Source organism: Bidens hawaiensis, unplaced genomic scaffold, assembly GCF_021521415.1.
Source record: "Bidens hawaiensis isolate Kalapana, Puna unplaced genomic scaffold, B.hawaiensis_p1.1 tig00004618_1, whole genome shotgun sequence".
Classification (NCBI taxonomy): Eukaryota; Viridiplantae; Streptophyta; class Magnoliopsida; order Asterales; family Asteraceae; genus Bidens; species Bidens hawaiensis.
This window is the reverse complement of record NW_027491282.1, coordinates 799,512-860,459: the sequence shown is the minus strand read 5'-3', so window position 1 is coordinate 860,459 and position 60,948 is coordinate 799,512. Positions and strand designations below refer to the sequence as shown.

The window sequence follows — 60,948 nt, the reverse complement described above, 5'->3', positions numbered from 1 at the left end:
TACTCGTCAATTTGTTTGACACGTTAAGATAAAGGGGTTAAACAAGTCATGTTCATGTTACACAATTTTAACCATGCACATTTAAGGTTGAATGCTTTTGCTACAAATAAAAGCATGAGTTGTATTCGGGTTGAACATTTCAACCATTTAACCCTACACAATTAGCATCTTAATCAAAACCCATATATTTAACCCACAATCCAAACATATGCAATAGCAAATACAAATTTGTACAAAATACATAAAAACATGTGTTATACTCCTCACGCACTCTGCTAGACGTCTAGACTTAGGCCACTCGGGGCACTGCGTGAGGAACCCCATCACGCGTGATGGGTTCACCCCACACCGCCGCCGGTGCTTTGTCACGCATGAGGGAGGAGTATTGCGTGATGGTCATCACGCGTGTGATGGGGTGAAAATCAATGAAGAGAGCCGTTGGGGATGACCGTTGGGGATGAGGACCGTTGGGCTTTAGAAATAAAAAAAACATATTTTACCTATATAAATAAATACAATATATCTTCAAAATATACACAAATCCAACTCAAAATCTTCTATTACACACACTATTTTTAACATATCAAATGGAGGGTTCTAAGAAACGTGGGTCGGGTTCAAAGAAAACCCAAACCCGACCAAAGGTTCAACAAAATCTAGGCGAACTGACGAGATTTCGCTTACAAGACGAACCCGACACAAGCCAACCTTCCCAACAACAACCTTATTATCCACAACCTTTTCAACCGTCCCAAAACCAACAACAACCTTCCCAACAACAATGTTATTATCAACCGTCCCAAAACCAATCGTATCAAAACTAACCTTTTATTCCACCTTTTTCTACCCAAAATTATCCAAATAATGCTTTTCAAATGTTTGGATCTCAACCGTCTCAAATGTCTGTCGATCCCATAGACAATAACGAGGTTATACATCAATTTGCAAGTGCTTTTCGTCACGAAGTGCAAACTTTGGATGAAAATTAATCCGCGGATGAGGAGCCGCATCAAAGAGGTGCTCGGCGTTGGTTGGCCGATGAGGAGGTCACCTTGACCAAGGCTTATTTACATTGCTCCGAATCAAAAAAACACTCAAACCAACAAAGAAAAGAAGCGTTATGGAAACGTATTTGTAACAATGTGAAAATTTCGAGTTCAAAATATCAACTTTCCAAAGTCTAGGGACTAAAATTGCCAAAATTCCAAAGTTGAGGGTTAATTATGAAAAATTGGTTTTTCCTGACCCATCGCGCTACGCGATGAGTCAGAAGAGACACCCACCGCGTACCGCGATGGGGAGTCTGACAAATTGTGACATGTGTGCCACGTGGCACACGGTGGCAGTGTCTGCCGCCACGTGGCAACACTGCTGACACGTGTCGCCACGTGGAGCGGTGCCTGCCACGTGGCAAGGCTAGGCAGTGACTCGACAGACCTATATCGCGGTGCGCAATAGGTCTGTACAGGGACCCATCGCGTACCAATATTTTGCCTATAAATAGCGGCCAAGGGCTGCTCATTTCCACATCCCAAACTCAGTTGTTCACTCTCTCACTAGCTTCTCTCTAAAACCCGACAATCATATAAACGATTTCCTCGATAAGCGTGCCACGAATCTTGTTTGTGTACCGACGTTTCCTTGATGTTTATACCACCCTCCACCATATCAAAAAGGTGTTGTTATAATGGCAATGAACCTCGATAAGCGTGTTGTCGAGAATTGAAGTTTGGCGTTATCGATTGACGACCAAAGAGTTCAAGCGGCGTTGGAGTGCTGCTCGAGTCCCTAGAGTTTCTATACGCCACTAAGGTTAGGCGTAATAACGAATTCAATATAATTCAATATTATATTAAAGGCTTGAGCCTTAAGTCGAGGTTATACTCGATAACTCGATAAAAGAAAAGAAATATAAACATAACAAAGAAATGAATAAAAGATTGTGTATTGAATATTGTGATTACATATATATGTATGTAAGTATATATGTATATATAATCTTTGTTATGAAAATATTATTTAATGAATAATGAGTATTCTTAAATAATAAAAGAAAATGATTACGTTTCTTGGAGAAGAAGAAACGTCGGGTTTTGAATATAAACTAAAGGTTTATAACTTAATTTTAAACTAAAGGTTTTCAAGTAAATAAGAATTGAACTAAAGGTTCAATCGAGGATTGAGATATAAGACTAAAGGTCTTAAGCCGGATCGTGTATCCGACTAACAAATATTTATACTCGTGCTATATGTGCGAGATAAAGAAAGGGAAAAACCCTTGGACGGTGAGTGAAGCTGATCCTAAAGAGACAAGGTGAATACGCCCCAAAACTTTTACTTATTTAAAATGAGTCAAACTTGTTATTTGAAATTGTTTACAAGGAACTATGTGTTCCTAAAACCGTTATGAATAAGGGTATAAACCTAGCCCTCAGGCTGTGGTATACGTATGTCTGGATCCTTACATAGGTGGTACTATGCGATGAATGGGCATGATCGCACCACCCTTGGTCGTAGGAGGCTCTCCTGCAGGGAGTACGACCTTATGTGTATATTTACGGATGCTTAACTAAGTCGAACGCTGCGGTGTTTGCTGAGGTGACCTAGAGTAGAGGCTCATATTTATAATGTGTTATTTGACTTTGTTATTCCTAAGCCACGTTGGGCCGAGGAAGGCGTAGTCTCGAGGGATAATAAAGTAAAAGAAATATTTTTGCGTCAGCGTGTTCACCAGCATTCGTTGCTGATGTATTTTCTTACATTTTGCAGGTGAACAAAGTTAGAGCTTGGAAATGACGAAGTACTAATATCCGATGGCTCGGATTTCTTTTGTATAAGTTTAATATGGTGGGTTGTAAACATAAAACAAGTAATCTTTTGTTAACAACTTTAAACGGGTATTTTATAATTCCCGTCTTTTGATTATATATATATAAATTACATTTTCGATCCTTAAAGTTTTATAAGTCTTCCGCAAAATTACGCAACTCTGAATTATTTACAAACAAGATACCAACTTATGGGTCGCACTCCTAGGCCCTAGATGGGGGTGTTTCAGTATTAAAGAACATTTCTCGCAACTTCCCAGCGCAACCGAACGAAACAAGGATCAAGTGATTGGCAAGTGGGGAGATTTGAATCGAAAAATGTCAAAATTTAATGCTTGTTACATCCAAGAGGTAACTATTTTAGTTTATTTATTTTATAATCCAGCACTTTATTTTTACAATTTGATATATATATTTTTTCTAAATGTTTTGTAGTCCCGAACTCTACAAAGTGGAGCGAGCGAGGCGACTATCATAAAGAACGCTTTGGCCGAATATGTCCGAGTTTACAAATGTAGGGATTTTCCCCACTTGGAAGCGTGGGAGATCGCGAGACGTCACGCGAAGTGGGAACCGATTCCCTTGGTCGATTTGAACGGACCAACGGCTCCAAGGAAGAAATGATCTTCTTCAAAAAGATCAAAAACTTCCGAGTCCGGGGACTACACAAAGTCTACCGGCGGCTTGTCATGCAACATGCCAAATATGAACTTGAACGAGGAACCTGAAGACAATCCCAACGAAGACATACCCACATCCACACGGCCGAATCGCAAGAAAAGTGGGGAACCGTCAAGACTTGGAAAGGTAACGGTGGCCGAAAACTTCGCCGAATACAAGTCGGATAAGATGGCGGAAATGGTCGAGAAGAAGGAGCGAAAGAAAGAGGCTCATATTTTAAATGAAACGTGAGGAGACGTATATCAACCATTTGAATGAAAACAAAAAAAAAAACGCCGATCTAACTTTCATCTTACAACCGCACGATCATCTTGAGGAACCCCTTAAATCGATCATACTTCAACGCAAACGCGAGATATACGACAAGTGGGGTTGGAAAGGGCCGTAGGTTTTTTTTTGTCGGGTATTTTTAATTTAGTTGTATTTATTTAATGTAATCTTGTTTTATTTTTTATTTAATGTAATATTGTTTTTTTTTTATGTTTTAATATATTTAAAAAAAATTCCATCACACCACACCACCACCCCTAGTAAAAATCCATTACATGTGATGGATTTGGGGTTGATGATGTGACACCATTTGATTGGGTGGAGGATGTGATGAGAAATTGCATCACATCCCCCCCTCCCCTATTAGACTAAGGGGTGTGGGGGCTTTAGTGGGGGCAAGAACCAAAAATATTATGACGTGTGGCAGAGAGAGAAACTGGATAAGGGGGGTGTTGGAGCCCCTGGCCCCTGGTGTGGAGGGGCTCCAGCAGGGGCTCCAGCGAATTTTTTTTTTTTTTTATAAATATATTCAAACAACGTATTATTAAAAAAACTCATAAATTATTAAAAAACACACATTAATAAAAAAACACATTAATATCTAAAAATAAAATAAAAATTAAAGTACTAAAAAGAAACATTCTTCTTATTCTTCGGCTTGGTCTTCTTCGATCAACCTCTTTCGGATACGTTCCTTTTGCTTTTCCATTAGCATTTGATCGACCGGATTTAGGTTACTGAAGTCTCTAGTAAGAAAGTCCAAATCTCTCATTCGAGTTTTTTCCTTTTTGTCATGAGACCACCTCCATGGTTTTGTTGAATTTATTGAGGGATTCAACAAGATTGGCGATGTTTACGGCTTCCCCCTCAGCCGGTTTTTTCCCCTTGGCGTCCCTTCCCAATGGCCGCCTCCTCGGTGGTGAAGACGTTTCCTCCTCCGCAATGTTTAGGTGAATCTAACGCGGCAATCCGACCCGGTTGAAGTGCTATACGCTCCAGACGAACTAGTTTTAGTCCGTTTCGGCCCTGCTTCCGCATCAAAGTCCGGCGCCATCAGCTCAACCCACTTGGAACACCTTTTCAACCTGTCCCACAACTTTAAATCGTCCCACGTCTTCACCATCCCATACCTCCGCAAACACTCCTGCTTCCACTCTTCGACCGTGAAATTGTAAACCGCCAAATCATCACTGCCACTTGGTCTCATACGATCGCTGTTCCTGTTGAAAAGATTAGTAAACAAGCCGACAAATTTTCTGATTTCGGACCACCGACCCGAAATCATATCGGCGTTCCGCTCTGTACTCCCAACGAGCATGTAGAACGTCTCCCTAACCTTTGTCCCAAAAATCTTTCCCTGTTGGTAGTCGGCTGTAAAATGAATAAATAAATTAGATTTCCATTTAACTTTTTTATTTAACTTTTTTATTAAAAATCTTTTTTAAAAACGTTAAAACAATTACCGCAACGCCGATCCTCAGAAATGACTATCCAAGCCCGACACAAGGCTTCCTTCTCATCCGATGACCACGGAGTGGCTTTCCGTTTCGTCCTCGGAGTCGAAGCCGGTCCCGACCCGTCCGTTGCAACTGGTTTTTTCCGGTGGACGCGTCTTTTTGGTCCCGTAGCTTCACCTTGTGATTCTTGTGTCTCCGGAACAACAAAGTTAGGAGACGGTTGTGTGTTGGATGGTTGAAAGCCGGATGATTCTTGCGGCTCTGAATAAAACATCGGTTGGTGCGGTGACGACCATAAATCGTCGTCAAGATAATCTGAATCAAGGTTTGGGAACCAATTTCCAGCCATTTTTTTAAAAAAAGTTGAGAAGATGAATTGATTTTGGGTGAATGTTTGAAGTTTTGGTATAAAAATGGGTGAAATGGAGTATAATTATATAGAATTTTTTTTTTGTTTTTTCGGCTCCCCAACGGTCCAAAAAACATCAAAAGGTGTGCCTCCTCTCTCTCTTCTCCCGCTAACCAGCTCACACCTGCCTTGTTTTTCCCGCTAGCACCCCTGGTGGTGTGGTGTTAGCGCCTCCGCTCGCGCCCCCGTTGAAGCCCCACACCCCTTAGTCTTAGAAACGAAGCACCGTGTGGAAAGCAAAGCCGCATATGACATAACAATGTAACATTGGGATTAGCAACCTACAAAATGCATACAAATCATATATCTTAAAAATCAAACAAAACCAAAAACACTATATCAACATAATTATCAATATAGTAGCCATTTACATATGAAACAAAGAGAAAAAAAATTCCTCATTTTTGTTATATAAAAACTTTAGTTACCCTTTAGCTGAAATAATAAGTTAGCACCCAATATAAAAGATTACTTACAGGTCAATACTTTTTGAACATTTTATCTTTTATGTAAATAAATTAAGTACATGAATTATTACAATACGAAGATGAAATACATGGTCCACAATTAGAATAAAAAGAAAAAGGATTACATTATAAAAATATATAAGAAGAAAAGGAAAACATTCTAAACAAATCAATCATTGAGCAGCTTGTAGAAATGTGTTTTTGCCTTTCAATATTGTTTTGGTCAAAAGTGCATATTTGGAATCATTATAAGTTTGGGGTGCCAAAATGATAAATTAAAATAAGGATTCTTTTGGCAATCTTCCATAAATAATTCATATCTAGAATATCATAACTATCGTTTACATTGATTTATATATTTTATATAAAACCTTTTGGTTTTAAATAGTTCGAAAATAATTCACAAGAGTGGAATAGATTCTGTTTTTTTAAATCATGATATTCTTTTTGGGTTTAAACACCAACTTAACTCAACTTGAGACTTTGCATCTCTTTACAGTATGAGTCGAGCTAAGTTTGTCACCTCTTTCAGGTTTTATTAAAGCCAGTTGAGGAAAAAGGATTTTCCCCACATCCGTTATGTTTCTAGAAGTATATAGAGTTAGACCATCTACAATTAGGGTTTGTCTACGCCACATGCATAGACCCATAAGACAAATGAAGAAACAACGGTCGTGTTGGAGGAGAGAAACTAACATTGAACAAACTTCAGTTTATGTTCAGGCTACTTTTGACAAACGTACATATATGCCCATATTTGTAGAAACAATATAGATAAAGGAAGCCGATCGAGGTGAGCCCGATACAAAATGAAGATAGCACTAGCCACACTTGTTTTAGGTGAGATTGTATATGTTTTATAGGTTTATAAATTCGTGCATCTTTGTTTCTTCAAAAGGTTGAGGGCCCTAGTGACAAAAACCCGTTGACTAATGAGCCCTAGCTACATACATGGGTGCATTAGTCATCATGAGAGAATTTCAAATTAATTACACGCACTAAAGACCCAATGATCATAAACACCAAGTATTTGAAAAGGGACAAGAAGCATAATCATGTGATTAAATTATAATTAAGCACTTTCTTAAGATATAGGCTCTTGAATTCCTTTGACTCATGCATTTTGTGGCATTAAGAAATTATATTTCTGTTGTTTTTTTGTTATGTTAGTACCCTTTGCCATTGTGGCCCATTCGTGTTTGAGGTACATATTCCACATGTTTACATAATAACATTTGTAGGTAAATTACTAATGAAATCATTTATGTTTGGCCTGACTTACAATCAAATCATTTAACATGACTTACAATCTAACCATTTAACATCAATAGTATATAGGACGTCCCCAAACATCTTAGAATGTTACATTTCTTGTATATTCCCTTGACGGCTATCTATTTTGTCATTCAAAAGTCTGGTGTCTATAACTTGTCATTTTAACTGCCTCTTTCCAACCGCACGTGAATAAAAGATCAACCCCTTTTCTCTCACTAGGTTAATTTCTTTTCTAACAGACTCATCGTTCATTGGTCCATTTATTATGAACTAGTAGCGTTCATACACGCGTTGTGCAAGAAACTCAGCAATGGACCCAAACTTATATCGAAACGCATATTAAAAGAAGCACGACACAACACAACGGTATATTCAGAGTTTATAAAACATCATGTTTTACAACTTCTAAGCGAAAAAACAAAAAGAAAATAAGAAAAAGCTATTAGTCATACATGTGACAAAATCTAATGGCTAAACAAAAAAAATGTATGCAAAATACAATATTAAAGGGTGTATAAGCGCAAATAAGGGGTTAAGTGGTACATTAGAACCATGCATTACAAACTCGTGCCATTTAATTCAATGGTTGTAATTGTTATCAAAATCTAAAGCTACAAAACTTTACTGTAGAATTTAATTAATTCTTCTTTTACATAGATTTATAATTAGTAATTAGTTATATAATTAGCAAATTAAATAGTATTCTCTTCATAAAGTCATTAATACAGGGGCTATCGAGAAGGAGGTGCTTCATGGGTTATTATCATTGTTTGTTGGAGAATATGAAAAGCAAGGAATGAGAAAGTTTTTGAAGGAAAAATGTGAAGATTGAAGAGATAATTTGGGACATCAAGTCTTTTGGCTTCTCTTGGTTCAAACATAGGTCAAAAAATGGAAGTGTAGAATGGTCGAATTGGTGTAACTTCTTGTTCATGTAGTTTGTTCTTGTTGCGCTCTTTTTTGGTGGCTTCTCTCCAGGCTGTAAAAGTAGCTTATGGGTGTTTATCTGATTGTCTATAAAAGTTTACAGACTACAGTTCGGTAAATAAACACTCTCAAATGTGATTCTTATAAATACGGTTTTACAATACATAATGTAATTTTATTAAAGATATTATTGTTCTTTTCTATATAAAATGATTCACGTTATAGTTTTAAATATTTAAACAATGCTCTATTCTCATCTTTCTATTCTTGTATGATAATATTCGTGTATTTCATGTGTAATTGAGAGAATTGAAGCATTTTTTGGAATGCGTACATTTATTTTGGATTCATTTGGTGACTTTTAGCTTTGCACTTTGCAACTTTGATCATGGAAAACAATGGATCCGAGATTTTACATGAGGGCCAAGGTTGCAAAAGTCGTTAGGCGGACCCTAGGCGGCTGACTGGGGAGTTGGGTGTACTCGGAGTACTCGGGGAGTACTCGGACATGGTAAATATAAAGATAATTAATTTTTGGATATCATATATATATGCCAAATATCATAAATTTACTACTATTTATAACAAAATAGGTAAAGATCAATATAAATAAGAGAAATATTTTTTAAATAATAAATTATTCTAAAAATTGTTAGTCACTAAGTAAAAAAAATGATATTTATTCTTTAATATTAAATAAATACGAGTTATGTTTTATTTTTTAAGCCAAAATTGGCCCAAGTTCACTGACTAGATGCGATTTTAACTAAGGTTGACCACCTTTTATCAATCCTTAGTAACTAGGCGGAATTAAAGAAACTCGCATCGGCGACATACCTTGTAGCGAGTACTTGGGAAGTACTCGGCCTTGAAAACCTACTTTTACAACATTGAATTGAGGGTACAAAATTAGGTCGAGTAAAAAACATGTCGGGTTAAAGAGAACAATAAATGCGCATAAAACAAATAATTTAATAGCTCATAGTAGCTGACATAGATATTGAGTTTGATGTCCGAACTAGTATGTATTATCACTATGTTTGAAAAAAAATATATTTGTGAGTAAGATACAAGTGCGTAAATATGAGAAAAGGAAGATAGCGTAAACCTATTATGTTCGAGGAGATGAGTAATTATACTCTTCTCCATGTTAGACTGTAACGCCACGTGGTGTTCTTGGCATGAAGGACTGTTGGTAGGTTTATTATCATATAGATTTTGGTATTGGATGGTAGGTAGCGTCGTAGCGCATCATGATGTCCTTGAAAGTACATTGGATACGAAATAATAGTACTGACCTAGACCGTGTTTACATCACTATGTGCTTGTAGGTCATTTATTCATATATACTCAAGATAAAGTTCGTATAAATTTTCAAAATTGTATGTGTTGCTACAACAAAGATAAGACCAATGATAGTGAATGGACTGGTTAGGCTAACAAGCTTCAAGGGTTCAGGTTAACCTAACGCAGGTCGTGGTGTCCCTCTACGTTTGCAAAACGTAGAAGGAGGTTCACTAGTTTGTTGTTTGATTGTTATAGTTCACAGAAGATCCAGAACCGTGATGTTTGAAATTGGTTCTTGGATGAAGCTCTTGGTGAAGCTATGATATTTGTGAAGTGAGAAAGGAATAAACAAAGTGTGTATTCCTCAAGGGAGAAGAGAAGATCCAGGAGTATATGTTAACTCCAGGTCTGGTGTCTTTATGTTTATGGCTAAGTCCTTATTATATAGAAGGAGATACCAAGCCTTTTGTCTGGTGTACAAACTAATTCCCCTCCAGTTTACTTAGAGAGTTGACCTTTGTGGGCGGGAAGCTTTGGACCGTTGGTCCATGATTAAAATAATAATACTTTATCTGAGCATGTCCCTTGCTCAGAGGGAACAATGATGTGATCAATGAGTTGACATCGTACTGTAGCACGTGGGTACTTGTTTACATAAGTTTGGGCGGGAAACGAAGCTTTTAACCTTTTAACCTTTTTAGCCTTAATGTGTGGAAGTCTTTTTGTTAATTCCTTAGGCTACCCCCGTCATCAGCCCCCCCAAGTCAGAGTAATTTGAGAGGTAAGCTCAAGGGCTTCTGACTTTTGCACACATTTTGTTTATTGCTTAAAGGCTTCGAGGCTTGTAGGCTTCGAGGCTTTGTTCAGTTTTGGTTATTTTTTGAAAATTTGAAAAGACAGTTGATGTGATGGTAACTGCAAGTTGCGGTTCCCAATAACTGCTTTTTATTAATAGTTATCAATAGTGATAACTACTCATTTCCTTCAGTTTCTTCTTTAAATCTTTCACAATTTCCTCAAAACTCATTCAAGTTTTCAATCCTTTCATCAGGTTAGTTTTGATCCATCATCTTTCCTTCAAAATTATGGTTGCTAAGAAAGACCTTTCGGTCAGTTTTTCCCAATTGACCCAAGAAGAGATTGAGTCGTTTTGTATTGAATGGGGAATAGGGTTAAAGTATAAACTGATTGCTCCGCCGGTCGATTCTTCAATCGATCGTTGTCCGGCAGGCTTCATTGCCCTTTATTGCCGTCACTTTGAGTTTTCGAGTCTCCGGCATCCGTTTTCAATCTTTGTTTTGAATGTTTTGGAATATTATCGTGTGTCATTCGGTCAGATTCATCCCTTAGGGCTTGCTAGAGTTTTACACTTTGAAGTTTTATGTAAAGCCCTAGGTTATGATCCTTCATTGTTGAGTTTTCGCCGTTTCTTTCGCTTAGCGAAAAACGGCGATTGGTACACGTTTGAACACACACAGGTTGACACATGTTTGGTTTCTTCGAAGGTTACAACCCTCGGTTCTTGGAAGGACCGTTTTTTCTTTGTTTCCGATTCTATCCTTCCATTTAAACCCGTTTGGAGACAACCCGAGGCTGTTCTAAATGAACCAGAGCCGGCCGAATCGGAGTTGAATGAGGCTGTTTTGAAATCAATTAGAAAATGTCTGTCACGTCTTCGCCCTTTTCCCGAACATCTTCTTGTGTTGTTAGGAATAAGCAAATTGTGGGATCAACCTAATCGGGATCCCGTGCTTATGAGGGATAATAAGGGTATGCATTTGTTTGTCCCGTATTTGCTTTATTTTGTTGATATGTTTGCTAATAGGTTTCCTTTGCTTTTTGTAGTTATGTCGGCTTTGGATTTCTTAAAAAGTGATGATACCTCGGATGTTGGGTTTACTGATGCTGCGGCTGTTGTTGGGGAGGATTCAGTGGTTCGAGGGAAAGAGGGTCGTTTTGAAGATGCTGAGTATGTGGGAGCGCCGAACGTTAAAGGGTTCACCAAGGTTGCTGGTCCCAAGGCTTCCACTCGTAGTTCTACACGGCGTTTGTTGAAGTCTTCTGGTCAATCGTCTTCTCATGAGCCGATTATGTTAGTGACGATGTTTTGGTTGTCGAAGATCAAGGTCCGAGTATGGAAGTGGAAAAAGAGCAGGGATTGGTTGTTTCCAAGAAGAAGAAGTCGACTGGCAAGAAGGTTGTGATGCCGATTGTTCAAGGGTTGGATGGGGATGCGATCTATGTGCCGGAGTGGAACGTGAAGGTTGGTGATAGCTTCAAGAATTCGGAAGTTTGTGCTGATGTGTTAGCCAACTTTTCTCCTCCTGGAGTTCGTGAGGTTATTTCTTGTATGGAAGGTGATTCCATGTTGTCGAAGTTGATCCTGAGTTCTTGCAACCTTTCTGCCCTTTTGGCAGAGGGTGTGACTCGTTTTAGAAAGGGGATGCAAGAGTATGAGGATTTTTCTAAGAAGAAGGAGGGAATGAAAGCTTCCATGATGGATATGAAGAAGGAGATTGAAGGTTTTTCGAGGAAAGAGGAAGGTTATGTTAAGAAGATTGATGAGTTGTCTCGCGGCCATGAGATTGAGCTGGCAGGGTTGAAGAAAGCCATGGAGGCCGACAGGGCTAAGTTAGATGCTGACCGGGAAGCCTTTGAGGTGCAAAGGAAAGCCTTTGAAATGGAGAAAGAAGGCTTGAAGGCTTCAGTCACCCAGACCTCTGACGACAACAAGTGGCTGATTGAGCACGGGTTTCAACAGGTTGTGACTTACTTACTTCATTCTAATGAATTCAACTCGGTGTTGGGCGATGTGTATAAGAAGCTGTTGGCCCATGGTAAGCATTTGGGCTTCGTTGCTGGCTTTGGTTATCACGAGTCTGGCCAACCTATGGAGAAGTCACACATGTTCAACCGTGAAGCTTACAAGCTCTTCATGGATTCAGTTCGTGCAATGGAAAGGCTCACTTACCCTTATGTGGGTGAGGTTTCATCATGCTTTGGTAAGCCTCTTTCTGTGTTGCAGGGTTTGAAACCAGTCGGCCTCGATGAGAAAGTTGTTAAAGAGGTGCTCGAGTCCTTGTCGAATAAGCGCTCTCGTTCTGGTGATAGTGAAGAAACTTTATCTGGGGGCAGTGACGGATCTCATGTGGCAAGCCTCGAAGGCTCGGCTGTTGCTGATGTTGGCCCGCAAGTCAAGAAGTCCAAGAAGGCTAAAGATGGTAAGGCTAGTACTTTAAAGCCTGTTTATGATGTTTGAACACTTGATTCGTAGCTTTCTTAGCACCGTTAAACAATGTTATGTAATCTTAAACAATGTAGGTTTGGCATGAAACTCTTAAAGTTTCTGCCTTATGGTTGTTGTTGGCCTTGTTTGGCCGTTTGAACACTTCTATGGGAATCCTTATGATTTCCTTGTTTAGCCTTAATGGCTTATGAATGTTATTAGTTATGGCCTTGCTTATGAACTGTGATGTTCTATGTATTTATGTTTTTGTTTCTTGTCTTGTTAGTTTTATGTGATTTTAGCTAACTTTCCTTAAGAAGTTTTAGTGCTGCAGTCACTTTAGCTTCAAGGCTTCATTAGGTAAAAAGCACATGTTGGCTATCCTTTGTATCATTACTTAATGTATGTTTTTTTCGTAAACTTTTCAAAGCATAAGGAACGAATTGATGTAGGCTGTTCAGACCCGTCTATGAGACAAGTTTTTGGTTGAAAAAAATTTTATAAGTCTCATGGAGTTGGATTGATATAGGAACTCACCCCTTATATAGGTCCATTTAACCCTTGAACCTATTGAGCGTTGTGGCCTGGGAGCTCATCCCCTTACATGGCCCTTGCCATGGAGTTTCTTGCTAGGTTCTCAACCTGATTATAGGATAGTAAAGACAAGTTATGACAAAAACTTTATCATTCATTCAAGAGGTTGATGTTCACAAAAAGGAGAATTATACATCTCTTGAAATACATATTAAGACTTTGACTAGGCATGGAACCTTTTAAGGGTTTTGCCGTTCCAGTGTCTTGGAAGCTTTTTGCCTTCTATGTCGGCCAGCTTGTAGGATCCACCCTTGTGAGCTTCGAGGATTGTGTATGGTCCTTTCCACTTTGGGCCAAGTTTCCTTGATTTTCTTTCTTGCTGGCCTCGTTGTTTCGGAGTACAAGGTCTCCAGGCTTGAAACGTTCATGTTTCACTCTTGCATTGTAATAGGCTTCCATTTTTTGCTTGTACTTAGCCTCTTGTATCGCGGCTTGATCACGAATTTCTTCAAGGAGTTGCAAATTCAACATGGTCTCATTGTTGTTTGATTCGAGATCCATGTTGAGTGTTCTTTGAGTCACAACTCCAACTTCTGCTGGGATTACAGCTTCCGATCCGAACACTAAGCTGTAAGGCGTTCGTTTGTGGCTTGTCTTTTCGGTTGTTCTTATTCCGATAGGAAATTTGGGAGTTCTTCAAGCCAATTGTTGTTGTTTCTTCATAGCCTTGTTTTGATTCCTTCTACAATGGTTCTGTTTGTTCTTTCAACTTGTCCGTTGGACTGTGGGTAAGAAACCGAGCTGAACACTTGGGTGATTCTGAATTCCTTGCACCATGTGCTAAAAGGCTTCTCGGCAAATTTCTTCCCATTATCCGTGACTAACACTCTTGGTAGCCCATAGCGACAAATAATGGTTTCCCATACAAAGTCGATGACTTGTTTGCCCGTTATTTTTGCAGGTGGTTTGACTTCAGGCCACTTGGTAAAGTAGTCGACAGCTACTAGCAAAAATTTTACCCCACCCTTGGCCGGTGGGAATGGACCAACAATTTCCATTCCCCATTTGGGGAATGGCCAAGCCGAGGAGATGGGGACTAGATCATGTTTTGGTCTTTTGGGAACCGGTGCATGAATTTAACAGGCTTCACATTTTTTGAGTTGTTCCGTTGCATCTCGGTGCATGGTGGGCCAGAAGTATCTGAGGTTCATCAATTTTGCAACCACTGTTCTTGGCCTAAAATGAGCTCCACATATTCCCTCATGAACCTCTTTGATCAGATATTGGTTTTGTTCAGGGCCCACACATCTTAGTAGCGGTGCAAGGTAAGCCTTCTTATAAAGGGTTTCTCCTTGCAACACATACTGTCGGGACTTGATTCGAACCCTTTCAGCCTCTTTCTGGTCCAAAGGTAACTCACCATTTTTGAGAAACTTTTCTATGGGAGTCATCCAATTGGGACCCTCTTCAGTGATTACATATTGAACCTCCAATTCTTGGATTGAAGGAGTTTTCAACACTTCCACCAAAACTTTCTTGGTGAGGTGTGCAAATGTGAGGGATGCTAGTTTGCTCAGGGCATCGGCTCTCTTGTTTTGTGATCTTGGGACTTGCTTGATAGTGCACTCTTGAAACGTGGTCATCAACCCTTTCGCCTTTTCACGATATTTATTCATGTTAGGCTCTTTTGCTACATAGCTATCATTGACTTGGCTTGAAACGAGCAACGAGTCTGTGAAGACTTCTAGCTTTTGGATCTTCATCTCTTTGGAAATTTTCAGACCAACGATCAATGCTTCGTATTCAGCTTCGTTGTTGGTGGTCTGAACTTTGTTTCGTTCGATGGTTAGCACCACGCTTAGTGATTCTTCAGCCACTGAGAGATAGACAGAGATCAGTTCTCCTGTTTCAGGGGCTGCAATAGCTGGAAGTGAAGCCAAGTGTTGCTTCATTTGGTTGAAGGCTTCTTCTGCTTCTTCCGTCCACCTGAAATCTTTCTTGTTGGTGCAACCCTTTAACGTTTTGAAAAAAGGTAGGGATTTCTCAGCAAGCTTGGAGGTAAAACGCTTCAAGGCTGCAAGCCTTCCGTTCAGGCTTTCCACTTCTTTTTTGCTTTGTGGAGATTTAGTTTCGAGAACAGCCCTGACTTTGTTGGGATTGGCTTTTATGCTTTGTTTCCCCACAATGTGTCCCAAAAACTTGCCTTTTTCGAATCCAAATGAGCATTTTCCAGGGTTGAGCTTCATATTGATCTTCCTTAAGTTTTGGAAGGTTTCTTCTATGTCTTTAAGCATTTGGTGCTCGGTTTTTCTTTTGATTACCAGATCATCGACATAAGCTTCCAGGTTTCTGCTAATTTGGCTAGCGAATGCTTTGTCGATCAAACGTTGGTAGGTTGCACCGACATTTCGTAGGCCAAAGACATCTTTTGATAACAGAAAATACCCTTGTCCATGTGGAATGAGGTTTTTTCCTCATCTTCCACTTTCATGAGGATTTGATGATAACCCTTGTAAGCATCAAGAAAAAACTTGAAGGGATGGCCGGTTAAGGAGTCAACCTTGAGGTCCATCTCGGGTAAGGGATAACAATCCTTTGGGCATGCTTTGTTTAAGTCTTTGAAGTCGATGCACATCCTCCAAGACTTGTCAGGCTTTCGAACCATGACTGGATTAGCCACCCAAGAATGATACTTGACCTCACGTAGAATCCACGCTGCCAAGCTTCTTTCCGGAGATAGGCTTCGTTTCTTTTGGACAACAGGCTTGACATCGGGAGGTATTTTCAGCTCATGCTCTGCAATACTTCGAGGGATGCCGATCATGTCTTCCGGGCACCAAGCAAAGACATCGTTGTAACATATCAACAGCTTCTCAAGGTGTGAGAGAGTTTCTTTAGAAAGGCTTGTGTTTACCCGTACCTTTTGTTCAGGATACTTTTGGTTTATGATCAAGCCTTGACATCGGGAGGTATTTTCAGCTCATGCTCTGCAATACTTTGAGGGATGCCGATCATGTCTTCCGGGCACCAAGCAAAGAAATCGTTGTAACATATCAACAGCTTCTCAAGGTGTGAGAGAGTTTCTTTAGAAAGGCTTGTGTTTACCCGTACCTTTTGTTCAGGATACTTTGGGTTCATGATCAAGCCTTGTTCTTCGTTTTCATTTTTTGAACTTTCCCCTTCAACCGTGTAAACCTCTTGGGTAGGTTAAGGGTTGCGATTCCCCTGTCAGTTGGGAACTTCACAGCACCTTGACCAACTGAGACAACCATGTTGAACGCACACTGTCCTGGCCTTCCTATAATCACATCATAGTTGGAAGGTATGTTGATAACCATAAAAGTGAGTGGTTTGGTTTTCTTCATCTTGCCTTCACTAAAACAGACATCAAGGGTTAGTTGGCCTAAAGGCTTCAAGGGTACATCGGCAATACCTTTTATAGAAGACCCGGAGGGTTGAAGCCTTGAACGTTCTTCTTTGCTTAGTTGATTGAAGAACCTTTCATACATGATCTCTGTGGCCGCCCCTGTGTCGATGTAGGCTTTGCTTTTTTTTGAGTGTTCCCACGTTCGCTTCTACCACCAAAGGGTTTGAGAGTAAGTCACCTTGAGGTGGTGGGAAGCAGACACATTGAAACTCCCAAGCCTCCAAGTGTTGTCGTTTGTGGGAAACACCATCGTCTACATTTACCATATTCACCTCTTTGCCTTTTCTTTCGTCCATCTTGTCCTTGACCCCTTTTACCAAATGAGCCAATTATCCGAACTTAACGGCTTCCTCAATTCTTCTCTTGAGTTGAAAGAAATCGTTGGTGTGGTGACCTTTTTCTTCATGAAAGTCACAGAACTGGGTGGAGCTTTCGTTTTTCTTGCTCTTGGGCAAGGGTCGAGGAGGTCGGAAGTTGTGTTTCACCTCTTTGGTGGCAAGGATCTCCTGAGGTGTTTTGGTTAAGGCTGTGAAGTTCACAGTCTTTTCCCTGCTTGGAGGGTTCCGACCTTCAGGCCTTCGTTGATCTGAGCTTCTTGAATATTTGTCATAGGGGTTGTAGTTCCCTTTCTTTCGGTTGGGGCTGTTGCCTCGCCAACTAGGAGCTCTTTTTTTTGTTCTTTGAAATCAACGGCCTCTTCGCCTCGGATATGAGCTTCAGCTCATTCAAGAGCTTCTTCAAGGGTTTTAGGTAGGCACTTGTTAAAGTCCCTCGTGAGGTACTTGGAGGTGATGGCGTTCATGAAGCCTGCCACCCTCATTTTTTCATCAGCCCCCACATATTGTAACCCTTCTTTTTTGTACCTTTCGATAAAGTCTCGAAGGCTTTCATCATCTTTCTGCTTTATCTGGAAAATGACCGTGGCATCCTTGACATACCTCCTTTGTTGTGAAAAGTGGGCCAAAAATCCTTTGCTCGGATCATCAAAGCTTCGAACGCTTTGAGCAGGAAGGTCATTGAACCATATCCTGGCTGATCCGACAAGTGTTTGCATGAACATTAAACAACATTCAACATGGGACCACTTTTCAATTCTGGCAGCACCCGGTAAATACCTGGAGGTGGTCTTCGGGATCCTCGGTCCCATCATATGTTTTTATATGGGGTGGCATCTTGATTTTTGCTTGAGAGTCATAATCGGCGATTTGTTGAGAGAAACAAGACAGGTTTCCGGGCTTGTAGGGCTTGGCAAGTTCTTCTTCTACCCTTGTAGTAGGATTATGACTCATTGCCCCTTGGTGAGTGCTCAGAGCTTGGTTGATGAGCTGGGTCCAGGGGAAGTGTGCCATCATTTGAGACATCATGTGAGGCATGAGGTTAAAGCCTTGAAGGCTTTCAGGGGTTGCTGCTGTTTGGTTTGTTCCCATGGGGGTGCTCATTGCTGCACTCCGAGCCAAGGGCAAGACCGACATGGCCTGCTCCCATGTAGTGGCTGTAGGAGGAACGCTTGAAGCTGGGGACTACCATATTTGGTCGAGAGTGGTGTCGTGCCCAAGGGGTTGTGAAGCAAACAAAGGGAAAGCCGTTGGGCTTGGCCTTGCATAGGTGTAAGGATATGGGTTAAAAGTTTAGCAGGTTACATTTGGACCAGCTTCTAAATGAGAAGCAGCAGGCCGTGAGCTGGTTAGAGGGGAAGGTGGACGTCCGAGTGACAGTGAGGGTTCCGGGTCGTCATACTCCAGCCTTAATCTTATCCCCTTCTCTCTTTTCTTGGCTCACATGTTGGTTAAGGAGATGTCTTAGTTGTAAGAAATGCAGCAACACTCCTTCCATCGTCAAGTCAACACGCTCCGGGGTGTTCGTGACTCCTGCATGAGGAGAGGGAACTCCGGATCGTGAAGGGGTTGGAGTTCGAAAAGGTGAAAACTCGAGGAACAAAGGTTCCGTCGAAGTTCCTCCCGGGGTGGAAAAAATGGAGGTTGTTGCCGGAGTTTCTTGACCGGCACTTGGTGTTAGGGGTGTCCAAAATACCCGAACCCGATTAACCCGACCCGACCCGAACCCAAATAAGCAAATTCGGGTTGGGTTAATAGGGTCAAAAAGTATTAATCGGGTTAACCCGAATAACCCGAATTGCTAATAGGGTCGGGTTTCGGGTTCATTTTTAGAAAAAAGTCGAGTTTCGGGTTAACCCGAATAACCCGATTAGTGATAATACTTAACTTTAAATACAATAAATAAAAGGTGAAATAAACACTATAAAGGCCCTAATGTAAGCTTTATAGATAAGTTAATTATTTTGTTTGTTCATGAACCGTTCGATGGAAAGTTCATTTATGTTGCGTTCATTTAACTGAATAAACGAACATGAACACATGTTTCACTTGTTCATCTATGTTTGTGAACGCTCGTTTATGATCGTTCATTTTAGTTTCTTTACGTCCGTTCATGCTCGTTTACATATTAACAGAAAATTATTAAATGTTATTTGCATTTAGAAATTATATTACCTTAATATATTTTATGTTTTTTGTGTTTATTTAAATGCGTTCACTTATGTTCGCTTATATATGTTTGTGTTCGTTAATATATGCACGTGTATGTTCCTTTATGTTCGTTATCTTTGTTTAATTATGTTCGTGAACTATTCGTTTAGTTTTTATAACGAACATGTTTAGTTTTTAACTAACAGACATGAACACAAATATATGTTCGATTAAGTGTTCGTGTTCGTTAAAAGTAAATAAAAAAACGGACATACCTTTGTTCATGTCTGTTCGGTTCATTAACAGGCATATATATGTAATTATAAGAAAATTACTTGTAGAAAATATTGAAAATTGGAATTAGAAATTAGAAATTTTGCAACCTATAAGTTACAAACATAAAAAAATAACTAAAAAACTATAAAGAAACAAGGTTAACCCGATTAACCCGACTAACCCGACCCGACTAACCCGAACCTTAATAGGGTCGGCTTGCGGGTTAGATATTTTTTAAGGAAAACCCGACTAACCCGACCCGATTAACCCGAAACCCGACCGGGATGACCCGATGAACACCCCTACTTGGCGTCGGTGTTCTTGACACTTGGTCGACTTCATCGGGAGATTCACCTTCTGTCATGAAGATTCTGATGAGAATGGAGCTACACTACTGGTCTTTATGATAAAGTAAGCGGCGTAGCCCCACGGTGGGCGCCAACTTGTTGCTACAACAAAGATAAGACCAATGATAGTGAATGGACTGGTTAGGCTAACAAGCTTCAAGGGTTCAGGTTAACCTAATGCAGGTCGTGGTGTCCCTCTACGTTTGCAAAACGTAGAAGGAGGTTCACTAGTTTGTTGTTTGATTGTTATAGTTCACCGAAGATCCAGAACCGTGATGTTTGAAATCGGTTCTTGGATGAAGCTCTTGGTGAAGCTATGATATTTGTGAAGTGAGAAAGGAATAAACAAAGTGTGTATTCCTCAAGGGAGAAGAGAAGATCCAGGAGCATATGTTAACTCCAGATCTGGTGTCTTCATGTTTATGGCTAAGTCCTTATTATATAGAAGGAGATACCAAGCCTTTTGTCTGGTGTGCAAACTAATTCCCCTCCAGTTTGCTTAGAGAGTTGACCTTTGGGGGCGGGAAGCTTTGGACCGTTGGTCCATGATTAAAATAATAATACCTTATCTGAGCATGTCCCTTGCTCAGAGGGAACAGTGATGTGATCAATGAGTTGACATCGTACTGTAGCACGTGGGTACTTGTTTACATAAGTTTGGGCGGGAAACGAAGCTTTTAACCTTTTAACCTTTTTAGCCTTAATGTGTGGAAGTCTTTTTGTTAATTCCTTAGGCTACCCTCGTCATCAGTATGCTAGAGTAGAAAGTGAGACATGTTTGTCCACGTCGTAATTTCAACGTGGTGTGAAAGCCGCAAGTTCGAGAATGGACGGGAAGTGTCTGTGGTTAGTGTGTATGTCCATGGAACTAGGGAAAAAGGTCGTCAATTGGAACAAACGAATCACTAAGAGTGTAATGGGCATTCCCAAGGGAAGGATCGAAAGCAACAAAACGATCTATGGTGAAAAACAGTTATTGTTTGATGCGAACAAGTGAACAACATAAATGAGCATTTCGTTAGTCAAGAATTTAAAGTGAATCCTTTATCCGTGGTGTCACCACGAATGTTAATCAATGCTTGATGATGTTTGTGTTTTGATGGTGGGAGGATGTATCATGCCAAATGTTTTTAAGATCACATCTACTCAAATTGTGTTGGATCGTTGTAATTTAGGGGTAGGCAGTTCAAAAGCTGAGCCAATCCAGGCAAGCTCGGACTTGGCTCGAATGTAAATCGAGTTGTCTTAGTTTTGAATCCAAGCTTAAATTGAGCAAGAGGCATCACACATAAGTGGAATAGATTGGCTGACTCTCGGCAATCAAAAACGCCCCATGACATGTAGCTCCGAGTCGGATGTAAGGTCCCAAAACAATAGCTCTAGATGTTATATATTATTTTCGAGCTGAAGCCCGTTAGTGAGTTGTAATTGGATGTTACCCTACATGCAACTTATTATTTGGCTACATTACTACCATTAGAAAATCAAGACTATGGCAAAGGATATATATATATATATATATATATATATATATATTTATATATATTTGGCATGAAGTGGTAGATAACTAAAACAAGGCATGTGATCTTCATACACTACTTTAGATCTTCAAATACTACTTTTTGCAATTACGACTCGTATAGTCGTATAGGCCCTGAGTTGTGTTAGTTTGTATCAAGTTTATACGAGCTGTTGAAAATTTATACGGCTCGTATAGGGCTATACAGGCTGTATAGGCTACAAAAAGTTGTCCGCTTCGTACACTTGTCAGTCATGCGTGCTCAATTCGACACGTGTAGCGCTATACGAATCGTATAGGACCATGAGGGTGATGTATGAAGATCACATCCCCTAAAATAATATAAAACTATATAAGAATATATGTTTGAATGATCTAAACAATAAAAAGAGAAGTGCAAGAGAATACTAGTGACACAAAAGCAAATATTCCCAAGTTTTATACTCATAATAATAATGTCACCTTATAAATTACATTACTCTTATCAAAACCAACTAAATGCTTTATGTAACAACTTGTTTCCTTTCTTCTGAACTCTGACCCTCTTTCCAACCTTCGTATGCCGCGTCTCAAGTTCGATCTTACTGCTTACACTCTATCTAAGATCAACAAGAATAATAATATAAATATAGTCTTAGAACATTTTTAGTTACTTTTATAGCCATTGTTTTTTATTTAGGAACATAGCTAAATTGTTGAAGTTGGGTGGTGGGCATATGGGTATTGAAAAAGTGTTGTCTTGGTATTCCTTGATAGTATTCTTCTTGCAATCCCTCCATCAACATATGTAACAAAGACAATCAGTTTTTAAATTGTAACCAATAACTTGAAAATCATATCCTAACGAGTAATATACATACCCATAATTCATCTTCATACTCGTATCGTTGAAAATTAAAAGCTTTAGGAGTCGTTTCTTCAGGCTCATCATTACGTGCAAATCTCCCACGTATTCTCGGCCGGTTATCAGCAAGAGTTTTTCGGCATACATACTTTCAAAATAGAATGCAAATAAAGTTAGCAGATACGAAGTACGCAACTAATGTATCCGACACATCACTTATTTAAATTTAACATATAATAAAAAAATTAATATATTTATCAATAAAAAATGCTACATATGAATAACACACACATATATATATATATAACTGAGAATCCTAATTACCTTGATTGTTTTATTAAAATTTCTCCGTGTCCTTTTGGCCTTATATCTTAATATTCTCTCTTTTCTTTCTTCTGGACTGTAACGACCCACCTTGAAATTAGCTTCCTCCATCAACGATCCCTCCATCGCTAATGGGCTTGACGACAATGCTTGATTTCGATGATTGTTTTTCAAGCTCTAAAAAGAAAAAAAAATAATAATAAATAACCCGTTTAACAAAAACAAATGAGTAAAAAATGGACATGCACATGATAAAGAAGGACTAACTTGCAAATCACCAGTGCTGCAGACCCTTCTCATATGGCTAGAACTAGAAGTGAAGCCATGATCAGGTGAGGTGAGGAACATGGATGGAAGATTTGAGGACTCAATCAAGCTATTAAATTTTGGTTGAAAAAGATAATTATTTGCTCTTCCATTAAAAGATTTACTGTAGCTCTTGTGCATCATGTTCAATGCATTTTCATATCCACCATAGCTATGAGGCAAGAAAGAATTGTTGTTGACATAATTGTCAAACAAGGGTAGTTGACTTTCCTCTGTTTTGATCTCAAGATGACAAAATTCTAGTGAATTTACTGAATTGCCCATTTGGTTAAGAGAAAGACTCTCAAGTTGGTGGCTTGGTGGGGAGGAACAGAGGAGGGTGGTGGTGGTGATATTGGTGGGGGTGATTTGGTCATTTTCATCAAATGGGGGGTCAAATTTTTCATGGGTTAAAGGGTTTAAGTTGTGGTTATTTTCTTGAAATTTATGGAGGATGTCAATGGATGAAGAACCATTTAAAGGGGAGAATGGATAAGTGAAGAAACAATCTTCAAATTCAAATAAACCAGAAGACATTGAATATGATTCAATCTTGGATTAACATACAACAATCTCTTGTTTTTCACCTAAAGAGTAAACGCCAATTTGTGATGATATGGTGCTTCTGGTCGCTCGAAAGTATGACAATCGTTAAAAGGACGAACATTAATTTTTTCGATTGTAAAAAGTTAAACACAAACTTGTGACTTTTATGTTAAAAGATATAAGATCGTGAAATTCACAGATATGACAATCTTGAAAATGACAATTGGCCTTTTATATCATGATTTGAAAAGGTAAATCGTGAATTTATAATAATCTTAAAAAGTCATATCTTAATAGGAAAAGTGGTAAAAACTGAATATTTAACGATTAAAGGCCAACTTTTCTTCTTTTCAATTGTTTAAAACGGTGACATTTGCTCATAATCTTGAAAAGGGTGTAGAAGCTGAAAACCACAACCTTTTTTTTGAACAAATTACAAGACTTGGAGCTACAATAACTTGAAATTATTTCACTCCATTATAATGTGTTTGAAGGTTTATGATTGGAGTAACAATAAACAACCATAGAGAAGACACTATAAGAGGGTGAACCAAAAACACTTAAAAGCAAAGAGAGAAAGATGGCACTTTCTCTCTCTAAAACAAGTAGAGGACACCATTCTTTTGCCAAGAGTAGGGGAGTTTAAAAGCACCAAACTCTTGTGACAATACCTAAAAACAAATAGCAATTAGTCCACTTATGCTATATTATATTGTATTACAAAAAGGTTTTCTAAAGACACCCTTGAACTTTGCCCTCTTTGCACAATCACACCCCTCATAAAAAGAAGGATAATAATAAGAACTTATTAAACTTTGATGGTACGTAGTCTCACATAATATTTAACATAGAGTAAGAATATCCTATCGTACGAATTCCGAAAATGTTCTACGACATACATACAATGGATGTTTTGTGCACACGAGTGACGAGTTGGTGTTATTACCATACATGACCAATTAATCTTTCAGATCATTATTTTCTAAGAATATTTTTATATCAAAACAACATTGTGCGTGATCTTGAATTACTTCTGGTAATCTAGTATGATGTCACAACTTTCCAAAAAAAAAACTATTTATTATTATAAACAGTAATACTTTATTATATTCATCAAACATGCAAAATTATAGTTACCATCATCCTCTATCTAGTTCCATCTAAAAGATGGTCTAGGATCCATTTTGGCCGATTGTCTCATATTTAAAATATTTTACTTTTGAGTTAACTTTTTTTGAATGGCACTAGCTTGGTGACATCAGTTAACACTTACAAAACCCCGTACCGGCCGGATAAACCTGCAATGGCTTGCTTAGTTGCTTTGAGTTAAATAATAATGGTCTAACGGATAATTGCTAACTTATTAGAAAGTCACCAAGCAACTTATATCCTGAACACACTATATTGTTGTTTCCTTTCTCATGGCCCATGTAAGAAGATTGCCATCAATATTGTCACCCTATCACCTTTTCTAATATTAGTTAAAAGCATATATAAATTTGTATTTTAAGTGGTTAAAATTTGAATTAACACTTTTTATAAAAGTTTATATAAGATAAGTTGGTTTTTAATGATATCAAAACCTTCATCAGGTCAGAAACTAAGTTTTTGTCTATCCTTTAGATTGGGTCAGGCCCAAAATTCTTACTAAATCCTTAAATTTTTAAAAAGTGCGTGGTTTCAGCCCATTAATTTGCCTCGCGGGCCCAACGCCCCAACTCATTTTAGTTAAGAAGTTTTAAAATTATATATTATAATTTTGTGTGTTTAATAAGAGCAAATACAACTTATTAAGATACAAGGATGATTATCAAATGCGTCTGTTTGAATAACCATAAAGGTTAGAAGCATATTTCACGTGTACATTTTATTTTGTGATTTTCCATATTCCTTTCAAAAGTACACACCATATTTCATGGTTGTAGAAATCGTTAGGCGGTGCCAAATTGATCGATTGAGGAGCTGCGAATACTCAACCTAGTCGGGGTGTACTCGGGAGTTACTCACCAAGTACTCGACCTATGCGGGGAGTACTTGTGAAAAGACGTGATTTTTGCAACCATGCCGGTGAACTTGTTACTTTTGTTTTTAAGTATGAAAAAAAGTTCAAGTATGTGATTTTTTCTCTAATGCAAAACTCTATGAGAATCTGAATTCTTTTAAAAACAGAAAGCAGGTCCAATTTATACATTTTAATAGATTTGTAATCATTTATACAAAGTGAGCACTATATTTTTTTCATATGTTATTATGATTAATGTGATTGAAACATACATGACACATTTGGAAAATAAGATATTTTGTTTCCCTCCCCATACCCCCCCCCCCACCCCCACTTTTTTATTTTCAAAATAATAATTCAAAACCAAATTCAACATGTATATAAACAATAATATATTTTTCTATCATATTTTAATAATATCATCACTAGTTATTACCTCATCTAAAAATCAAACACCACTTACCACTTGGCCACTACTTCTATTTTTGTTTCGTGTCTTTTTCAGACGTGCCAAAATAAATAAATTACCATATAGACATATATTGTGACTTTTTTAATATTTAACTTTAATTACATTTTTTTTATTTTAACACTATTTATACAATTTTGAAATTAGTATTTCAATATGTTTATTTTTATCTATATTTCAAAATAAACTTTATCATAAATCAAGTTATCAAGATATAACTAATTATAATATCATATTACATATTAATTTGATTCGTGATAAAACTTATAGTAAGACACAGGTAAAAACAAACACATCACAACTATTTATTCAAATTTATACTAAGGTTGTATGCTAAAATTTATATAAGAAACTGTATATACAAAATTAAAAGATCACATCTTATTTTATAAATATAAATAGTATAATGCATAAATCAAATACAAACTCGCACAAATTTACATAATTTGCCCCTTAATGATATATGGGTTTCAACAGCCATCTTCTAGTTATTTGTATTATGACATATTTGATCAAACTTCATGTATTGCTTCATATATTTTTGTTGTCCTTCATGTATTGTTTCATATTTTTGTTGCCACTTTCAACGCGGTATTAAAACAACAATAATCATACATAGTAAAATAACATCAATAATAAACTAGTTAGTAGAGTATAAAGAGAATATGATATAGACTAATCATATCTTTATTAAATAAGTTTCTTCCAAAGAGACTCTCAACTCCAACAACGCTATCTAAACACGAAAAATATATTATAAACATAGTATCATTCACGTGGTAAACAAAAGATAACAAAATAACTAACATATATAAATTAGCAAACTATTAATAACAAAACAAAGTGAAAAGTATGATAATACACACAAAAGCATCATAAACACATGAAGGAAAGATGAAAATGAAAGTAATATGTAAAACTCATTAAAGGGAAAGGTAAAGTAAATCTCATGACAAATCCATAATACACCCCCCCCCCCCACCTAAAAATTAACGACCATGTTTTCAGAAATGTGTAACCTTAGCAAATCTTGTCTACTCTGATCATCCCTATTTAGTTAGGTTTTGTCTTTGCCCGTTTTTCATATACACAATGGATTTTCACTATTCTAACTAGTGTCATCGTCATTCTCCCATTCTTACATTATATGATAAACCAACCCCCGTAATCTATCCCGAAACCCTGTTTCTTATCAATTCAGTCCAACTCGTGTCTCCACACACCCACCTCAACTACATTCAACTTACACATGCACATTATTTTCATGGCCCAACAAATCTATTTCAAATAGCGTACTCGTTCTAACATGTAACCACAACTATATAAAAAGTAAAGGGGGGTAACAAGTAATATACAGAAAACCGTTCCTTGTTTGAAGGTATCGCTTCCAGCTGACCGTTGACCAATTCACGAGTCAATTGGTCGTATACTTTATAGTTATTAGGGTTTAACCGTTTAACAATCCAATACAATTATATTATCTATCTTCTTCGTGTTTGATTCAAACTTCAATTGATTCGAAGTCCGATCTACGATGGCTGCGTCTCAAGAGCATTTGGATAAGATGCAGCTCCGTCAGAGCTACCGGAACGTATGGCACACCGATCTCATGAGCACCATCTCCGCCGACACTCCTTGTAACTATCGATTTACTTTATTATTACAATTGTAGCTTAGAGTACTTAGTTCATGCTATTGATTGTTATTCGTTTGTTCGTTTTGTTGTTGCAGATTGCTGCTTTGCCTTGTTCTGGTAAGAGCCTCTAGATCTGTTATTCAGTTATTTGTATTGGTTGATGATTGATTGTTTTAGTTGAGTTTTATAATGTTAGGATTGATTATCTGTTGATGATAGTTTTATAAAAGTTGGTAGGGAGTTAGCAAAAGCCGAAATTAATCATAACTGACATTTCGGTTATGGTTACAGTTAATGTGTTTCCGTTAATCGACTTTACCCAAAACTGAACCGAACCTAGTATGTTTATGTTTTCTAACTTTTATATGTCTAATCCTAATTACATCTTTTATACATCTATTTCTACCTTTGAATATTTAAATATATGCTGCAACTGTCTATAACGTAGCTTGGATTACCATAACCGAACTAAATTCAACTAGAATAAAGGGAAAAAAACATTAAAAATACATTGGACATCTAACCAAACTTAACCAGAACCAACGGCTAACCAACCTATGGTTAACTGACCATTTGGTTATGGTTAAGCTCCCATTACGAACTGAACTGACCGTGCACACCCCTAAAATTAGGTTAATAGATTGAGGCACGTGACTTGAACAAGGCGTTTGTGCATATTTTTGTGGTTAGTTACACTGATTTTTGTATGTGTTTTAGATATATTTCCGATATAGGTATTAGTATATTGTAAGTTTATAACATATTTGTGCTGTATATTACTTAGCTAATAGGCGGTTTGTGGTTTAACATTATTTGTTATGATCGATAATCTGTTGATGATCATGCTAGGGAATCTCTCAAATTTCACAAAATTACGTTATTAGATTGAGGTTTGAGGCACGTCACTAGAGAAAGAAGTTAGAGAGGATATAGTAGTTAGGGTTTATTGTTAATTTGTTAGGTAGTTAGAAGATATGATGTGGTTAGATTCCCTTTACAATTATCCTTATTTTACTCTTATAAATAGTTGATTATATGTTATAAGTTTTGTTATTTTATGAATGGGCTTCATGACATTTGTGTGTGAATTATATATTTTTTAGATCTAGTAGATCATAGCATTTTTATTTGTACGAAATTTTATTTTGAAGTTTAGGCATTGTTATAGAACCTTCTGTTTTGTGTATGATTTTGTAGCTAATCATACTCTAATTTTTGTACATGTTTAGGGTATTTGTCTTATTTGTGTTCTATATTACTTTCTTGTTAGCTAGAATGTGATTTGTGATTGAACATGTTGTTAAATGAAAGTTTGGCCCTAGAAAGCTAGCCTAAGGAACGGTGTTGTAAACATCGCTAGGCGCTAGTCAGGCGGTGAGGTACCGCCTAGCGATTAACAGGTATTAATCGGATTGTAATTTTTATATGTAAATTTTCAAAGTTATATACAGTTTTGAAAAGTTACATGTAAAAGTTCACATAAGTACTTTAAAGTTCAGATAGTATTAGTTTAAACGTAAACAATTAAACATAAACACAACAAATCAATAGAAAAATTCAAACAATTACACATTAGTTCATGGACCAGGTTGGGACTTGGGAGCTCGGGTTAAAACCAAGTCCGATTTGGGCTGATTTTGACTGATTTTGGTTGCCTTTGACCGACTATCGATTTGTTGGTTCAATCGCATCGATAGCGTACCAATTAGTGATTAGTCGGCACTTAATCACGATCTTTACAACACTGCTAAGGAACGAATCAATTGGTCAAATACAGGGTCTGTAGGAGGCTGATATGTAAAATTGACCATAAGGTTGAAGAGATTATGAAAGGCTTACTTGATTAAAATACGTATATGTAAATATGACCAAGTTTACTTGATTAAAAGCTTTTATGTAAACCTTTTTCTTACTTATTATGGGTTAAGGAATATATTTATCTAAACATCTTATTTTCTTACTAATGCATGTTTTCTGTAACTCTATTAAAATGACAGCGGACCATGCGTTTCATACTTACTTCGTAAGCGAGCTCTGTACAATGATATGTCAAGGTATGCATTGTTATCCATCACCTAAGCCATACTTCAATGCAGATTAGTTATTACTTATTTCACATTTTAATATATACGTTTTTTTGTTCTCTGTCACAGGTATACTTGCTGTGCTGGATATATGCCATGCAGTGGACGGTGTGGAGAAAGCAAATGTCCTGAATTATGTCTTTGCACTGAGGTATGCAGTTACAACATACAATTTTAATGATTTGTTTAAAAATTATGTTATTCACAATCATTCTGTAATGTTTTGGTTTGATTTTGCAATCATCAGGTCTTCTTGTGCTTTGGGAACTCAGTTGCATCTACTCGGTTTCTATTGCAAGACGAGTTTAATATCCAAACAACAAAATGTGATAATTGCATCATTGTAATCTCTTCACAAAACTCTTTTCTATCTTTAATGCTTATCATCATTTACTCTTTTTAACATTCTTTTATAATGTAGGGTTTCATGTTTTGCCTCCAACAACTTGCGTGCATATTCTCCATTGTTGCTTGTCTTGTTGGCAGTGAAGAACTCAGTGAGGCATCTCAATTGCTGAATTGCTTAGCTGATATGGTTTATTGCACGTAAGTCTTGTTCTTATATCATAATCAATATTCTGAAAGATGAATAAGCTAATATATATTTTGTATTATTCTTTTTGTAGGGTTTGTGCTTGCATGCAGACACAACACAAGGTGGAAATGGACAAACGAGATGGGAAGTTTGGACCGCAACCAATGTCAGTCCCACCCGTGCAGCAAATGTCAAGGATTGACCAACCGTATCCTCCAAATGTCGGGTACGGTCAACAACCTTATGGTTACCCACCACCTCAAGCTCAAGGGTACCCGCCTGCCGGTTATCCTCAACAAGGATATCCAGCCCCCGGTTACCAGAGGTAAAATGGTGAATCTTTGAATGTTTAAAATGGCAGCTTGAGTGGTTTTGTGAATGAAATTCATATTTGTTTTTATTATTGAACTTTTTTGAACTCTTTTTTTAATTACGTGACGAGAAACATGCTGTATATTACTTATATCTGTGTGGTATCGGATTATTATGTATGTTTCGTATTTGTCATTGTCATGTCTTGGTTCGTGTATGCACTCGATGGGTTCATTTGGGTTTTCGTGTTCTCATGTTCTCATGTTTTGTAATGCATTGGCGTTCTTCGTCTCTTTATGAAGTTGATAAGACTAGATGAGACTCTTTGACTTCAATCTAGACGTTTTCGTTTAAATGCAACTACTTTAAGAAGCCAATTAACACTCTTCTATGATGTATTTTGTTTTGTGAAAGGACAACTGTACAAGTTCATGTATAGATTTATATAGGAAAAAAAAGTGGTGTTTGTGAAGTGTCGCAAAGAAAATCTAGCTTTTATTTACAGATTATTTTCAAATGTATTACAGAACGAATAGAAAATAAACTTTGTTCATACGCTGGTACACTTCCTACACATGTTATCACTAATAATTTTGCTTGTAGTTATCAAATTATCAGTAATAGCCAACACATTTTATGTTTGGTTTCATGTGGGGAGGAGGGGTTGCTAGCTCTACTCGAACGAGCTTCGGTGGGGCGAGTAGAGTGTGATGTCTACCCTTATGTATCATGCGAATTGTGATTAGTTATGTTTATACATGTTATATATTTTGATGATGTTTATTGTAGCTAGACGTGCACAAAAAAACCGGTTCCGGAACCGAACCGGTGGAACCGGCCCGGAACCGGTTCCAGTTCCTACCGATGGAGCAAATACCCGGTTTGGATATTATTGTACCCGAATATCATACCCGGTTCCCCTATTTGTAATTCCCAGTCGGTTCCAACCCGGTTCCTAAGTGTACCCGGTCCGGTTCCTACCCGAAATAACCGGTTCTGGCGGGTTTTTTTTAAAAGGTGAAACACTGGTCAAACTAGCCGTTGGAACGGTAATATAGCCGTTGGAACCGGTTTTTGAGAAACAAAAGAGCCGTTGTAACCGGTTCCAACGGTAATATAGCCGTTGGAACCGGTTTTTGAGAAACAAAAGAGCCGTTGTAACCGGTTCCAACGGTAATATAGCCGTTGGAACCGGTTCTTGTAGCCCAAAACCTATATATAAGTTGTTTTCCATTACTTGTTTCACCACCAAACTCAAAAACAAACAAAAAAACTTCTCCTTTAGCAAACCCGACCATCTAACTAAATATTATTATGGCACCCATCAAAAAAACTAACAAGAAGGCTAAGGAGGACCCAAATGTTCTTGCGGTCATCACCCATACCCGAAACCAAGACGTATGGAAGAATTGGGATTTGGTTGTCAATGCCGAAGGTGATCAAAAGGCTCGTTGCAAACTATGTGGAAAACAATTAAAACACGATTCCAACTCGACTTTGAGAAAGCACATCGAGAATTCATATTGCCCGGCCTTGAAAGGGATTGGCGCGACCGATCAAGTTGACTTGGATAAAGATGGTACGCTATTTCGTTACAACACGACTCATGTTCAAGATAGAATGGCAAAGTTCGTTATTCAACGAGGTTTGCTGTTTAACCACTTTGATGACCCGGATTTGACGTCGTTGATTCGAGAAACTCTACAACCGCGATACACACATGTAAGTCGTACTACCTTAAGACGTCATTGTATCAAGTTGTGGGAGTGTGCTAAAAAAGAGTTAATCGAGTTTTTTCATTCTTTACTAGCATCAAACAATACTAAGGCGGCCGAAAAAATTTATCATTAAATATTCACCACCTTGTTTCGGGGATTTTTTTCATGTTCGATGTGTTGCACATATCATCAACTTGGTTGTTCAAAAAGGTCTCAAAAATGAAAACATTTGTGACGATTTAAAATTTTTTAGACTTATGTTACAAGATGTCTTCAAAAATGGTAAAAGAAGACATCTAGAATATAAGAATTATTGCAAGTCGGTTGAAAGAAAGTATTTGGGGCCGAATTGGGATGTTCCAACCCGTTGGAACTCAACTTGTCATATGCTCAAGTGTGCTTTCGCCCAACGGCAAACTCTACAAAGTTTTCATAACAATCTTGTTGACGTACGAGAGGCCGATATGCTTCCGGAAAGTGTTTGGGTCAATGTCGGTTATTTGTTGGGGTATCTTGACGTGTTCAAAAACTCAACAACAAAGTTATCGGGAGTCTATTACCCTACGAGTTGTTGGGTTTTGCAAGAATTATACTACATGTCTTGTACTTTTAAAGAGTTTGAGGAGAAGAACACACTATTCAAGAATATTGTTGGGGGTATGAAGGAAAAGTTCTTAAAATATTTTGAAAACATACCGTCGGTCTTCACTTGTGCCGCCGCTTTAAACCCATATTAGAATGTTAATGGGGTTGAGAGAACGATCGAAGAAATATTCGACAACATGGGTATGCACGAGATCGACCCGAAGTTGTCGACGGAAGCGTGTGAAAAGTTTAACAAAAACCTTCAAGACCTTTATGATCATTAGTTTCAACTATATGGTCCAAGCACGAGATCGTCTTTTATTAAAAAAACAACGACTAGTAGGCCGAGCAAGGACCTACTTATAAACTTGATGAATGGGATTCGTGAATCGGCATCTAAGAGGCAAAGAGGAAACACACCAACTAGCGAACTTGGTCGATATAGTGAAGCAAACTATGTTGAGGGTGCAACGGTCGACGATGTTCGCAATATTGATTTGTTGGCTAGGTGGAAAGGAAAACAAAACGAATTTCCTATTCTATCCGCCATGGCTCGTGATTTGCTTGCCGTACAAGCCTCAACGGTTGCTTCCGAATCGGTTTTTTCTCTTAATGGGAGGGTATTATCAATGCGAAGAACAAAATTAACTCCCGAGTCTTTAGAGGTTTGCATTTGCCTAAAGGACCATTTGGATGCGGTGGATCGGATACAACACAAGGCGAACTTTGAAGACGAGATACCAATAGAGCGTCCTATTCATGATGAGGAGGCGGAGGACGGCCTTTCTTCCGATAACGAAGACGAGGGTGAAGACGAGAATGAAGACGAGGGTGAAGACGAAGAAGAGTAGTAATTTGTGTTTGGTATTTGTTTTAGTAAAATTATTTGTAACAAGTTCAACTAATATTTAGTTATGATTTGTTTAATAATAACCACTTTTGTTAGTCATGATTAATTTTTTTGTTACTTTTTTAATAACGACGAACATTTTATTTATTCAAACAATAACTACTACAAACATTATTAAAACATAAACGATACTAAACATAACAACTTAAACTAAAAAAAAAAGTCCGTCGTTTTAATCCGGCGTTCTACAACGATTAAGCGTTATCACCGGCGGTAGATGCTTGGGTTGTAGAGCCGGACGACTCTCCCACTTCTGCTTTTTTAGCATCCAAACTTCTTTTCTTTCGACAATACTTATTCGTATGTTTTCGTAATGTCGAGTTGGACCCTGCTTTAAGAAACTTCGAACAATATTTGCAACGAGCCATCTCTTGTGAGTCGGTCATGAGACACAAATCGTAATGAACCCAAACATTGGGGCATCGTGTTGTTTCGATCACCATAACAACGTCGTCGTTAGTTGCCATTTGTTGTCGGTTTAAGCTTAATTGTGTTTTGGAGTGTGTTTTTATAGTTTTGGAAGTGGTTTAACAAGTACACACCATACCTTGCTATTTATAGAAGGTAAATAACCTATTTTTAGTAACAAAACCGGTTCCAACGGTCAAAAACAGCTATATAGCCGTTGGAACCGGTTTGTAACGGCTATATTATTTGAAATTCAAAAAAAAACCGGTGGAACCGGTTTTTACGTAATAACCGGTCCCGGTTCCTACCCTACCCGGTTCCTAAAAGTTGGCATTTCGGGGCATCAGTTCGGGTCGGGAACCGAACCGGTTCTTGACTGGAACCGGTGCCATTTCCTACCCGGTGAGAAAAAAACCGGTTCCGAACCGGTTCGGGTTTTTCAAGTGTACCCGATTTGTGCACGTCTAATTGTAGCTGTCTTTTGAGTTTTGAGTGAACTTTAAACACTTGAACTAATTGAATTAAATTATCCGAATTTTGAAATTTAGAATCTTGATTCGATATTTTTAACAAACTCAGGTATAGACTGTACGACTGTACCCGCTATGCCATTATCTAAGAGATACCTGACAAGTATTTAGTCAGGTATAAACATGGTTTTACAACGTGAACAAACCCGTCACATTACCAATTTACCATGCCTAAATGGAGTTGATGAATTCATAATGAAAAAACAAAAACTGATCATATATGCATAAATTCATTTATTATGTTATATGTACACAAGGCATACGTAAAGGAAGAGTTGAACTCGTATCTGTATGGTGAGGACATACATATGAATACTCCAAAGATTATTATTAGTTCAAGATAGTATCCGTGCATAATTAATATACATATTAAAAACATTCTAAATGTTAAGAACCAACGAGTGACGAATCGCCATCATAATCTTGTAAATCATCAGTTACAAAGCGGGCAAGTTGTCCGACCATGGTCCATCCACCGGTCTATACAACACCGATGGAATACATGTTTACAAGTACTTAACCCACGGATATCGTCACTAGCATCAAACTCGTATAAACACACTACGCAGCTGTCCGTCAGGTCCACGAGGTCAGAGAATTTAACCACGTGGAGGCGTTCACGAAACTGGAGTAATGGCTGATAAGATTGAGCATGGTTAGGCAATGATTCGGTTTGAAGGAGGCCCATGAAGCGGAGAACAGAAGAAATGAGATTATGGATGAATCCCAGAACGGTTAACGCGTTGATTATGAAGTCTGGGACTAAGAGTTCGGTGTAACCAATTGGGAAACCCATGATTAATTAGTTGGATGTTGTTTTTGGTTAGTTTTTTTAAAAGCAGAAGGGTAAAAGCTCGTTTGATACCGGTTTCAGGTAGGAGTGATAATAATAATAATAATATTTGGTGGGGGTGGATGATATATTGGTGGGATGGATTGGTTCATTGAATTAGAATGTGGTGGGAATGGTGAGGGTGGTTGGTAATGATGATGACAATGGAGAAAGAGTGGAGTGAAATTGTTGTGTGTAAATGGAGTGAAGGGAAGTGTAAGTAGACTCGAGATGTGTGACATCATAGTTTAATGTATATGTAGCTTGATCCACACTTGTACCATGTTTATAAGGTACCTTTTTATGTGTATTATATGGGCGTAAAAGTGTAATTGAGAGTATACAAAGTGTTATTTGGACGTATAGAGATGGTATAAATACGAGTGTATACAACTATACGTGTTTTGGAAATATGGAATGATTAATGTGATCAGGATATCACGTAAAAATAGGATTAGATTGGACATTTATCATAACTCGTTTAATGGTTACGTAGAAAATATGATTAAAGAAAAAACCTTGACCTCGATAAAAAACGTTAGTAAATTGATGAAAATAGAAAAATAAATAAATATAAATTTTACGCAGTCTTTTGAAAATAGTTAAAATGACATTACCATGAAAGCGGGATTTTGTGATATCCTTCAAGAAATTTAATTAAATAAGTGAATAAGAGAAAAGTTTTACCATACAAACGAAGTAATGCATAGTTTTTTTTGTTGCATTCATGCAAAACAAATTTACAAGTTGTCATCCACTATATATAGCCTAAACGTCTCTCTAAACGTTTAAATATCTTGATATTTCAAAAAAGGGCCCTTAACCCTGACTTTTCATAAATATGGAAGTAGATTTTTTGATCCACATCTTAAAAGAGTTAGAAACCACCATGATATATTGATATATCTTCATGGTTATATGGAAGACCTTAAATTTTAGGACCATGAACAATAGTGAAATGAAATGAAAACATACCGTGGGCCTCAAGGCTAAAGCTACGTGCTTCCAAAATAAAAACTCTAGTTATTGGGCCGTAACTATAAGTATTTTTCTATGTGAAGATCCAGTACGTATCTGGGCTTATTGGTCCTTTAATTCTGAAATAACTGAAAATAATAAGTAAACATTTTTTACGATAAATAAGATTATAAGTATTTAAAAGGTGTTTTTAGTATCATTTGAGGTTTGTTATTCCTCTAAAATATTAAGTCAGTAAAATTTATTCCTAGTAAATATTGTTGCTAGTTTTGTACAAGTTTACATAAAAAGTTAAGGAGTTTGTTCATGGTTGTAAAAGTCGCGCCTAAGCGCCGAGTACTCAACGAGTAATCCCCGAGTAATCCCCGCCTAGGCCGAGTTCTCGGTGAGCCATCCCCGAGTACTCTCCGACTAAAGCCGAGTACTCACCGACTAAGGCCGAGTACTCCCAACTCCCCAGTCGACCGCCTAGGGTCCGCCTAGCGACTTTTGCAACCTTGAGTTTGTTTCATTTCTAGAAAAATATGGATTTATAATTTTTTCTATGAAATAAAAAGAGAACTTTTTTTTTAATTTCTTGATAAATCATCAAAGTGACCATTTATAGCGATAAGTTGTTTACTTGGCTATCCACCATGGTAACATCTTTTCTTATCTCCATCATTGTAATTGACGTTTTTTTACGCCTGATGTAAACTGTCGAAGCACGAAATGAATCTTACCTGATCCATGACGATGTTTCCACGGATTTTCGAGATGAACGAACCACGTCTTGATCTTCTTCTACTGCGGCTGCGCCTGTGACCTGCAATGTTGAGACCTGCAATGGTTTCGGGGGTGTGGAGGTGACTGCTAAGATATCCTGAGGATTTCTTGTTCACAGACACAAAAAGGTGGTGGTGGCTCTTATTGAGCATGACCCCTAATAAGGAGGTGGAGACCTCCTTATATAGAGAGTCTCATGGCCACCATCATGGTACCCTAATGGGCCTAGCCCAATTAGGGTTACCTCCACAAAACCCCCTCAGCCCAATAACATTGTATTAGTCCATGTAATAAAATAAGCCAAACATAATAGATTTAGGGTCGTAGAACCGGGTTTTAGTACCATACCCCTACAAGCCCCCCAAGTCCAGTGTTGCTCCTGGGCGCGCAAGCGTCTAGGTGGAGCGCTGGACTTTATAAGGTGTGAGGCGGTTTTTTCCCTTTTCTTTGGCCTTGTCTTTATTGTCTGAGTTTTGGGAGGTTTTCCCCATGATGGTGACAAGCTGTAAAAATAATGAAGCCTGCGCGTGAGGCGGCTTACGAGCTATAATAATAGAGCCTGCGCGAGTTGCGGCTTACGAGCTGTAATAATAATGCATGCGTGCGAGAGGCGGCTTACGAGCTAAGAATAATAAAGCCTGCGCGCGAGAGGCGTCTTATGAGCTTTGAGAATAATAATTAAGCTGGCGCGTGAGGCGGCTTACGAGCTGTGAGTAATAAAGCTTGCGCGCGAGAGGCGTCTTATGAGCTTTGAGAATAATAATTGAGCTGGCGCGTGAGGCGGCTTACGAGCTGTGAGAGTAATAAAGCTTGCGCGCGAGAGGCGTCTTATGAGCTTTGAGAATAATAATTGAGCTGGCGCGTGAGGCGGCTTACGAGCTGTGAGTAATAAAGCTTGCGCGCGAGAGGCGTCTTATGAGCTTTGAGAATAATAATTGAGCTGGCGCGTGAGGCGGCTTACGAGCTGTGAGTAATAAAAGCTTGCGCGCGAGAGGCGTCTTATGAGCTTTGAGAATAATAATTGAGCTGGCGCGTGAGGCGGCTTACGAGCTGTGAGAGTAATAAAGCTTGCGAGCGAGAGGCGTCTTATGAGCTTTGAGAATAATAATTGAGCTGGCGCGTGAGGCGGCTTACGAGCTATAAGAATAATGACAGCTTGCGCGCGAGGCGTCTTATGAGCTGTGTGAGTAATAAAAAGCTTGCGCGCGAGGCGTCTTACGAGCTTTGAGAATAATAATTGAGCTGGCGCGTGAGGCGGCTTACGAGCTGTGAGAGTAATAAAGCTTGCGCGCGAGAGGCGTCTTATGAGCTTTGAGAATAATAATTGAGCTGGCGCGTGAGGCGGCTTACGAGCTATAAGAATAATGACAGCTTGCGCGCGAGGCGTCTTATGAGCTGTGTGAGTAATAAAAAGCTTGCGCGCGAGGCGTCTTACGAGTTATAAGAATAATAACAGCTTGCGCGCGAGGCGTCTTATGAGCTGTGTGAATAATAAAAGCTTGCGCGTGAGGCGTCTTACGAGCTATAATAATAATAACAGCTTGCGCGCGAGGCGTCTTACGAGCTAAAAGAATAGTAACAGCTTGCGCGCGAGGCGTCTTATGAGCTGTAATAATAGTGGAGCTTGCGCGTGAGGCGGCTTACGAGCTACTTTATGTCCCGCGCCACGTGCAGATGTTGCATGCGCGTGCGCGTAGACTTTGGTTTTGTGTTATGCGCCACGCGCAGATGTTGCATGCGCGTGCGTCTAGACTGTGACATGTGTGAGCATGTGATGCGTAAGCATGTGTAATATGCGTGAGCATATGTGATGCGTGAGCATATGGTATGAGGATTCCCAACCCTTAAGTTTGGCGCGTAGCCATATGGGATATTATGAGGATTCCCAACCTTGAAGTTTGGCGCGTAGCCATATGGGATATTATGAGGATTCCCATCCTTGGCGCGTAGCCATATGGGATATTATGAGGATTCCCAACCTTGGCGCGTAGTCATATGGGATATTATGAGGATTCCCAACCTTGAAGTTTGGCGCGTAGCCATATGGGATATTATGAGGATTCCCAACCTTGAAGTTTGGCGCGTAGCCATATGGGATATTATGAGGATTCCCAACCTTGAAGTTTGGCGCGTAGCCATATGGGATATTATGAGGATTCCCATCCTTGGCGCGTAGCCATATGGGATATTATGAGGATTCCCAACCTTGAAGTTTGGCGCGTAGCCATATGGGATATTATGAGGATTCCCAACCTTGAAGTTTGGCGCGTAGCCATATGGGATATTAGGAGGATTCCCAACCTTGGCGCGTAGCCATATGGGATATTAGGAGGATTCCCAACCTTGAAGTTTGGCGCGTAGCCATATGGGATATTAGGAGGATTCCCAACCTTGGCGCGTAGCCATATGGGATATTAGGAGGATTCCCAACCTTGAAGTTTGGCGCGTAACCATATGGGATATTAGGAGGATTCCCAACCTTGAAGTTTGGCGCGTAGCCATATGGGATATTAGGAGGATTCCCAACCTTGGCGCGTAGCCATATGGGATATTAGGAGGATTCCCAACCTTGAAGTTTGGCGCGTAGCCATATGGGATATTAGGAGGATTCCCAACCTTGAAGTTTGGCGCGTAGCCATATGGGATATTAGGAGGATTCCCAACCTTGGCGCGTAGCCATATGGGATATTAGGAGGATTCCCAACCTTGAAGTTTGGCGCGTAGCCATATGGGATATTAGGAGGATTCCCAACCTTGAAGTTTGGCGCGTAGCCATATGGGATATTAAGAGGATTCCCAACCTTGGCGCGTAGCCATATGGGATATTAGGAGGATTCCCAACCTTGAAGTTTGGCGCGTAGCCATATGGGATATTAGGAGGATTCCCAACCTTGGCGCGTAGCCATATGGGATATTAGGAGGATTCCCAACCTTGGCGCGTAGCCATATGGGATATTGGGAGGATTCCCAACCTTGAAGTTTGGCGCGTAGCCATATGGGATATTACGAGGATTCCCAACCTTGAAGTTTGGCGCGTAGCCATATGGGATATTAGGAGGATTCCCAACCTTGGCGCGTAGCCATATGGGATATTAGGAGGATTCCCAACCTTGAAGTTTGGCGCATAGCCATATGGGATATTAGGAGGATTCCCAACCTTGAAGTTTGGCGCGTAGCCATATGGGATATTAGGAGGATTCCCAACCTTGGCGCGTAGCCATATGGGATATTGGGAGGATTCCCAACCTTGAAGTTTGGCGCGTAGCCATATGGGATATTAGGAGGATTCCCAACCTTGAAGTTTGGCGCGTAGCCTGATGCGCGCATGCACGGCGATGGAGTGGTGACTCGTGAGTGCGCGTGCATGGCGGAAGTCTCTTGTGCAAAACCCAGATGGTGGTTTCCGCGGCGGCACATGCACGGCTGCGGAGTGAGAATCCACGGGCGTGCGTACATGGCGGCGGAAGTCTGGTAATTTCTGGATCTGCAATTTTAGAGTCAGATCTGCAACCTTAGACCTAAAATCCAGGTCTGTAATCTAGACCTAGATCTGTAAATCAGATCTGGACAGATCTGAAGCCCGGAGCAGATTTAAAACCATCACAGATCCGGAGACCTGATCATTCGAATCAGGCCGTTTCTTCTTGCCCAGATCTGGAAGCCTCTTTTTAGATCTATGGATCTTTTTGAGCTTTAATAGAACAAGCTTTAAAGCCTTTTTCTGTAAACTTCCAGATCTGTGTTTTTCTTGGGAGAGATCTGACAGCCGAGATGAAGATCGAAGGGCAGTTCGTTGCCGTCCCACGGATGGCGCCAATGTCGAAGCACGAAATGAATCTTACCTGATCCATGACGATGTTTCCACGGATTTTCGAGATGAACGAACCACGTCTTGATCTTCTTCTACTGCGGCTGCGCCTGTGACCTGCAATGTTGAGACCTGCAATGGTTTCGGGGGTGTGGAGGTGACTGCTAAGATATCCTGAGGATTTCTTGTTCACAGACACAAAAAGGTGGTGGTGGCTCTTATTGAGCATGACCCCTAATAAGGAGGTGGAGACCTCCTTATATAGAGAGTCTCATGGCCACCATCATGGTACCCTAATGGGCCTAGCCCAATTAGGGTTACCTCCACAAAACCCCCTCAGCCCAATAACATTGTATTAGTCCATGTAATAAAATAAGCCAAACATAATAGATTTAGGGTCGTAGAACCGGGTTTTAGTACCATACCCCTACATAAACCTCTATGCATTAATGTGACACATCATCATCATCATCATTATTGTGAGATTAATCGGTTTCAACATAGAAGTTATTATCAAAGTGAACATACATTTCTTCAAGTAAGAAGTGGTAATAAGGGAGGAACCTCTTCATGTTGACAAGATGCATATACCGACATCTCTTTTGCTCATAATGGGATGTGGATGTCGAATAGCATCATCGTAACCACCCTCATGAATTTCATGACCATTGTGACTGTGAGGTCATTCAATGCAAGCCACAAACAATCAATCCCATGATCTCAGTATGAAAGTGTTGGTCTACTCCAATACATTGTGTCATCAAGATCCTAGCAATCTCTACTACCACCAAACACATGACACAAGCAAAAAAGTGCAAGATACGTTCTAGCAAATATTTAGATAATAAGAAAGAGTTTATTATGATAAGATAAATTATCAAACAATAAAATGAACCTCTATTTAAATAATATTCTAGTCACTCGACCGGTCAAAGTAAACAAAATATTGACTAGACTATATAGTAAATAGAACACGTGACGTAACCGGCATTGATCTTGGTCAACACATATAAAATGAAAACTTAATATATATAGTAAGTAGATAGGGGGTGTGCATGTTCGCCGCTAAATGGTTGTCGTATTATTTGTAATGCTTTATTTCATATTCGTATATGTTTTGAGTTATAATTTAATTTGTTAATACTGATATTATATATAGAGAAATAATTGCAAGAAATCATACTTTGTTGGACCATAAAAGAGAATATGTTGGATTAGGGTGTTACTTTAGCTTCTTTAAGACACAATCTAAATAAAATCTGGCCTTATTATGGTAATTAGTTACTTGTACTCTTAATTGGCAACATTTAATAAAATAATGGGGTCAAGCCCTATTATGCACATCTTTTTGAAAACAACTTCTTTCACTTCAACAACCAGATGTCAACTTCTCACTATCAACTCAACAGAACCTACATTATGACTTAGGATCAACTCAACTGTTACATATAACTTGTTAATAATATTTAATTTCAGAATTGAGACCTTAGTTACTTTTTATAAACTACCTACAAACAGTAAAACAAACTCTAAGCATCCATCACAACCTACATCCGTTACACCCGAAGACCACTCCATTTCTCCCAAGAAAGCCCGAGTCTTTCAGATCTATTTTTCATCCAAAAAAACTTAACACTTTTATTTCTTTCACCAAACTAACAACCTGAATCGGTACCCCACTTTTATTTCCTCCACCAAAGCCTTGCTATATAGAAAGTAAAACAAATAAGTTGTCTAATTATATATGAAAAACATGTGATTAATGCACAAACATGAGAAACTTAAAAAATATAAATAAATGTTTTAATTAATTTATTGTTAAACTTTACCCTACAAGTTTCCTTCCAACACAACCACATTCCTAGCTTTGAAATTAATTAAAGGAAGCAACTATTCATTGAGGATATCTGTTTTTCGGGTCCAACTATATATATGTTTTCTTAAAGAATTTCCCCACCACATGATCCGAACCTTCTTTTCCTGTTTATTACTAGGTTGTAAACTAATCAAGTGAAACATGGCTTGAAAACAAGCTCCACGATCCTTAAGAAATACAAGCTCGGATTCAACTCGAGAATGTTTCAAGTTTGGCTAAAGAAGATTTAAGACTAGCTTGAAAAACCCATATATATAAATATATTTTTTTTGGAAAATTGGTTTTAAATACTACCAAATATCTGGACACCTAGACGTGCCATGTAAGAACCGAACTAACGGAGTTAGCTATCCGTTAGTCACGGACTGTTACAAATAAATACATCTTTAGTTTGGACCGTCACCATCCAAATGCTTAGTTGGGACCGTTATTTGCCAATAGAGCATAGTTGGGAGTATTTATAACCAATTTTCCTTTTTTTTAGATAATTATAAAGAGATAAGTTAAACTAATATTAAGCTTTTCTTTTAGAATTAGCATTGTATATTTTGTAGATAGTTTAAGATAAAATAATATATAATTAAAGAGAGGATATTTTTTAAAAGATACTCTATATAAAGATATAGAAAAAGACTGGACTTAATTAATTAGGTACAACTACTAGTTGGAAGTGAATTAGGTTTTGTTATGTTTTGCTTTTGAATGAATTATTGGTGATTAAAGGCTCACCTTATCTTGATTGGACACCAAAAATATATTTTGTTCCCCAAAGGAAATGTCCCTTGATCGATGTGACCCACATATGATCAATGCCTTTTCTTAATTTCCCAAATGGCATCAATTTTTTTTCCTAGACTTTCCGAATCTAAACAATAAAATATTTTCTTTCACTTACAGGAATACTTGGATATCAAATTCTGTACTAAAAAGTATTAAGTTCTTTCAACTCAACCCAAACTACTTTTAAGCATACAAGTTAATAGGTCTAAAGCACCACACTAAAAAAACGGAGCACTGAGCATTAGCGGCACCACTTATAGTTAGTGACATCAAGTACCGAGAAGCAAAATAATACTTGTGGTGGCAATAAGTGGCAAAGCGCTACCACTACCCCCCCCCCCCTAGGTACCGCAATATCAGTACCTAGTGATATTTCATGCCGATAAAAATGACTGGCGAGGAATTGAAGAAAATGGGAAGCGGGTGAGGTTGATGAGGTGGCTTCGGTACCAAGTAGAACTTTTGACATGACTCCCCCATCCTAAATATTTAACCAATAATTAATAATACTTTGAATACCTAAAATAAAAAAGGTAGTAAGGTACCATTGCATGTATATACAACATTGAATGTATAATAATGTAAACTGAGATGTAACCTAAAAGTGTAATGCTCTCACAACTAGAGCTAAATCAACTAAAAAAGCTCCCGCGCACCTAGGGTGTTTTGGGCGGATGGGGCAAACACCGAGCGTGGGGCACATAAGTGTTTGTTTGCTTGTTTAGTTTATTGCATAGACCGATTAAACACCTTAATGTCATATTTCTTTTCGACAACATATACTAAGAAAGGAACCTATTGCAACAGTATAACCTTTACCGATGGATTGCATACTGAAACTGTCAGTGATACTCCTTAATTGATCAGTAGTGATATCCTGAAGAATTCATGTCTATTTATAATATGTGGAATCATTCCATAAGAAATCATCTACCACAACTCAAACACTACACACTTAATTAAGGAAAATATGCTTATGATACTTTAACAAATTAAGAACCACAAGATTAATCTACATGTACCAACGTTTACTTTTCTGAATGTAATTAAGTTACTAGCTATATGTAGGTGTTAGAAAATGTATATAAGATGCAACAAAGTGATGATGTTGTCAAGAGTCATAAAAGTTATATGGATGTACATGTGACTAACACCTTCGCCATGATTGCAATGGATGATATGAAAACAAATCAGGGTTTTGCTAGTCAATAAGTAGCCATAGAAGTAAATTAATATCTTGTATTATCACTTGCAGATAATTTAAAAATATATTTCTTTGTGAAATAAATAAGTAAAGATATTTAATATTTATTTATAAAATAAAAAGGCAACCGAATTCATATCGTTTAGTTCGCCGAACTAGATCCATAGGAGATTCAACCAAAAACAAATGACATGCAACCATTATTCTTATGTTGTGAGAATATGTGCACAACTGGATCCCATATCGACTACAATGTTATATCTCGATGACATGCAAACCATGTGACATGTATAATGTATCCAGGCTTGAAAGAGACGCAAATGATGTGCAAGTTAACATAAGCTTCCCGAATCACACATTTTTAGTACGCAAGTAGAAATCATTTAAGCAACACATAAGCATCCCTCATTAATCGACCAATGGTTCCCGTGAGTGTTGGAATTGACATACATTCTCGTACACAACATGTTTCCAAATGCGTACATCTTATTAGCACATGAAAAACCATGCAATCCCATTTCTGTCAGTGATCAATTATGAGTCCATCCTTTCCATTATAAACATGTGAAATTTATATCTTATTCAATCTCTTATCTACACAGTTTCATATGGACCAACGAAGGATATATTCCATGGTAAAAGTCAATAATCGTAACAAACACCTTTTCCTTGCTAACTCGTTGCTAAATAACGAGAAATTGCCTTTGTTAAGGTGTCAACGAATCGAGTTTCGAGCTACTCAAGCTATTCAATTGACTTGATTGAATTTTGAAGTTTTGAGCCACCACCATTTGACGGAAAGAACAAGATATTGTAAAACGACATACATGGCAAATGCCCACCACCAAAACATTCAAAATATGAAAAGAAAAAATACCAACCAACCAAGTGACCAACACATCCCCACCCATACATAAGCAAATGCACAAAAATAAGTCTTAAAAGTGTTGTAAACATTTTTATTAATCTGATTAATTCAAACTTCAATATGATTAAAGTTAAGCATCACTCTCGCATACACTTTTTTTATATATATAAGAGATAATAATAGAAAGAAAGACTTAAAAAAAGTTAGGGTTAGGTATTGATGATGAACAGAAGGAACAGCTCTGGTGGAGGTCAAAGTTCTTTAGGGTACTTGTTTGGTTCTGATGAATTAGGCCAACAAAATGATCAATCTAAAGGCTCGTCACCGCCGGTTCTTACACCGCCATATGGCACCGACGACATGGAAATGAAGTCACCGGTAAAAGCCCCAACTCCTCCTCCTCCTACCAAGAAAGATGATGGCACCGGTACCTCCCCTAAGAAATATATCTATCATGGAGATGGTGATAAGTCTAAAGATTTTCTAGTGACAGTAAGTTTCTTTATATTAATTTATATCTTTTAAACATATTTTCTTACCCCTTTTTTGAAGTATTGATCGATCGAGCTTTGGCGATGATTATAGGGCCGGCCATCGACAAAGGTCAAATCAGTTCCTGGTGGAGATTCATCTCTTGGCTACTTGTTTGGAGATAAGTAATTAATCATGATTCTCTATAATTATGAACTTAGCTATTTGCATCTAAAAAATAAGTCAAGATAGAATTCGTAACTACGGATGGAGCTTGAAATTGAAACCCAATGGATATTGATATCAGTTCTGGCATGATGGGCCGGAATTGCCCAAAACATATAATTTCTTATGGTGATAGCTATAAAGATGTTTAGGGTTTTAAACGTGTGCTTCTTGTTTATTTATATTCAGTTTAACACAAATTATGTGATATATTTATGTTAGTATATTATTTGTAATAAATGTGTGTACTTTTATCAAATGTAATGCAATTACTTGGATTTTGGAATTGTTCTTCATTTGAAATTCTCAGAATAACTTGTTTCGTTTGATATGAATCTTTTTACATATGAGGGCCAAATTAAATACTATAAACTTATACATGGATCGAGAACTATATATATGTCATCTTTCCCAGATTATACTTTTAATGATTGAACAATGAGTGGGCTCTTAAATGTTTTGAGGTGCATCATTTGACAATCATGAGTTATTGTTCAGTACTAAGGATTCAATCATGAAATATTTATATATACGAGTTTAGATCGAGTCCAGGTTCTTTTGCTGCTATTTTGGCACAATCTGAAAGGATCCCGAATTACTGATTCCGGCCAGGACAAGAACCGTTTAGTAATTGCACGTCTTTGGAGATGCGAAATGAAACTTAAATATCAATATGATCATATACATGTTACACACTCATATGTGAAAAGTTTGCATCTTCTAATGATTACTTATGCGTATAGTGTCCTAAAACTGATACGATAAAATCGGGGCTTAATTATTGGTTAAGACATGTAGATGTAGTTCTGCATCTCACAACTTCCGTAGATCACTTAGCTAATTAGCCCAGGCCATTCTGCTTCTCTGATGACTAATATTCGATTAAAAGACTCACTACTTATATTTGTGAATGGCTAACTCTATACAAATCCAATTAAAGACTCATTTCTTATATTTGTGAATATGTGATAACAAGCTACAAAGATCTCAATTTATAATAACCTCCAATATTTACTACATAAGTAAACAAATTACCATGAGTCCATGAATACATTAATGTATAGATGGGCATCACTCTGTGGGTTTACTTACATCTGGATGTCGACGATCGCCTACTTTTAAATTCTGAGTTAAAATTTCATGCATGGCTCTATCTCTATATAGACTTTTCAGGTGAATTTACTAATGACCTTAGTAAATTTTAAAAACATTCATATATCACTTTACCTAAAATTGATTCATTCATAATATCATATAGCTAGTCAAACAAATTATAAAAGCACGGTACAACCTTGTACAAAAAAATTATACAATTATATATCCTTGAAACAACATCCGCCATTTTGGATCATTGTCTACCACCAGAACATTTAAACTAAAGAAACAAAAGCAGCCAACTAACAAATCCCCACCACCACCTAAGCAAACACAAAAATGGAATAAAAGAAAGTGTTGATAAATATGATAAACTTAAATTTAAAAATAATCAAAATAATTAAGAACATCAAATTGTAGAAGGTAGCTAGGTTTCCCTCTTATATATAGGTTATGAATTTATGATATATATCGATCTAGGTTGGTTCTGATATTTTAGGGGAACACGGCAAAATGATGAATTCAAAGCAGTAGTTCCTCTTGGCTACTTGTTTGGAGATAAGTGAGGATATCTTTATCATGAACCTTATTAACCAGACATATTCATGAAATAAAAGGTAGGGAATTTGTATCAATCAGAGCTAAAAGATATTGAATTCATGTTCCAACATAAGATGTTCTGTCAATAATCTTCGGCTGTCCCATGGCTTATGTTTTTTGGTTAACAGATAGATCGAAGTGACCGTTCAAAAATGTTAATTAGGGTTTATAAGAGTGTGCTTGCTTGACTGTATTTAAGTTTTTAAGTTAAATTAATATGCAAGTATTAAGAAAATGCATAGTTTGTAATGAATGTGTGTACGCACGTATTATTAGTATTATGAAAAAAGGGAGGGGGGGGGGGGGAATTCTCAAAATAGTCAATTTTGACCAACTTTTTCCAATTATAGCCGGAGACCAAAACAAATTCCCAAACTAGCCATATTTTCCGGTCGGATATGACCAAAGCACAAACTGATCCGACGGAATTTTTAACCAGTCACGACGCGCCATGTAGCCTCATGTTCGACGGATCCGACACTTTAACCTCCCGGCCAACCAATTAGCGTGAAGAACCGTCGGAGTAGAAGACAGTCGGCTCCGGCGGAAACAAACTCTGAACAATCGGATCCGACTATTTAATTTGTCCAATGAATCCTAGATTTTTCAATTCGGGGGTTTTGATTTAGTGTTCTAGAGTGAAATTGAACATTATGGTTGTGTTCTCCTCGAATAACTAAACAATTTACACTATTTATTTGCTTGATTTTGTGAAGAAATAAAAAATATGCAGACGAAGGTTTAGGGTTTGACTGTTTGAGAGGTAGAAGATGAAAAATTCGGTTGGAGCCACTAAAATTCAGTCGGATCCGACGAAATTTTAAGAAATTCGGTAAGATACATTAAAACTTTGACACGCGACGCGAATTTAAAGGTCCAAAAATTCATTCGGATCGGTTTGTGCTTTGATCTGCTGACAAATATGGCTAGTTTGAGAATTATTTTGGTCTCCAGCTATAACTGGAATAAGTTGGTTAAAATTGGTTATTTTGGGAATTTAAAAAAAACCGAACTTTGCTGTCATGACATGCATGCTTGCTTATTTATTTATTTAATTTTTGGTATTCTGTAAAATGATGTGAAAATAATTTCTTGAGAAAAATCACTAGATATTTCAAATTTAAAAAAATAATTTGTTCTTAATTTTAAACAGTTATTTTTTTTAAATTAATTTTGTCAATTATTTTGACCAAAACATATGTTTCTGGTGCAATTTTTTTTAGATTGTTGGATAATCATGTTTATAATACAGTATTTAAGGATTTAAAGTTACGAAGATAAATACGCAGTTTTAGAATCCCAGATGCTTTAATGCTTTTTTTTTCTTTGTTATTTTATTGTTATTTTGGATCACAATTTAAAAATAATAATGCAAAATTACAAGCAAAATCGTAACTTGAAGAACATTACAATAAGGGTGATACAGTTCATGATCTTGGCTGGTGGCTTGAGTTGGCTAGGGAGGTGCCGAGTTACTAGTTAGAGAATGGGCTCTCTCCAGGCCTAAGCGTAAATGACACTATCTTAGTTTAATTCTTCTGTTAGTGTCCTATATATGTAGGGTTTGGATCAGATACATATGAAATTAAAGTGCTAAACGTGATAATCAAGTAGGGTAATTATGTATACAAATAGAGTAATTATCACAGAGTAATTGATCATAGAGTAATTGCATAATTACTCTATGATAATTACTCTACTTGTATACATAATTACTCTAATTGATTCTCACGTTTAACACGTCAATTTCATTTGTGCGTTAACTTTCCTCTATATTTGTAACCTACTCGTGATACGTGTTAGTTTGTAATTGGTGCCAAGTCATTTTATTATTTGGAAAATGGTTAGGCAGAAATTTTGTCAATTTTTGAGAGATTGAATTTATTTGCCAATTATACATTATATGTGTGAATGTTTTATATATTGAAGTGCAACAAAGACTAATATTATTGCTACATGTTTTGTAGCTAACACCATAACGTATAAAGACACAAAGCCAACCAAGCAAAAAGGCCCACCTTTACAAAAATGGGACTCAAAAGAAGCATACCCTCTCAATGGAACCCCATTACATGTCTTCTTCATCAAGCTTTATCTATAATGTCCTCAAAACGTCCTCATTTTTTTCAAGATAGACAAGACATGCTCATGATCATAGAAACAAAATGTCAATTAATTAGTTCGATCGTTAACTCCAACGCTGTATAAGTGAAGTATAACATCCTAACTTAAGTAATGAGGATCTTTATAAACTCTAAAAGCAATAAGCTTGCATTGAAATATATATTATGGGAATCATCCGGTAATTAGATCCTTGATGTTACTCCTAAAAGCTTCTGACGGAAAACCATTACAGTGGAAACTAGTGATCATTTTTACCATCGCTAGATTTGTGTTATACTAGAGGTCTGAGGATTGTGACTGGAGGCATTTGCAATGGGAGAGCTTTAGGATGCATTCTTCAGCCTTCAATGGTCGTTTAAGTTTTCTCTTTTTTTTTTCTTTTCCAAACGGAGTCTGTAACTTTGTGACCAATGTCATTAAGCCGTAACTGATTAGCTATCGGACTTGTTTGTCATATACTCCGTCACAAGATTAGCTACGTCACATGACCATAGAATTAGCTAAAATTCTGCTCATATTATAATTCGGCCGAATGACCTTTTTTGTGATCAAAGCGCATATCATTTATAAAATGAATTAATTACTCGAATGCTCCACATGATTTGCACATATTGCACATTTGCTTCTCATGTTTCTAGAATTACAAGTTCGCTCTCCAACAATTTTTAAAACGTAACAAGGATGCGTCTTGAAGTGGGTAGACGTAAGTTTTTCTAGTTAAGTGCCTAAACACACACAAAAAAGGTCGTCATTCTAAAACAAATTTAAACAAATCAACCCATTTTTCTCTGTTTTGTTGCATTTCCTTCCCCAACCAGTGCGTAGATCCCAGCGACTATCACACACCCAAACATTCCCTCATTCGATATTCCAGTTGTCTTTGATAAAGCAAATTACGTTGATTCCTATTTTACCCTTAATGTATTTAATGAATTGGTTAGTTAATAGCTGTTAAGTTTCAATTCGTTTATTCATTTGTTTATGACGTTTATGGGTATGTTTGGTAGGGAGCTTTTAGAAGTTTGTATTTCATTTTGGGCATTCAATAAAATCATTCATTCATTTCCGAAACCACATGGCATCAGAATAAACTTCGTTCTTCTTATTTGTATATTACCCTCAATGAAAGCAAATTACGTTGATTCCTATTTTACCCTCAATGGTGCTCGATTCATCCAATCCTTTGGTATTTGTATCCATATGCCCATCCTCGCATGGTACAGTTGGAGGTTATGGTTAATCTTCGTTTAAAACCGGGGGGGGGGGGGGGGTTGACAGGGCGCCACATCAATAGATGAGCTATTTTTATTTAGTGGTGTTCAAGCCAAAAATCACCCCCATTGAATAAAATAATATTTTTTAAACCCAACCGTCGAGAAATCTATAACACCACCCCCCCCCCCCAACACCCACACACTTATCGCTCGAATATCGCCCGGGGGGGGGGGGGGTTGTAGCCCCTTATCGCCCAAAAAACCTCCAACTTGTCGCCCACTACACATACTCTAACCTAATGAAGCGTATGCACGCATTATTCATGATGAAAAACAAAGAGAAATTCATGTTGTTTCTATGTTTTTTGGAAACTAGATCTATGAATGCTTATTCTCAAGTTCAAAGTCAATCTTGTAGATATGAGAATAAGAAGTACACCAAAATAAACCGATCCGGTCTATCCTAATCTGAATCACTTATTAGAATATTCGGATCGGATTCGGATATGAACATTTTGAAAGTTCGAGTTATTCGAATATCCTTTAACCGAGATAAGCATATAACATGTTTAAATAGAGATATGGCCCAACCCAACCCATTATATACTCAAGATTATTGATCAGCCCATTCACATCACCATAAGGCAATATAAAATATTGGAGCACATGCTTACTGTTCTAATTTTTAGGAATTCTGATTAATTTATTTGGACTAATTTTTGTAGGCTGAAATCTGAATTTGTATTATAGACTAATTTGTATTTCCAGCTTTTTATGTTTAATGTGATTCTAAACTAATAAAATGTTAGGAACCAAAAATTAGGAACAAATAAACAGGAACCAATGATTAGGAAAAAATGTTATTTGGTTTAATTCAGAGTATTTGTATTCATCCAAATTGAATCTAACTAAGTTAAGATCGGATTTCAGATATGGTTCTAAAGATTTCAAATCCGAAACATCCGAACTGAATAAACAAATACTCTATTATCCAATCCAATGAACACCCCTAATAAGAAGGTTGTTATTTGTTCACATTGTAAAAGAAATGGTCATCATGCAAGTAAATGTTATAGGCTATTGTAGGTCATATGGACAGATCAAACAACACAACAACTAGTCTACTTGGATCAATCTCAACACTATCTAGCAGGAATCACTAGTAAGGAACCGAGATCTCGGATCTTGTTTGGTTTGTTATTACCGTGAGGGAGAGAGTTTGGTAGATTAGGATAAGGTTATGTTATTTGTCAAAAGTTGTGTTTGCATGAGAACACACACTAGAGACACACACTATTAATTATAGCGTGCGTTCTCATGCACCATTCTTGTATTATTACGGCCCAATGGGCTTCAAGTTACATGGCCTCGGGCCCAAACATACAAGAAAGACAATCTGACTAGCTAAATTATATAATCGTTAAAGTACAAATAAATACAAAAGACTAATAACAAAATGGGCCTAACAGCTATTGGCTTTCCTAAAGACTTTAAGTTCACAAAGTCTAGACATGGTGCTGCTAATATGGCGGGGGTGAAGGCGAAATGAATGAACGAAACCACACATCTTTTTTACTTCTATTTGTAAGAAGTCAACAGGTACGTGATGTTTAGATGTCAATAACCGGTCTTAGATTTGTAAACGTTGCGTCGTTTAGTGGTACCTGTTCTAGGGTTATAAGAACTCACCAAATTCGAGTCAGAAAACACAATTCACAAGTGTATGCATGAGCAATTTATCATCAGGCAAGTTATTGATTCAATTTTATGTTTCTTCATTTGATTTTTTGTCTGATTTACCAACAATTTTATAAGTTTATTGATATGGTTTTCTTTTTTGTTACAAAATAAATGTAGGATGTTTCAATTTGTTTACATTTACAATTCTGTTATTCATATGTTTTCAGTTTTCTTGTATGGCCTATTTCAACTTTGAAAGAAGGATAGAAGATGAATAATGCAAGTAATTTTGAGTCTATCTCTTGGCATCAATAACCAACAGGTACTACAATATAAAACATCATATAGTTACAACCTTACTCACCATATTTGCTTACTTTTATAAATGCTCAAACAATCGACACTATAAGAAGCAAAAAAAAGCTTAACGTGGCTTGTTTTCTTCAAAATGCATGTATATACTGCTTGAGTGAGATTCCCCAGTACCGTACGAAACTAATGGGACCTCATAAAGATCTGATTGCTCAACTTCTAGGACCAAGCTTCTAGCCTCTTCAAATGTTTGTTCTATCCAAGGATGGGTTGTGAATTTCCTCAAGTTGTCTAGTTCCACCACTATCTCTTTCATTGTAGGTCTATGCCGACCTTGTGGATGAAGACATCATTTTACCAAATCACCTACAGCTTGTATTTGCTCAAGAGTTCCTTCACGTAATATTCGAGGTTCAACAATTCCATATAAACGGTTTTCTGTAACTGAATTGACAAAATATGGTGCTAAATTCTTTTCAACATTGGACCTATCAACACCGATTGGTTTTTTTCCCAGTTATGAGCTCTGCGAGAACCACTCCAAAGCTATATACATCACTTTTGTCAGTTAGTTGGCTTGTGTTAAAATATTCAGGATCCAAGTACCCTAATGTGCCTTGAATAAGAGTAGTTACCTGTTCGTGATCTAATGGGACTAACCTTGATGCACCAAAATCTGAAATTTTTGCAGTGTAGTTATCATCCAGTAGTATGTTGGTAGACTTAACATCTCTATGTATGATTGGCATGATAGTTTCTGAATGAAGATATGCAAGTGCACCAGCAGCTTCAGCAGCTACTCGCAATCGATTTTCCCATGATAACCAATTCATGCCACCCACTCTAGAATGAATGTGATGGAAAAGAGTGTTGTTAGAGACGAATTCATAAACTAGAACAGGGACTTCCTCTTCCAAGCAACACCCCAAAAGATTTACAATGTTTCGATGGATGACTTGTGTAAGGATCAAGACTTCATTTATAAACTGCTCTGCTTGGTTCCCATCCACTATTTTAGACTTCTTTATTGCAACCACACGTTTATCAGACAACACTCCCTTGTACACTACGCCATAACCACCTCGACCAATAATGTTCTCTTGAGTATAATTATCAGTGGCTTTCCGAAGTTGTGAAACGCTAAACAAAGTCATTGCCTCATGAGAACCTTGTGAATGAATCTTTTGTTTCAGCAATACACCACCATTTTGCTCAAAGAACTTTTCTCGAACTTTCATTAGCTTCTTCCTCCTTATACCATACAAAATCCCCAGTACACTAGCTAGTATTGCTAATAGGCCAAACACCATTGCTACATGTGAATTGAAAAGGAAAAAAAGTTCAATTAGTGATCGTTAAACTTGGTTTCAGTGAACAGAACTAATATCTTGAAAAGATTATTTTTGAAGTTATAATAATTGTCATACACACATTATACTTTCATGAATTATTTTTTTTTATTTTTTTACCTATAATGAATAAGGTTGAAGAAAATTTTGAACGGATGGTGTGTTGACATCCATTTGCTATTGTTGCATCACCAGAAGATCCTAATGGACAAGTACAATTATGACTTCCTGGGGTATTTGAGCTTTCACCATAGCAAGAGTTGGCTTGAGGATCGTCGCACTCGTTGATGTCTATAAAAATAGGAAACTGTAACAACATTGTTAAAGAAAGCATAAAACTACATAATTTATAGTTATCTATACTATATTATAATAATACCTTTGAGAAAGACATGATAAAATTTATTGAATAGAAGAGTTTTACAAGTTTTATTCTATAATACAACACAGATACATATTATAAATATTTCAAAGGGTAAAATTGTCTCTTGCAAATACTAGTGATTATTAATTAGTAAACATTATTTAAAAATGCATATTCAATTTTAGGGGCGTTCAAGGTCCGGTTTTAACGGTTTTTGAGTCAAACCGTAACCAAACCGTTGTCTTAACGGTTTTTGATTATCGAAAACCAAAACCAAACCGTTAAAATTTAAAACCGAACCAAACCAAACCGTTATAAATTCGGTTTGGTTCCGGTTTAGTTTCGTGGTTTGAAACCGAACCGTGAACACCCCTATTCAATTCACTATATTACTTAATGCAACCACCAACAATTATTAGTATTTAAATAATAATAATACCCAAATATAATCAATGTATAATGCAAGTTGGGTTAGACGTCGAATTAGATTGAACCCGTCATGAAACGGGCCACCCAGTAGTTTGACTTAAAAGAAATGAGCAATATTATATAATAGTAACCAAGTTTAAAAAAAAAACCCAAAAGTTACAGCTACATACTGAGATCCAAACAATACATGGTCACATTTAAATAATGCGAGAACGTATATATAGGTATTTACGCTGTATAGTAAACTAAAAATCGTTCAATTTTGTTTCAAGAACACACTAGATTCTTTTGGTGTCATGCTTGCTACTGACTCTTTTCTTGTTAAACTCTCAAAAAAAACAAGTGGCGAAGTTTGGACGACTACGCAAGGGGGGAGAGAAGTTGCTACCGACTCTTTTCTTGTTAAACTCTCAAAAAAACAAGTGGCGAAGTTTGAACGACAACGCAAGAGGAGAGAAGGGAGACTCAATATGTATAAAAAAAGTTCATAAACGGAGGGTGGGGCCAGCTTAAAAGGACATGGAGTATAAGGTTTCTCATCATTATCCTAGAGGTTGATGGTTTAAAACACAAATCCCACAAGGTGCAGCATAGGTGATTTACAGGTTAGTTTCCATTAAAAAATAATTAACTTCATAATCAATGAAGTAGCCTATTAGCCCATTATTTATGGTAAGCAAGTCATAACACATGCTATAAGTGTTGTGATAGCCGTTAAAAATTATTTGATATATTTCAAAGAAACTAACCTTGGCAGCCTGGATCAAGATAGGGGTTACCATGGTAACCAGTGTTGCATTTACAACGATAGCCGCCACCGTTTATATCATAGCAAGAACTGTTTTCTTTGCATGCATTTGAACTAGAGCAATCCCCTTCAAGCGCGATTTCCCAATCTATCACTACAGGAACAGTTGAGTGTACCCTATACCATGTATCATTCGCATTTAATAGATCAGCGGCGCCCCCAAACTCAAAACTGCCTTCCTCACCGAGAAACGCTAAGCCACAGTAGTTGAAGGACCAAACATCTGTGTGGTTTCGAAAGCTGTTGAGTGTAACATTATAGTAGTCTAGGCCCCTTGGTATAGATGTCTGACAACAGCCTGATCCTGAGCATTGTCCATCATTAGGAACATCATCTGCTTTGCCACATACTCCCAAACAACCACTAGACTATGAACTTGTTCCTTTGGGAGAAAGTGAATCTACTTAAGCTATTAAGCATTTCGAATTCTTTGTATAAAGCTCCATTCTGGCCGTAGCACCTATAAGAAGGCCAAGCATAAACCCGGAGCTCTGTATCTGAAATGTTGTATATTTCTATGTTGCTTGAACGGAGGAACAACTTTGGACTTCCGGAAGACGTGTCACAAGTCGAAAGAGTTGTCAAGGGCACAACCCGTGTCATTACCAATACCAAAAGGGTATGGAACGATCACGTTCCCGCAACGGGATGGACAGTTTGGCTTTGATATATTGTTAACGGTGGAACCTTGAAGAGTTCCCAAGGCCATTATTAAAGGAAATGTAAAAAAAGAGAGGATCATAATTATATGAAGAAGCATGTTACTTTCTCCTTAATCAATTTGTTTCACTCGATCTCTTTTTGTATGATCGAGGCAGTATCTTAATTTGTGTGTGTTTTCCTATATAATAATTCAATATCAATTTATAGAATCAAAATACAACACGTTTCTAAAGTAAACAAATTGAGCAATTAAAATGTTCAAATACTTATTTTTTGTTTTGTTTTTGGTCTTTCAATTGATGGTGGTCTAGCTAGCTAGCTGTGTTGGCATTGACTGAGTCCACTACTTCATGTGTGTTAATGGTTGATCAGTTAATCCGTTAACATTATCATCTAGAGAAGATTGAATAGGTCGCGTGAGAATAACACCAAACTAATCAAGGTCGTTCAGCTGGTCCCAAATTTTTGGTCTTTGCTGTGGAATTTCAGTTTTCCATTTTATACTTATTGTGGCTCTCTTTCGTTAACGTAAGCCATTCGACTACGTTTCAAATTCACCGTGAAAGCTGGTCTATAGTCCACCATCATATAAATGGAAGTAGTGAATTCAAAAGTGCAGAAAACCAGTTGTACCTAAAATTAAAACGAAAAATCCTACAATATTAATAGTAAATGGCATGAAAATTAGCATATGACATTTGAACTCTTCTCAATTGAACATCTACCCATTGTTATAAACAGTGGCAGATCTAAAAGAAAAAATCAAGGGTGTCGCAGAAAAAAAAGAATTGGACCAAAGGGTATCCAAATATTTGCTCAAAAGGATATTATAAATAAAACGGAGAAGGAAAAAATTACACTATTTTGCACTTCGCAGACAAAGTTGAGAGGTAGCCCAGGCACACCATGGCATGGGCTCCCTGGTTATAAATACAATTGATATTCAGCCGCAAACCCGCAACCGAAGTGTGATCCATTGAATCTTCGTTTAAGGTGTCATTTCGGCCCTAATTTGTTAATCATGAGTGTGAGACTGTGAGTAGTCTTCTATTTCTAAATTGTTTGATTTCTTGATTTACCTTTTAGACACTCAGAAGTAAGTTATTCTTCAAGATTTACAATGCTCCGCTAAAATAAAAGTAATCCATATTTTCATCGTGATTAAGCTTAAGCAAACAAAACCCAAAAGTTATAATGTTGTTTACTATGTCATGAAATTAATTTGAACTATAGTTGTTAATTTTAGGGATTTGAGATGTTACTTGTTTGTTTTTAACTAGTAGTGAACCTACATGTTTAAGGTGGGACGCAAGAATTCGATCGAAATTGTTATACATACTAAAATTACTCTAAAAAATAAACCTTTTTTTTTGGAGGGGGGAGGGACCTTTTTTTTGGGGGGGTTGGGGGAGGGGAGAGAGAGAATGTGGGATGGGGTTCGAACTCGGGTGGAAGCCGGTGATAACTTTAACAAAGTTTAGGGGTAGAAATGTAAACTAGTTAAAGAAAGATATTTATAAAAGACTAGGGTTCACATGATAACTCTAATAAAGTTAAGGGGTAGAAACATAAATTGGTTAAAAAAAATGAAGTTCACGAGCCGTATGATAACTATATTGAAATTTAAGGATAGAAACATAATTAAGTTAAGTTGTAGGGGATGTAATTGAAAGACAAAAAAAGAAAGGAAAAAAACATCTAATGAAGATCATACATAAATTGTGTGACTGAAGTGGTATAGTGTTGAATTATACATTTTTATGATTTCATATACATACTCACATGTTCATGTTATTTTTGGGTCCATCGCTATGACAAGTTACAACCAAATTGACGATTTATTAAAATAGTTTGGCCTGACCATCATGTCCTTTCAATGGCTACCTTATCATCAATCAAGACTGGGATTTCACTCTGGTGTCCTCAATTTTCGAATCTTGATTGCCGGAAGTCTTCGGGTATTAATCCGAGAAGCTTCAGCCGTCCAAACTAATGAGAATCGAGAGTGAGTTTGATTTGTTTTGTTTTGTTATTTTGCTGTTGGGTGTAAATGAGTTACTTGAGATCAGATCGATAAAAAGCTTGCAATGAGCCAAGATTTATTTATCCCGAGCCTCAAAAGAAGCTTAGTTTAGTTATCGAGTCGAGCATAGGCTCATTGGGTAAATATATATATATTTTAGCTAGTAAATAATAAGCTGCTCGAGCTTGTAAAAATGACTCACGAGTTAAGCTCGAGATTTATAAATTGTTAGTCAAAAGGAGCTGAGCTTGTTTGTACCCTTATAACAAGATTGAACGAAACCGTATTGAGAGGTACTGATTGGAAATGATTTCAGGTTTGTGATAGTTGGAGGTGGAAATGCTGCTGGATATGCAGCTAGGACTTTTGTCGAACACGGGATGGCTGATGGGAAGCTATGCATTGTTTCCAAAGAGGTATTCTGTTTATTTCTCATTTAGTTAGGGTTTATCATGTAGTAACAAATCAAGGATTATAGGTGATGTTATAGGTAGTTATTACAGTTTGATGTTATGTGAATTAAATGATTATAATGCTGTCAATTCAGGCATATGCTCCATACGAGCGTCCCGCTTTGACAAAAGGTTATTTGTTTCCGTTAGACAAGAAGCCAGCTCGTTTACCGGTAAGCCTGTTTTCTCAATCTGAAAATATGTCAGATTATGTATGTATCTGTATTTTCACCATTGATATTCTTCTAGGGTTTTCACACGTGTGTGGGCTCGGGAGGTGAGAGGCAGACACCTGATTGGTACAAGGAGAAAGGAATAGAGGTAGTGTAGTTTATTTAGTTGACTAATATTGGAAGATTAAAGTGTAATTTTCAAGCTTATTGCAGATGATTTATGAAGATCCAGTGACAGCAATTGATGCCGATAAACAAACATTGACAACAAATTCAGGAAAATTACTCAAATATGGTGCCCTCATTATTGCCACAGGGTGCACTGCATCTAGGTAATTCTTGGAAACACTTAATGTTTCATTATGAAAAATAGATTATTATTAGGCCTGTAAACGAACCGAACAGTCACTGAACAGTTTGTGAACCGTTCGGCAGGAAGTTCGTTTATTTAATAAATGAACGAACATGAACAAAAACAATTGTTAATTTAGTTAAACTAACGATCATGAACATATGTCTCGTTCGTTTATATATGTGTGTACATTCAAATTCGTTTATTTTATGCTTGTTCAGTTACATTCATTTCTATTTGTTAGTTTACGTTTGTTTAAGTTCATTCATTTACATTCGTTAATATATTCAATTAAATTTGGACCATTACAACTTAGTCTAGTTGTGATAAATATTTAGGCCCAAAAATTGTTCCTCGCGTTACTTCTAACTGCTTTTATTTCAGTTATGTTTGTTCATCTATGTTTAGTTATGTTTGTTCATTTACGTTCATTTATATGTTTATACTGCTAACAAACGAACATAAATTAACACGAACATGCTCATTTTCTTAACGATCGAACAAGTATACCCCGTGTGTTTAATTGTTTTTGTTCAAGCGTTTGTTCGGTTAAAATTAAACGAACGAACGTGCTCCATTCGGTTCGTTTACAAGCCTAATTATTATCTATTTATTCTTTAAAGTTGCTAGAAGTTTATATATCCTTGTTAAATCATGGCCGTATATACACGTATAACGTCATGTCGTATACATTGTGATTCAGATTTCCAGAGAAAATTGGTGGAAACTTACAAGGTGTTCACTATATTCGGGATGTTGCTGATGCTGATTCATTAGTGTCATCACTGGTAAGGGTGTTTCTTATTTTACTTGTTTCTGAATAATCTAACTTAATAGTGATTTATTCTAATTGATATAATATGGTAGGCTAAAGCACA

At 37.4% G+C, this 60,948-nt stretch overlaps 3 protein-coding genes and 2 pseudogenes across 4 annotated transcripts in view; 3 read left to right on the top strand and 2 right to left on the bottom strand.

The window, feature by feature from the left end:
- Positions 1 to 22,087: 22,087 nt before the first annotated feature.
- LOC143627302 (uncharacterized) lies at positions 22,088 to 23,427 on the bottom strand. Its single transcript, XM_077097151.1, has 4 exons — positions 22,852 to 23,427; positions 22,585 to 22,761; positions 22,278 to 22,408; positions 22,088 to 22,196 (listed from the first exon to the last, which is right to left on the bottom strand). The coding sequence occupies exons 1-4, from the start codon at positions 23,425 to 23,427 to the stop codon at positions 22,088 to 22,090; spliced, it is 993 nt and encodes a 330-aa protein (XP_076953266.1).
- A 3,971-nt stretch (positions 23,428 to 27,398) lies between these two features.
- On the top strand, positions 27,399 to 30,662 carry LOC143627308 (uncharacterized). Its single transcript, XM_077097158.1, has 7 exons — positions 27,399 to 27,544; positions 27,639 to 27,660; positions 29,541 to 29,597; positions 29,697 to 29,778; positions 29,875 to 29,970; positions 30,049 to 30,173; positions 30,254 to 30,662. Exons 1-7 carry the CDS (start codon positions 27,442 to 27,444, stop codon positions 30,489 to 30,491), a joined length of 723 nt encoding a protein of 240 aa, XP_076953273.1. The 5' UTR covers positions 27,399 to 27,441; the 3' UTR covers positions 30,492 to 30,662.
- A 15,275-nt stretch (positions 30,663 to 45,937) lies between these two features.
- Positions 45,938 to 46,482, top strand: LOC143627306 (protein SPIRAL1-like 5). Its single transcript, XM_077097156.1, has 2 exons — positions 45,938 to 46,228; positions 46,322 to 46,482. The coding sequence occupies exons 1-2, from the start codon at positions 45,956 to 45,958 to the stop codon at positions 46,394 to 46,396; spliced, it is 348 nt and encodes a 115-aa protein (XP_076953271.1). The 5' UTR covers positions 45,938 to 45,955; the 3' UTR covers positions 46,397 to 46,482.
- Positions 46,483 to 53,386: 6,904 nt separating this feature from the next.
- On the bottom strand, positions 53,387 to 57,167 carry LOC143627292 (wall-associated receptor kinase 2-like; annotated as a pseudogene).
- A 1,779-nt stretch (positions 57,168 to 58,946) lies between these two features.
- LOC143627297 (monodehydroascorbate reductase, chloroplastic/mitochondrial-like) overlaps positions 58,947 to 60,948 on the top strand; it is a 3,597-nt pseudogene continuing 1,595 nt past the window's right edge. The window contains exons 1-7 of the transcript XR_013152573.1: positions 58,947 to 59,075; positions 59,410 to 59,509; positions 59,641 to 59,718; positions 59,795 to 59,866; positions 59,932 to 60,050; positions 60,774 to 60,858; positions 60,938 to 60,948. The exon at positions 60,938 to 60,948 is cut by the window's right edge and continues 79 nt beyond it. The product of XR_013152573.1 is annotated as a monodehydroascorbate reductase, chloroplastic/mitochondrial-like (transcript). The remainder of the gene's footprint in view (positions 59,076 to 59,409; positions 59,510 to 59,640; positions 59,719 to 59,794; positions 59,867 to 59,931; positions 60,051 to 60,773; positions 60,859 to 60,937) is intronic.

Coding starts and splice junctions, on each gene's coding strand:
- LOC143627302 (XM_077097151.1), bottom strand. CDS start 23,427: ATGTCTTCTGGTTTATTTGAATTTGAAGATTGTTTCTTCACTTATCCA. Junction 22,762..22,851: donor GCAGCACTGGTGATTTGCAA/GTTAGTCCTTCT, acceptor TTTTCTTTTTAG/AGCTTGAAAAACAATCATCG. Junction 22,409..22,584: donor ATTTTAATAAAACAATCAAG/GTAATTAGGATT, acceptor CTATTTTGAAAG/TATGTATGCCGAAAAACTCT.
- LOC143627308 (XM_077097158.1), top strand. CDS start 27,442: ATGGCTGCGTCTCAAGAGCATTTGGATAAGATGCAGCTCCGTCAGAGC. Junction 27,545..27,638: donor CATCTCCGCCGACACTCCTT/GTAACTATCGAT, acceptor TTGTTGTTGCAG/ATTGCTGCTTTGCCTTGTTC. Junction 29,598..29,696: donor CTGTACAATGATATGTCAAG/GTATGCATTGTT, acceptor TCTCTGTCACAG/GTATACTTGCTGTGCTGGAT.
- LOC143627306 (XM_077097156.1), top strand. CDS start 45,956: ATGATGAACAGAAGGAACAGCTCTGGTGGAGGTCAAAGTTCTTTAGGG. Junction 46,229..46,321: donor CTAAAGATTTTCTAGTGACA/GTAAGTTTCTTT, acceptor CGATGATTATAG/GGCCGGCCATCGACAAAGGT.